The sequence below is a fragment of the Hyperolius riggenbachi genome, chromosome 2 (genome assembly GCF_040937935.1).
Source record: "Hyperolius riggenbachi isolate aHypRig1 chromosome 2, aHypRig1.pri, whole genome shotgun sequence".
In the NCBI taxonomy this organism is placed as follows: Eukaryota; Metazoa; Chordata; class Amphibia; order Anura; family Hyperoliidae; genus Hyperolius; species Hyperolius riggenbachi.
In genome coordinates this window covers 447,341,508-447,402,455 of record NC_090647.1, presented here as the reverse complement: position 1 = coordinate 447,402,455, position 60,948 = coordinate 447,341,508, and the positions used below count along the sequence as shown (strand labels likewise).

At 43.8% G+C, this 60,948-nt stretch overlaps 1 protein-coding gene across 1 annotated transcript; it reads left to right on the top strand.

Moving 5' to 3' along the window:
* The first annotated feature begins 1,204 nt into the window (after positions 1-1,204).
* LOC137545226 (fibrinogen-like protein 1-like protein) lies at positions 1,205-30,005 on the top strand. Its single transcript, XM_068266349.1, has 3 exons — positions 1,205-1,277; positions 23,553-23,651; positions 29,356-30,005. Exons 1-3 carry the CDS (start codon positions 1,205-1,207, stop codon positions 29,979-29,981), a joined length of 798 nt encoding a protein of 265 aa, XP_068122450.1. The 3' UTR covers positions 29,982-30,005.
* Positions 30,006-60,948: the final 30,943 nt, after the last annotated feature.

Below are 60,948 nucleotides of genomic sequence, written 5' to 3'. Positions count from 1 at the left end.
TGTTAAACCGTCTTGTCTTTGCTTCTGATTTTGTACTGTATCTGTCTGTCTGTTGCCAACCCGATTAGTCTGACCACTCTACTCTCACCAGAGGGCCCTGACTCTGGTGAGGGGCTCTGTACTGTTAGGACCCACCAGCTCCTCCGGTGAGGTATTGCTAAACTTATCAGTACTATTGTTGCACCAAGCACTATACTTTGCTAGTAGCTATCACATCAGCTTTCTGGTATACTTGTATTATTGGTGATTCTGCAGATCACCATATAATCAGGTATATATCTGTATTATAGGTGATACTGCAGATCACCTAATAATCAGAACTCTGTTTCTTGCTGACACAAATCGTTACACTATCTTAGTGTAATATGAAAGGAAGAAGTCAGTCATTTGTCAAATACAAATAAAGGCATCCAACACAAAGTTTGCCTTGACTCTCAGCTTGTTGCGTCTCCAGTCACATCTGCTATACCCAGTTGCAGGCAGGCCTGTAGGGTTGGGCTCCGACAGTAATCCTTATTATAAAACTGCTCTTACTATAATCTTAGCCCTTGCTTTGAAATAACCCTTCACCTTCACTAAAATAAATTACACAATGAGCCAGATAGATTAAGCTTAAAGAAGGAGCGCCCACTTTGCCTGCCTTACATAGCAGGTCTCACTGCCATATAAGCAGTGTGCCTTCCCTTAGTTACGTGAGCTGCTTCCATAGCAACACGTGTAACTTTAACTGCGGGCGGTCCTGTGAAGTATTGATACTGCACTCGCAGATGCTGCTATGTTAATTTACAGGTGTAACTATGCAAATTAACATAGTAGCGGCCGCCAGTGAAGTATCACGGTAATGATACTTCACAAGACCGCCCGCAGTTAAAGTTACATGCTTTGCTACGGAAACAGCTTGCATAACTAAGGGAAGGCACACTGCTTAGTGCTTACATGGCAGCGAGCCCTGCTATGTAAGGCAGGCAAAGCGGGCGCTCCTTCACATTAAGCTGTGCTGATTTAGCAACACAGCTTGATGAATCAGGCCCATTATGTTTCTAAATTGACCCTGATGCTCAGTGTCAGGGATCTTTTAGAGCTGGGTCACACTTGTGATTGCAAAACGCAATCCCAATCAGCCAGTTACTGCGATTTTGCCGTACAATTGTTTTCAGCGAGTATATGGCAATTGAAAGTATGTGAATATTGCCCACTATGCAAGATGAGAACTGTGAGAGAATTAAGTGAGCCTGTGGCAAATACAAGCAGTAGAAAAGCAAAGAATAAGAAAGGAGGTAAAGAAGAAACTTGTCGGGAGGAAGATGAGCAACAAGATGTACGGCGTTCATTTTTGGGGCGACGGTACACAGCAGCCAAGCTATCCTCACCTGGCCGCTGGGGCTTCTTCCTGCGTCTTCTTTCCATCGATAGGGCTTTCTCCTGTCCCTTCACTCCCGGCAGCTGTGTATCGCGTCTCAGACACTAGAGGCCAAATATTAGAGGCCACTAGTGGTCATGTAAGGTATGTACCAGCCTTCTAGTGTCTAACCTCTAGCGTTTTGTCATGGGGCACACAGCTCCCCAGGGGTAAAGAGATCAGGGAGAAACCTCAGCTGTGGGGAGAAGACAACTGAGAAAGTGCCACCAGACAGGTAAGAGAAGCACCACTGCCCCTACACCAGCTCCCCCAACACTGGGGACCAAGCAGGTAGTGCACAAAAGTTTTCAACACATTTCATGCTGTTATCTATTGAGAAAGAGTGGAGGGATTCAATCAGATCTTATTCTGATTAGATATCGATCTGAGAAGGATTTATGTGATGGTCACATCGACCAGTGTATGGCCAACTTTAGGCACTAGCCATTTCAAACTGAAGCCCCAAAGCTCCATGGGGTCCTGGGAACAGGATGTGAGGGTAGACCTCACCAGTGAAGACTCAGAGTGCAATAAAGCCCCCCAAAAGTTGCCCCAAGGGGTTGTGCTTTACAGAGATTATTGAGAAGAATCCCAGTTAGAAGAAAAGCTATGATCATGGAGAATTGATAAACACCTCTCTAAATACACTTTTGTTCATTTCCTAATCCAAGTACATAATACTATTGAATTCATTTGAACAGGGAGACATTGTGGAATTACGCTATTTAGGGAATAAACAGAGAGTCCTACTATTCTTGTGAAAGCAGAAAGACTGGCCCTTGTTGGATTACAGAAGAATGTAGATCTTCACATAGCTGATAAGCTGATAAGAAGAGGAGATTGTATTGCTTAATAGAGAAGATTATGCGGTAGATATGAACATGTTGCCAGGAAATGCTAATACCTATTGGACATGGTGATAAAGAGGATCTCACGAAAGTGTATATGTAATGCCTAATACACACAATGAGATTTTCTGGCAGATTTCTTGCCAGATCGATTATTTCCAGCATGTCCAATCTTCTGATTTGCGAATGATTTTCCATTGAGGTGAATGAAAAATCGAATGGAAAATAGATCGGAAATCAGATTGGGATATGCTGGAAATAATCGATCTGGCAAGAAATCTGCCACAAAATCTCATCATGTGTATTAAGCATTATAATTGACTTGAAGGAATGCATTTTAAACAGAAAACAAGCATTTGCAATGAAAAGAAGAACATCATTTATATAAAAAACAAAGGTGCATAAAATTCGGGTAGAGTCTCAGGGCTGCAGTAATTTGGACACCAGAAATAGCTGCCAGTAGAATATCCGTAAAATTACTGATAGTCTACTATTGGGCTCTATGTAATTCCGATAGTAAAATATCAGTCATTTTTGCAGATATTTTATTAACGACTAACCTCACCCCATTCTAACTTTAACCCTCCCTCTACTGATGCTTAACCCTAACTGCCCCCCACCGATGCCTAACCAAACTGCGGCTACAAATAGCCAAAACTGCAGCAGTTTGTATAGCGGGCCGCCCTGACTCCTGACATTTTATCAGGCACCTCTGTTACCTGAATGTCCCATTATAGCCACTTATTGCGACTATCAATATGGGCATCTATGGCAGTGCCCAAACTTTCCTGGCACTTCTCCGCCCAAATGACCTTTTTTCCTCATTAACATTTCTCTCATTAGGAGCAACTAGGGCTATTTCTGTTCAGTATTAAAGCTCATGTCCAATCTTTTTCATTTACGGCATCATTCAATATGCAAGTGTCAAAATCCGCTCTGCTGGCCTTGATTCCCTGGACAGTGTTGTTTCCTATGCAGCTTGCATAGTTCAGTCCAGGGAAAAGAGGCCTTTCTGTCAGTTTACAAGGCTAACTGATTTGCATCAACTTATCTTGCAATCTGCTTGTCTGCTTCCTCTAGTATTAAGCTGGCCATACACTGGCCCGATTTGCCGCCGTTTCGACAGCAGATTCGATCACTGGGATCGAATCTGCTGCAAATCGTTCACGCTACACGGCAAATTTCGATCCATTCCGTCCGATACCGTCGATCGTGCCGTGCGGAAAATAACCGTCGATCGCCCACGGGTAAAGAGCGCATCGCTAGCAGCGTTCGAGTGCCCGACGACCGACGCAATAGAGCCGCATACATTACCTGCTCCGCCGGCACGACTCCCGGGTCTCCACTCTTCTTCTCCGTCTCCGCTCTGGTCTGGTCTCCGGCATGCTTCCCTTCTTCCTGTCCCGGCAGGAAGTTTAAACAGTAGAGGGCGCTCTATTGTTTAAACTTCCCCCAGACAGGAAGAAGGGAAGCATGCCGGAGACCAGACCAGACCAGAGCGGAGAAGAAGAGCGGAGACCCGGGAGTCGCGCCGGCGGAGCAGGTAATGTATGCGGGATGGGGGGAAGCGGCGGCAGCACCACCACCACCACAGATTGTGAACGGTTTCAGGCTGAAATCGGTTCACAATCTGTTTGCAGTAAAGGTAGCCATACGATCCCTCTCTGATCAGATTCGATCAGATAGGGATCTGTCTGTTGGTCGAATCTTATGGCAAATCGACCAGTGTATGGCTACCTTAAATGTCACTTCCTTCCAGAATTCCTCGCTCGACATGGTTTCTGTTTGGTGAGATTAACCTTGGAGCCTCAGCCTCTTTTGTATTTTGTTGCGAATATTCTAGTGCAGTTAATTCTTGGGGAGTGCTCCTTGCACTCCTTTTAGTGCAGTTAGGTTCTGTATTATTTGTACTGTTTATTCCTGTTTTTGTCTTGTCCTGTCATTGCGATTGTACTGTCACCTGCGGTGGCTGACAGTGAATCATTCAGTCCTGTTCTTAGATCGCATTCGCCATAGCGCTAGAGGCGGTGGGTCTCCCTTGTCTGTGTCTTGGAGTATAACCTTAGCTGCGGTTGCAACTGGTTACTCCTTCTGTCTGTTGTGTCTGGAGCGAATGCTTGCTGTTGTCTGGTGTGATGCAACCGAATAGCAAGCGTTCCCCTCTTGTTTGTATCTTGGAGTATAACCTTAGCTGCGGTTGCTACTGGTTACTCCTTCTGTCTGTATTGTCTGGAACGAACGCTTGCTGTTGTCTGGTGTGAGGTAACCGATTAGCAAGTGTTCGCGTTATCTGTTTGTTTTCATCTTCCGTGTTCACCTGTTAGTCAGGGTTGGTACGTTTTGTCACTGTTGCGCTTATCGTGCGGTGGCCGCACCATTAACACGCTTGTCTCTGTTTCGCATAACGTGCAGGGACCGCGTTTAGCTAGTTCATTTGTTATTTTCCTTGGCGTTCAGATTGTGGTTATTTGCTGTGTCTTCCTTACTCAGTTCACGCTCTGTCTTTGCTCAGTCTTGTGTTGCTGATAGCAATCGCCCCTCTTGCAAATAGCTTTCTTACTCTGGTCTGTTCTGATGTGGTATGTCTACCGTCGCTGGATGGCGACTAGATTGGTAGACATTCACATAGTCTGTCTCTGTTCTTGCTTTCTTCTGAGTTGCTACTCTGTTGCCCAGTCTTGCTTAATCGTACAGTTTCAATCTGGCATCTGTGGCTGTGCAGAGGACTTGTTCCTCTGTACTCCACAGCTCCATCTGCTGGTTGGAATTCTCCTCTACAGATCTATACTGGGTTCTTTGCTTCTGTGACTGTGGCGATTTCCTTCTGCTTCAGCGCACGTGGTGTGTGCTGGCTGGAAATCGCCTGCAGATAATTACAGCAAGCTGCGTTGTGTGATAAAGCAACAATTTGCTGAGGGGTATACACTGCCCAACCAACTCAATGGGCTGGTTCACCTCTCTGGGTTACAATGGATTGTGTTATCCTAACAGGCTGCCTGGGTGTGATTACACATGGCACCAACAAAAATGCACAAGTACCAAAGAAAGTGTCCGTGCCATAAAATAATCTCTGCACTTTAATGTAAACAATATGCAGTGAGTCATACCACTAGCATCTTGCGTAGCGCTGTGCAGTGTTATGCACACAGGGACAGTTCTATACTTTCTGCTGCCTGAAGCAAACTTTGGAGGATGTGCCCTATATCTATCTATCTATCTATCTATCTATCTATCTATCTATCTATCTATATCGATAGATAGATATAGAGATATATATATATTGATGTATATCCCACCATATTTGCCTCATATCATATATATACCACCCATAAACGCCATTACCGGCACGAGATACCCATGGCTAATCAGAGGGGAAGCTTTGACACTAGACCAATCAGACGGGGTGCTGGCACCAGAACGACCAATCACAGCGACCCGCTGCTTATTTTCTTAACTGATGTCAATGGTCTCGCAGGTGGGACCACAGCGTCGTCATTGGGCCAGTCACTGCACTCAGTCAGTAGCAGTGACCTAGCATATGTCACTGCTACTAATCGAGTAATTGGTAGCAGTGACATCTGATTGGTTGCAGCATGTGCCACCAGTAGAATGAGGATGGGGATGTGTGGATGAGGAGGGTAGTGTGTGCACCATGAAGGCGGACGGACTGGAGAGCGGAGAGGAGGCAGGCATCAGGTGGCCCAAACTGTTTGTCCGAACACAGCCTGATTTTGCTGCTTGAATCCATAGCTGCTTATAGTCTGGCCAGTGAACTACATTGATATGGTTTATGCACTTATAATGACTTTAATCTTCAAATGAAGTTTGTTGCTGGAAGTTTATGAGTACTGAACTCTGGTACTTATATAAAACGCTTATCAGGAACTTTGAATCTATTAGGCCTGCAGGCAGTAAGGATTGAGATTCACAGGGTTAGTGCAATGTACATGGGGCGGGGTGTAAATTATAGATGTATTAATATGCAATATCGCAATACACTTTAAATTAAAGCATCATGTCTCATGATATTTATTATTGTTGTAAGAGTACTGTGCTAGGCATAGAATGTGCTGCTATTTATGTAAGTTTACATAACTTCAACACCTCCAATGAGCATGTGCCACTCTCCATCCCAGAAGGCAGTAGAGCAGGACAAGCTGCCATGATGATGCAAAGTCCTGCCTCCAAAGGACATCTTGGGACCAGGCTACAGCTGCCTGCATGATGTCAAGCATGGACATGTGTATGAGCTGTTCATCTTGATCTTACATACTTTTCTCATTGTCATCTCTTGGTTTTCGGAGACCGTGGGATGTTGAAGCTGTACACACCAAAGCAAATATGAATAGATAATGGAGACCTCCTAAAAAGATGTAAATGCAAAATGTAAATTAAACAAAAAAGTTGCACTTAGAATAAATAAATGGTAAAGAAATTATGGCCCATATTCAAAAAGCTTTTTTCCTGATTTTTTTTAAACTCCTATACAGTGGGATGTGAACGTTTGGGCAACATTGTTAATCGTCATGATTTTCCTGTATAAATCGTTGGTTGTTACAAAATAAAACGTCAGTTAAATATATCATATAGGAGACACACACAGTGATATTTGAGAAGTGAAATGAAGTTCATTGAATTTACAGAAAGTGTGCAATAATTGTTTAAACAAAGTTAGGCAGGTGCATAAATTTGGGCACCACAAAAAAGAAATGAAATATTTAGTAGATCCTCCTTTTGCAGAAATTACAGCCTCTAAACACTTCCTGTAGGTTCCAATGAGAGTCTGGATTCGGGTTGAAGGTATTTTGGACTATTCCTCTTTACAAAAACACCTCTAGTTCATTCAGGTTTAATGGCTTCCGAGCATGGACAGCTTTCTTTAACTCCGATTTTCCACCACAGATTTTCAGTTATATTCAGGTCTGAGGACTAAGGTGGCCATTCCAGAATATTGTACTTGTCCTTCTGCATGAATGCCTTATTGAATATTGAGCAGTGTTTACGGTCGTTGTCTTGTTGAAAGATACAGCCCCGACACAGCTTCAGCTTTGTTGCGGATTCCTGGACATTGGTCTCCAGAATCTGCTGCTACTTAGTGAAATTCATGCGTCCCTCAACTTTGACAAGATTCCCAGTTCCTGCACTGGCCACACAGCATGATGGAACACCACCCTATTTTACTGTAGGTAGCAGGTGTTTTTCTTGAAGTGCTGTGTTGTTTTTCCTCCATGCATAACGCCCATTGCTATACCCAAATAACTCAATTTTAGTTTCAGCAGTCCACAGCACCTTATTCCAAAATGAAGCTGGCTTGTCCAAATGTGCTTTAGCATACCTCAAGCGGCTCTGTTTGTGCTGTGGGTGGAGAAAAGGCTTCCTCTGCATACAGCATCTCCTTGTGTAAAGTGCGCCGGATGGTTGAACGATGCACAGTGACTCAATCTGCAGCAAAATGATTTTGTAGGTCTTTGGTGCTGATCTGTGGGTTGACTCTGACTGTTCTCAACATTCGTCGCTTGTGTTTATCCAAGATTTTTTTTTGTCTGCCACTTCGAGCCTTAACTTGAACTGAGCCTGTGTTCTTCCATGTCCTCAATATGTTCCTAACTGTGGAAACAGACAGCTGAAATCTCTGAGAAAACTTTCTGTATCCTTCCCCTAAACCATGATGGTGAACAATCTTTGTCTTTAGGTCCTTTGAGAGTTGCTTTGAGACCCCCATGTTGCTACTCTTCAGGGAAATTTAAAAGAGGAGATAAACTATATACCTATACAATTCACCCCCTTAACCATTTAGGCCTTTTGGACGTATAGTATATGTCCAAAAGGCCGCATGTCCGCTCCCGCGCTCTCGCGGCTAATCGCGTGCGTGCACATGCGTTCCCGGGCCGCGGTTCGTTAGCCCAGGGATCAATGAATTGGGACATGGTGTCCGATCATTGATTCCTTTCCCCGATCAGAAAAAGTGACGGCTTCTCTCGGAAGCCTCGCTCTTTCAGCCTCTTACATCCCCCCTTTGTCCCTCTATGCGTACATGTTACGCTTAGAGTGACGTAATGTAAACAAATTCATGGTTGCCATCTTGTGGCCAAATAGTAAAACTACATCTACATGTTAAAAAAATAAATAAACACATATTTATATTAAAAAAAATACTATTTACATCCCACCCCCCCAAAAATACCCAAATAAAATGTTTAATTAAAAAAAAAATTACAATAAAAAAAGTAAATATTTACCTAAGGGTCTACACTTTTTAAATATCCATGTAAAGATGATTTTTTTTTTTTATTGTTATAAGCTTGTAAATAGTGATGGATGCAAAACGGCAAAAATGCACTTTTATTTCCAAATAAAATATTGTCGCCATACATTGTGATAGGGACATAATTTAAATGGTGTAATACCCGGGACTATTAGGCAAATACAATACGTGGGTTTTAATTATGGAGGCATGTATTATTTTAAAACTATAATGGCCGAAAACTGAGAAATAATGATTTTTTTTCTTATTCTTCCTGTTAAAATGCATTTACAGTAAAGTAGCTCTTAGCAAAATGTACCATCCAAAGAAAGCCTAACTGGTGGTGGAAAAAAACAAAATATAGATCAGTTCATTGTGATAAGTATTGATAAAGTTATAGGCGAATGAATGGGAGGTGAAAATTGCTCGGATGCATAGAGTAAAACACGACTGAGGGCTGACATGGTTAAATACTCTTTCTTATAATTTGATTCACCTGTGTATGTAGGTCAGCTTACCAATCAATACAATACAATATACAATACAATACAATAACATTTCTATAGCGCTTTTCTCCCATAGGACTCAAAGCGCTTAGGCTCTCTCAGATTCAGTAATTAGTAGGATGAAGTATTCACACAACAAAAGTTATATTTCTGCAAATGCCAAACTGAACAGGTGGGTTTTCAGTCTGGATTTAAACACGTCCAGGGATGGAGCTGTCCTGAACTGTTGAGGTAAGGAGTTCCAAAACGTAGGGGCAGCATGACAGAAGGCTCTGGGACCAAAAGTTTCCAAGTGGACTCTGGGTATGACTAGATTATTAGAACCTGTTGATCTGAGAATGCGGGGATTGCTACGCAGCTGCAACATATCTTTCATGTATCCAGGGCCTAAATTATTCAGGGATTTAAATGTCAGTAGGCCGATCTTGAATAGGACCCTCCATTCTATAGGTAGCCAGTGAAGGGAGTGCAGAACTGGCGTTATGTGGCAGTGACGGGGTTGGTTGGTTAGCAGTCTGGCAGCAGTATTCTGTATCAGCTGTAGTCGGTACAAGACCTTTTTTGGAAGGCCAGTGTAGAGAGCATTGCAGTAGTCCAGTCGGGATGTGATGAAGGCGTGGACTAAGGTTGGCAGATCTTCTGGGGGTATGAGGTGCTTGATTTTTGCAATGTTCTTCAGGTGAAAATAGGATGATTTCACCACAGCAGAGATTTGAGTTCTGAACTTTAAATCCCAATCAATTAGAACTCCCAGGCTACGCACATGATCAGAGCTGCGCAGATCCGTGCCTCCTATTCCCAGTGGTGAAGACTGCAGGTTAAGTTGTTTTGTTATCATGCTCTGCCCTCCTATCAGAAGGACTTCAGTTTTGTCTGCATTTAGTTTCAGCCAGTTGTCATTCATCCATTGCTGTAGTTCACGTAAGCAGGCGTTTATAGTTAGAGTTGGGTCTGTCACACCAGGCTTGAAGGAAAGATATAGTTGAGTGTCTGCATAGCAGTGGTATGTCAGGCCATGTTTTTGGATTAGTTTTCCCAACGGTAACATGTAAATCGTGAAAAGCAGGGGAGAGAGGATTGAGCCCTGGGGCACCCCATACCTAAGTGATACAGGGGTGGACAGGAAGGGCCCCATAGACACTTTGTGGGTTCTGCCACTCAAGAAGGATTGGAACCACTGAAGAACTATGCCATCAATGCCGCAGTATTCCTGTAGCCTGTTTATCAAGATGTCATGGTCAACTGTATCAAAGGCTGCAGAAAGGTCTAGCAGTATGAGGATGGAGCACTCTCCTCTGTCTCTTGCCATGAGCAGGTGGTTGCATATTTGGATGTGGGCCGTTTCAGTGCTGTGGTGTTTCCTGAAGCCAGACTGGAATGGGTCATAACTGTTGTTTTGTAGGATTTTGGCTTCTAGCTGGAGATAAACAGCTTTTTCAATTAGCTTGCCCAGAAAGGGAAGGTTAGAGACAGGTCTGTAGCTGGTCATTGCATCTGGGTCCAGGGAGGGTTTTTTGAGGAGAGGCCTGATAATTGCTTCCTTCAGTAAAGCAGGAAATATCCCTGATTTTAAGGAACAGTTAACAATTTTTAGGAATTCCGGTACGAACAGGTCGGGGCAGTTCAACATGAACTGTGTTGGGCCAGGATCTAGGTCACAGGTAGTTAGGCGGACATGAAGGAGGATGCTTGATGTGACTTCTTCATCAATTTCTTTGAAGTTTGACCAAGGTGTTACATTGTCTCTGCTAATGGTCTTCGGCGCTATATTAGGCTCAGATGCTGTAAGTTGGATGTCGGACCTTATAGCGGAGACTTTGTCTGTGAAGAAATGGGCAAATTGGTCACAGAGGTCCTTTGAAGACTCGATGTTAAGTTTTTGACATGCCGGGTTGCAGAGTTTTTCCACTGTGCGGAACAGTTGGGCTGGTTTGTTAACTGCATTTGCAATCTCTTGTGATAGAAAGGATGATTTTTTTCCCGTGATTACCTTTTGGTAGCTCTTCAAGTGGAGGATTAAGGCATGTTTGTCTTCTGGGGACTGAGATTTGCACCACAGTCTCTCAAGTTTTCGGCCTTGTCTTTTCAGCTCTTTTATAGCGTTATAGCGTTATCCAATTTGAGTTCCAATAATTAGTTCTAAAGGTTTTGGAATCAATAAAATGACAACAGTGTCCAAATTTATGCACCTGTCTAATTTAATTTAAACAATTATTGCGCACTTTCTGTAATTGAAATAAACTTCATTTCACTTCAAATATCACTGTGTGTGTCTCCTATATGATATATTTAACTGACATTTTTTATCGTAACAACCAACGATTTATGCAGGAAAATCATGATGATTAACAACATTGCCCAAACTTTTGCAGCCCACTGTAAGTAATATTGTATAACAGTTCAGTTTTTTTTTCCTTCTATAATAAAAGCTCCATAAGCCCCTTCTGTAATGGTGGTTTTCACACAATTTGAAGAACAGGAAAGTCTATATTGTTATTTTTTTGTGATTACATTAGGCAATAGGAACTAAATCTGTCACCAATCAAAATCTTAGGTTTTCCGCAGTGATTAGTTAAATGATTTTGACATCAGAATCCCAAATTTCTGTCCACACAGCTCTAGGTTCATGCAGAGAAACACCCAGTTACCTATTCCCCTCAGTACCAATCACCTATGTCAACAGCTGAGACACAGGTAGACAGCAACAGCAAACAGGTGTAACCACAGAGGGCCATCTTTGTCCCCTGTACCTCCTTTGCGCCCCCTGTGCCTCCAGTGTCCCCCTCTGTGTCACCTCTGCCCTCTGTACCTGCTTATACAAGTTTAAAAGCCATTTTTTCTTAGAATTTTTTACATTCAATTTTCTCAAAAACTACAAGTCCAATTTGAAAAAAAAAATGTTTTACTTGTTCCCATGGAAACAGAGAATCTATGCCTTTCGTATCAGCGGTCTTTCATAAGTCGGGCGTTCGTAAGTCGGGGACTACCTGTATATTGTTGGAAATACCAGAACTTCTGCAGGGTTTTGTCACCAATAATGCCACTTCTTCAGGTGAAGAAATCCATATGATTCAATTAAGGTAACTAGAAGACATTCTACAATAGGCAGTACTTCTTTCATGCAAGGTCTGCAACTGCATCTATCCACCGGTTATTCTAGGCTAATCGCATGTAACCGCCACTATAAAACAGAGCTTGCAAGTAAACGTAGCTGAAATGATCAGCTAATGCAAACAAGGCCTGCATTAAAGGACCATTAACCACTTCACAACTGAGGGGTTTTACCCCTTGAGCACCAGAGCAATTTTCACCTTTCAGCGCTCCTTCCATTCATTCATCTATAACTTTATTATTACTTATCGCAATTAAATGAACTATATCTTGTTTTTTTTCGCCAACAATTAGGCATTCTTTAGGTGGGACATTATGCCAAGAATTATTTTATTCTAAATGTGTTTTAATGGGAAAATAGGAAACAATGTGGGGAAAAAATCATTATATTTCAGTTTTCTGCCATTATAGTTTTTAAATAATGCATGCTACTGTAATTAAAATCCATGAAATGTATTTGTCCATTTGTCCCAGTTATTACACCCCTTAAATTATGTCCCTATCACAATGTTTGGTGCCAATATTTTATTTGAAAATAAAGGTGCATTTTTTTCAGTTTTGCGTCCATCCCTAATTACAAGCCCATAGTTTATAAAGTAACACTGTTGCACCCTCTTGACATAAATATTTAAAGACTTCAGTCCCTAAGGTAACTATTTATGTTTTGTTTTTTATTGTAATTTTTTTTTGCTTTTTATTTCAAAAAATAAATAAATTGGGGAGTGTGAGAGGTAATTAGTTAATTTATTGTGTAAAAGTATGTATTTGTATATGAAAAATGTTTTGGATGTAGTTTTACTATTTGGCCACAAGATGGCCACAGTCATTTTTTGTTCATGCAACCTGTAAGCGTTGGAAGTACGCTTACAGGACGTTCAATGAGGCTGGGAAACTGTTTTTCTTTTTCACAATGATCGCACTGCTTCTCAAAGAAGCAGCCGATCATTGTTGGGGGGCTTAGATCAACGAACGGGAAAGTTTTTTCCCGTTCAGTGATCTCCGGGCGAGCGGCTGGCAGTGTGCAGGAGCGTGGGAGTGCGCGCACAAGCGAGCGGGAGCACGGACAGCGGCGGTAGCGGCGGGAGGTGCGTATATCTACGCTCCTGGTAGGGAAAGGGTGTTAAAAGAAGCGTAGATATACGCACGCGTGGTGGTAAAGTGGTTAAAGTTAAAAAAAAGTAAGCAGTTAAAATCTGACAGAACCAACAATTTTTTGACCAGTCCAACTCCTCATGGGGGATTCTCAGGGTTTCCTTTGTTTTCAAAAGCATTCCCTGAATGGCAGCTGCCAAGCCAGAGGCGAAATTAGAGGGGAGAAGCCCCTGCAATCACAGGGGGGGCCAAGAGATGCAAGGGGCTCCAACCTCTAACCTTCCCTTCCTGCAATACAAGGGACCATTCTTCAGATCAGGTGATTTTGTGGCTACACTTGTTATGGGTGAGAAGATCATGAAGACCCCACTTGTTTTATGACCCTTGTGAGATGGGCCCCAACGCCATGAAGGGCATAAAGGAGAGACAAGGGAAGAGGTGTGTACATTGGGGGGCCCCATCAAAGTTTTGCCGAGGGGCCCCATGAATTGTAGTTACACCACTGTGCTAAGCCTAACTGCCAAAATAGTAAGATACCAGCCAGCATCCCAACTTGCTTGCACACTATTTTGGCAGTTAGACTTGTCAAATGCCATTTAGGAAATGCCTTTGAAAACAAAGAAAACCCTGAGAATCCTCCATGAGGAGATGGATTAGTCCAAAACCAGTTCTGTTGAATTTTAACTGCTTTATGTTTTCGCTATAGTGGACCTTCAAAGGGAATCTGTAGTGAAAATAAACTTATGAAATAATGAATTGTATGTGTAATACAGCTAAGAAATAGAACATTAATAGATAAGAAACAAGTCATATATTGTTTCCAGTACAGGAAGAGTTAAGAAACTTCCGTTGTTATCTATGCAAAAGAGCTTCTCTGAGCTCCATGACCAAATTGGTCACTAATTTCTGGAGCACAATACATCAAAAAAACTGTGACAGACAGCCTCAGATAAGATTCAGTGAGAAGAGAAGTTCAAAGGGTCATTAGCTCTGCCAGCCACACTCTGTATTTTAAACTATAAGGCAGAGCAAACTGCAAGTATGACAATATGAAGCAATGCTATAAAAACACTTTATATCTGAAAATAAAAATATGAGACAAATTTTTTTTGCTACTAATGTTCTATTCCTTATCTGTACTACACATACTATTCATTATATCAAAAGGTTTTTTTTTTTCGCTTCAGTGTCACTTTAAGTCCCTCCTATAAGCAAAAGGTCTGCAAGGAACAAATAGAATGTGAAAATGTTGCAAAACTATTAACATTAATCTAAATATAAAAAATAATCCATACCAGTGCCACTCCTCCCTTGCACAAACAGACATAAAAGCCAAGAATGACATTTAAAGGGGAACTGAAGAGAAAGGTATATGGAGGCTGCCATGTTCTTTTCCTTTTAAGCAATATCAGATGCCTGGCAGCCCTGCTGATCCTCTGCCTCTAATACTATTAGCCATAGCCCCTGAACAAGCATGCAGCAGATTAGGTGTTTCAGACCTTAAAGTCAGATCGGACAAGACTAGCTGCATGCTTGTTTCTGGTGTTATTCAGATACTAATGCAGAGAAATAGACCAGCAGGGCTGCCAGGCAACTGGTATTGATTAAAATGAAATAAATATGGCAGCCTCCGTATACCTCTTACTTCAGTTCCCCTTTAAGAAGATGGTGGTTTTCACTAGTCAAGTTTTGTACTAGTGATACTGTGTATTTGGATACAATGAAAATGAAAAGGTAAAAATACAATTATAGAATCACCTTACAAAAAATGAACCATGCAGCAAATGTAAAAAGTGCAATAATACATAGCAAACACCGCAAATAATAATCAACCAATACTAATCAATGAAAGGTGAATTCCAATTGGCTGCTCAGATTTCTTCAGTCTGCACACTGACCGTCACCTTATTGATTAGCTATGTTGTGTGCAGTACACTTGCAGTGACAGCTTAAACTGCATGAAAAGTACATTTTATATGAGCAACAATTTGTAATCTCAGTAAAAGTGACACACTTACCCATCTCTCTCAACCGCCTTGGTACGCTACACTAAGTCTAATGTGATCAGTGCATTAATGTAGTCCTAATAGTCTCCACACCGCTAATCAGCCACAAGGAAGTAAACAGCACAAAGTCCCTTTATGCTTCAAGTGTTTTGTAGGGTTTATCCTCACCTTCTGATTTATTAGCAGATAAGCATAACACATATTAACAACATTTGATACTAAGCAGACTGGAGAGTCTAATGGCCCATTCACACTTGAAAAAGGCGAAGCGCTAGTGCTTAACACAGGTGATTTTACCGCGATTATTGTGGTAAAGTTACTGTACAAATTTGCGTTTGATGAGCGACCGCGATTAGCACTACTAAGGCAATGCTAATCGCGATCGTTCCTGAATCGCCGAAAAATGCTGCATGTAACGCGTTTGCGATTGTCGCTAATCACTGAACGCCCGCGATCGGCGGCAATCGCAGCAGTGAGATCACTGCCATATACTTAATATTGCACTAGCGCTTTAAAAAGCGCTAGCGGTTCGGCGATCACCTGCTAATCGCCTAGATCTGAATGAGCCCTAAAAGGACCTTTATGGAAATGTTCTCTGTTGTTGAGCTAAACATGGTACTTTCAGTAAAGCTCTGTTAGTGCAAGGATTCATGGAAAATATTATTTCAGCTTGATGTGCATACAATTAATAACTTGCACATATGTAGTGCCTTTTGCAACTTTTGCTACACACCCTCAGTTATTTTAAAGTGGACATAAACTCTTGCACAGGACAGAAGAAAAGCATAGAGAAATGCACCCTGTATGTATTTAGAGAGTTTAGCCTGTCTAATACCCCCTCATCTGTGTCTAATCACAAGTGGTAATTTGATCTCTCCCTGTATCACCTGACTGCCATGGCAAATAAGCTCATTTGAAAGCACAGGATGTTAACCCTATGTCTGCTTCCATAAATCAGGAAGTGGAAACAATGCAGATTTATTGTAGGACTTGTATCAGCTGTAACAAATAAATGTTTTTCTTTAAGGGCATATTCACAGTGGGACGTGGCGGTTTAATGCGACGTTAAAGGCGCAACGTGTCTACGTTAAGAGGTAACGCACTGCAAGCAGCGAGTTACCACAATGCAACATTTTCAATGGGACGATAATGTCGCACTGTGAACAGCCCATAGGATTAGCATTGCAGTGCGGTAAGCTGCGTTATAAGACTTTATAATGCAGCTTCACAACATGACACTGTGCATGCACCTGGAGTGAGAGAAATACGAAAGCCGACATGTTTATTTCCTTTTAAACCATGCAAATTGCATAGCTGCTCTATTGATCTTCTGCCTCTGATACTTTTAGTCATAGGCCCTGAACAAATAGATCAGCAGAAGTGCCAGGCAACCAGTATTGCTTAAAGGGAAATACATATGGCAGACTCCAAATGCCTCTCACATCAGATTGCCTTTAAAGGGCCACTACTATTGTGTCCTTGTGTACTGTGTACAATGTAACATGCCTGCAAACACATACAGATCAGAAGTACATTTCTCCCAGAGCCATACATTACTTTTCTTCTATGTTGCTGTAGATAGTAGAAATCAAACAGAACCAACAGTTTTTGGACTAATCCATCTCTTCATTGGGGATTCTCAGCATGATCTTTATTATTTATAAAGACACTTCCTGAAAAGGATTCATACAAAGATGCTGGCAAGCCTCTCTGCACACTTTTTCAGCAGTTAGACGGAGAAATTGCCATTCACTAAGTGCTTTCGAAAATAAAGAAAACCATAAGAGCTCCCGATGAGGAGGTGGGCTAGTCCAAACCTTGTCATTTCTGTCAGATTTGTACCACTTACTGTAAGTGACAATAATATAGGAGAAAAGTAATTGTAGTGTTGGGCGAACAGTGTTCGCCACTGTTCGGGTTCTGCAGAACATCACCCTGTTCGGGTGATGTTCGGGTTCGGCCGAACACCTGACGGTGTTCGGCCAAACTGTTCGGCCATATGGCCGAACTAAGAGCGCATGGCCGAACGTTACCCGAACGTTCGGCTAGCGCTGTGATTGGCCGAACGGGTCACGTGTAGTGTTGGGCGAACATCTAGATGTTCGGGTTCGGGCCGAACATGGCCGAACTCCGAACATAATGGAAGTCAATGGGGACCCGAACTTTCGTGCTTTGTAAAGCCTCCTTATATGCTACATACCCCAAATTTACAGGGTATGTGCACCTTGGGAGTGGGTACAAGAGGAAAAAAAATTTAGCAAAAAGAGCTTATAGTTTTTGAGAAAATCGATTTTAAAGTTTCAAAGGGAAAACTGTCTTTTAAATGCGGGAAATGTCTGTTTTCTTTGCACAGGTAACATGCTTTTTGTCGGCATGCAGTCATAAATGTAATACATATAAGAGGTTCCAGGAAAAAGGAACGGTAACGCTAACCCAGCAGCAGCACACGTGATGGCACAGGAGGAGGGTGGCGCAGGAGGAGAAGGCCACGCTTTGAGACACAACAACCCAGGCCTTGCATGAGGACAAGAAGCGTGCGGATAGCAATTTGCATTTTGTCGCCATGCAGTCATAAATGTAATACAGATGAGAGGTTCAATAAACAGGGACCGGAAACGCTAACCCATCACAGATGTTCATTGTTCATGTTACTTGGTTGGGGTCCGGGAGTGTTGCATAGTCGTTTCCAATCCAGGATCGATTCATTTTAATTTGAGTCAGACGGTCTGCATTTTCTGTGGAGAGGCGGATACGCCGCCGATCTGTGACGATGCCTCCGGCAGCACTGAAACAGCGTTCCGACATAACGCTGGCTGCCGGGCAAGCCAGCACCTCTATTGCGTACATTGCCAGTTTGTGCCAGGTGTCTAGCTTCGATACCCAATAGTTGAAGGGTGCAGATGGATTGTTCAACACAGCTACGCCATCTGACATGTAGTCCTTGACCATCTTCTCCAGGCAATCGGTGTTGGAGGTGGATCTGCACGCTTGCTGTTCTGTGTGCTGCTGCATGGGTGTCAGAAAATTTTCCCACTCCAAGGACACTGCCGATACCATTCCCTTTTGGGCACTAGCTGCGGCTTGTGTTGTTTGCTGCCCTCCTGGTCATCCTGGGTTTGCGGAAGTCAGTCTGTCGGCGTACAACTGGCTAGAGGAGGGGGAGGATGTCAATCTCCTCTCTAAAGTCTCCACAAGGGCCTGCTGGTATTCTTCCATTTTGACCTGTCTGGCTCTTTCTTCAAGCAGTTTTGGAACATTGTGTTTGTACCGTGGATCCAGAAGGGTATAAACCCAGTAATTGGTGTTGTCCAGAATGCGCACAATGCGTGGGTCGCGTTCAATGCAGTCCTAGGCCGAAGAGGTCATAGCCTAGGGTCACAAAACCTGTTTATTTGGGCAATTTCAATGGTGGCGAGTCTGACGTACATAAATCGCAGCAATGGCCGTTAGCAACGTCTGAATCTCACGAAATGTCTCATGCAGGTAGAAGACATATTGTTAGACTTGGGCTCCAAAGATGGGGTCCCTACATCTCTGCAAACCAGAGTTACAGGGCTCCAAATTTTGTAAATTCCCCCATAGGCTTTCATTGGGCCTCCTATTTACAGTTCCAAAATCTCACATCTTTTCAAAGGGCAATTACTCAGCAGTGGCAAATTTTCTAGCATTGTAGGGACCCTTAGGGGGAACATTACTGGTGAGTTTCGGGCCCCTAGGCCAAAGAGGTCATAGCCTAGGGTCACAAAAACCTGTTTATTTGGGCTATTTCAATGGTAGTGATGGTGACGTACATAAATCGCAGCAATGGCCGTTAGCAAAGTCTGAATCTCACGAAATGTCTCATGCAGGTAGAAGACATATTGTTAGACTTGGATTCCAAAGATGGGGTCCCTACATCTCTGCAAACCAGAGTTACAGGGCTCCAAATTTGGTAAAATCCCCCACAGGCTTTCATTGGGCCTCCTATTTACAGTTCCAAAATCTCACATCTTTTCAAAGGGCAATTACTCAGCAGTGGCAAATTTTCTAGCATTGTAGGGACCCTTAGGGGGAACATTACTGGTGAGTTTCGGGCCCCTAGGCCAAAGAGGTCATAGCCTAGGGTCACAAAAACCTGTTTATTTGGGCTATTTCAATGGTAGTGATGGTGACGTACATAAATCGCAGCAATGGCCGTTAGCAAAGTCTGAATCTCACGAAATGTCTCATGCAGGTAGAAGACATATTGTTAGACTTGGATTCCAAAGATGGGGTCCCTACATCTCTGATAAACCAGAGTTACAGGGGTCCAAAATTGGTAAAATCCCCCATAGGATTGCATTGCCTCCCTATTTCACTTTCCAAAATCTCACATCTTTTCAAAGGGCAATGGCTCAGCAGTACCAAATTTTCTAGCATTGTAGGGACCCTTAGGGGGAACATGACTGGTGAGTTTCGGGCCCCTAGGCCGAAGAAGTCATAGCCTAGGGTCACAAAAACCTGTTTATTTGGGCTATTTCAATGGTAGTGATGGTGGCGTACATAAATCGCAGCAATGGCCGTTAGCAAAGTCTGAATCTCACGAAATGTCTCATGCAGGTAGAAGACATATTGTTAGACTTGGATTCCAAAGATGGGGTCCCTACATCTCTGCAAACCAGAGTTACAGGGGTCCAAAATTGGTAAAATCCCCCATAGGATTGCATTGCCTCCCTATTTCACTTTCCAAAATCTCACATCTTTTCAAAGGGCAATGGCTCAGCAGTACCAAATTTTCTAGCATTGTAGGGACCCTTAGGGGGAACATGACTGGTGAGTTTCGGGCCCCTAGGCCGAAGAGGTCATAGCCTAGGGTCACAAAAACCTGTTTATTTGGGCTATTTCAATGGTAGTGATGGTGACGTACATAAATCGCAGCAATGGCCGTTAGCAAAGTCTGAATCTCACGAAATGTCTCATGCAGGTAGAAGACATATTGTTAGACTTGGATTCCAAAGATGGGGTCCCTACATCTCTGCAAACCAGAGTTACAGGGGTCCAAACTTGGTAAAATCCCCCATAGGATTGCATTGCCTCCCTATTTCACTTTCCAAAATCTCACATCTTTTCAAAGGGCAATGGCTCAGCAGTACCAAATTTTCTAACACCACCATCACTACCATTGAAATAGCCCAAATAAACAGGTTTTTGTGACCCTAGGCTATGACCTCTTCGGCCTAGGGGCCCGAAACTCACCAGTCATGTTCCCCCTAAGGGTCCCTACAATGCTAGAAAATTTGGTACTGCTGAGCCATTGCCCTTTGAAAAGATGTGAGATTTTGGAAAGTGAAATAGGGAGGCAATGCAATCCTATGGGGGATTTTACCAATTTTGGACCCCTGTAACTCTGGTTTGCAGAGATGTAGGGACCCCATCTTTGGAATCCAAGTCTAACAATATGTCTTCTACCTGCATGAGACATTTCGTGAGATTCAGACTTTGCTAACGGCCATTGCTGAGATTTATGTACGCCACCATCACTACCATTGAAATAGCCCAAATAAACAGGTTTTTGTGACCCTAGACTATGACCTCTTCGGCCTAGGGGCCCGAAACTCACCAGTCATGTTCCCCCTAAGGGTCCCTACAATGCTAGAAAATTTGGTACTGCTGAGCCATTGCCCTTTGAAAAGATGTGAGATTTTGGAAAGTGAAATAGGGAGGCAATGCAATCCTATGGGGGATTTTACCAATTTTGGACCCCTGTAACTCTGGTTTGCAGAGATGTAGGGACCCCATCTTTGGAATCCAAGTCTAACAATATGTCTTCTACCTGCATGAGACATTTCGTGAGATTCAGACTTTGCTAACGGCCATTGCTGAGATTTATGTACGCCACCATCACTACCATTGAAATAGCCCAAATAAACAGGTTTTTGTGACCCTAGGCTATGACCTCTTCGGCCTAGGGGCCCGAAACTCACCAGTCATGTTCCCCTTAAGGGTCCCTACAATGCTAGAAAATTTGGTACTGCTGAGCCATTGCCCTTTTAAAAGATGTGAGATTTTGGAACTGTAAATAGGAGGCCCAATGAAAGCCTATGGGGGATTTTACCAAATTTGGAGCCCTGTAACTCTGGTTTGCAGAGATGTAGGGAACCCATCTTTGGAGCCCAAGTCTAACAATATGTCTTCTACCTGCATGAGACATTTCGTGAGATTCAGACGTTGCTAACGGCCATTGCTGCGATTTATGTACGTCAGACTCGCCACCATTGAAATTGCCCAAATAAACAGGTTTTGTGACCCTAGGCTATGACCTCTTCGGCCTAGGACTGCATTGAACGCGACCCACGCATTGTGCGCATTCTGGACAACACCAATTACTGGGTTTATACCCTTCTGGATCCACGGTACAAACACAATGTTCCAAAACTGCTTGAAGAAAGAGCCAGACAGGTCAAAATGGAAGAATACCAGCAGGCCCTTGTGGAGACTTTAGAGAGGAGATTGACATCCTCCCCCTCCTCTAGCCAGTTGTACGCCGACAGACTGACTTCCGCAAACCCAGGACGACCAGGAGGGCAGCAAACAACACAAGCCGCAGCTAGTGCCCAAAAGGGAATGGTATCGGCAGTGTCCTTGGAGTGGGAAAATTTTCTGACACCCATGCAGCAGCACACAGAACAGAAAGCGTGCAGATCTACCTCCAACACCGATCGCCTGGAGAAGATGGTCAAGGACTACATGTCAGATGGCGTAGCTGTGTTGAACAATCCATCTGCACCCTTCAACTATTGGGTATCGAAGCTAGACACCTGGCACAAACTGGCTATGTACGCAATAGAGGTGCTGGCTATCCCGGCAGCCAGCGTTATGTCGGAACGCTGTTTCAGTGCTGCCGGAGGCATCGTCACAGATCGGCGGCGTATCCGCCTCTCCACAGAAAATGCAGACCGTCTGACTCAAATTAAAATGAATAAATCCTGGATTGGAAACGACTACGCAACACTCCTGGACCCCAACCAAGTAACATGAACAATGAACATCTGTGATGGGTTAGCGTTTCCGGTCCCTGTTTATTGAACCTCTCATCTGTATTACATTTATGACTGCATGGCGACAAAATGCAAATTGCTATCCGCACGCTTCTTGTCCTCATGCAAGGCCTGGGTTGTTGTGTCTCAAAGCGTGGCCTTCTCCTCCTGCGCCACCCTCCTCCTGTTCCATCACGTGTGCTGCTGCTGGGTTAGCGTTACCGGTCCCTTTTCCTGGAACCTCTTATATGTATTACATTTATGACTGCATGCCGACAAAAAGCATGTTACCTGTGCAAAGAAAACAGACATGTCCCGCATTTAAAAGACAGTTTTCCCTTTGAAACTTTAAAATCGATTTTCTCAAAAACTATAAGCTCTTTTTGCTAAATTTTTTTTCCTCTTGTACCCACTCCCAAGGTGCACATACCCTATAAATCTGGGGTATGTAGCATGTAAGGAGGCTTTACAAAGCACAAAAGTTCGGGTCCCCATTGACTTCCATTATGTTCGGAGTTCGGGTCGAACACCCGAACATCGCGGCCATGTTCGGCCTGTTCGGCCCGAACCCGAACATCTAGATGTTCGCCCAACACTAAGTAATTGATGGCTCATTTTACTCTGAAAGAAATGTTCTTCTTATTTGTATGTAGTTACATGTATTTAAAATGTTACAATTTTTGCAGTAGTGGTCCTTTAAAAGGAACCCGAGGTGAGAAGAATATGGAGGTGGCCATATTTATTTCCTTTTAAACAATACCAGTTGTCTGGCAGTCCTCCTGATCCTGTGTCTCTAATACTTTTAGCCATTGACCCTGAACAAGCATGCAGCAGATCAGGGACTCAGCTGACTCAGGTTTTATGGGATAAGCCATATGCTTGTTCCAGGGTTTGACCTAGACACTTCTTATGCCAGAAGATCAGCAGGGCTGCCTGGCAACTGCTATCGTTTACAAAGAAATAAATATGGCAGCCTCCATATCCCTCTCACTTCAAGTTCCCTTTAAGTAACATGAACCTTGAGTGAAATAATAAACACTGCAGACTCCAGGGGACCTGAGTGGACTTTGCAATACTGATTACTGGAAAAGACTTGGGAGGAGACTGATCCCTTTGTCTTATATACTGACTTTCATTTCCTGAGTATGTTTAATACCTCCAGAGATGGCAATGGGTGAGATATGCTGGCTGTGTGTAAAATGCACCAGAGATGCCATATAATGTGCTGCAATAACGATGTACAGATGAATGTCTGGGTTTATTGTATTCTAGCATGATTCTAACAGTTTTCTTGGCAGTCTCTTTACATTTGATTGTTTATTGAAATTTGTTTCCTTGTTTGCGGTGTTAGGTTGTCGATTTGAAGCAGTATGTTGGTGTCTGGCAGCTGCTATCCTGAGTCTCACTGCTGTGATAGCAAATAATGAACCGAAAGACCAACTGCAAAAAGGTGAGAAATATCTTATCCTACAGAGTGGTACTTCTACCAGTGCAGATACCCAACCACACTGCTTCCTCTTCTGTCAGTGGGGTTGATTCACTATAACAAATAGCATGCCTTATCAGAGTTAATATGCCTCATCAGAGTTATGTGCCTTATTAGTTGACATGCCTTATCAGAGTTGGCATGCCTTATCAGAGTTAGCGTGCCTTATAATAATAATAATAATTCCTTTTTTTGTATAGCGCCTTTCTCCTGTCGGACTTAAAGCGCTTGCGAGGCAGCCACTAGAGCGCACTCAGTAGGCAGTAGCAGTGTTAGGGAGTCTTGCCCAATGAACTCCTTACTGAATAGGTGCTGGCTTACTGAGTAGGAAGAGCCATCAGAGTAGCATAGTGAGAGCTCCACTCGTCCTGCCTTGAGCCCCTGTGGGTCAAATCACTTAAAAAGACATTTTCGCTGCACTTTGATTGGCCCAATAGGCTGCCCGTCAAGTTTCCTGTCCAGTGACAGGCAGCCTAATGGGCCAATCAAAGAGCGGGGATAATATCCTTTAAAGTGATTAGACCCGCAGGGGCTCAGGGCAGGACGAGTGGAGCTCTCGTCATTGTCAATTAGCAGGCATACGTTCGTAGCGCTCACTACGCTACTCTGAAAAGGAATGCTAACTCTTATAAGGCATGTTAACTCTGATAAGGCACACTATTTGTTATAGTGAATCAACCCCATTGGATTTTTCTTTCTCCCCTAACCTAAATACAGTATAACCTTACTTGCATTTATTTATCCCAGCTGTGAGTGCTGCTCACTTTAGATTACAAATCAAAGACACTGTATGGCATTGGCCTGAGGGGTGGGAACACACTAGGGCTATCATTCATAAAAGTATGTTCGGTAAAAAAATCTGGGTGGGAAAATACCGCATTCTGTATTTTAGACTTCTGTGTGCTAATTCATAAAAAGGCTTACAGTTGCCTGGGAGATCTGTCTCCATTAACTTTGCTGTTATCCGCATCCTTATCGCCTCTTCAAAGCAAGCGGTATTCTCAATACCGCCTGCTCTAATCTTTATGAATTGACATTTAGTGACATGTTGAGATAATTACTGCACAAGGCGGTATTTTACCTCACTGCTCGGGAATTTCAGCTTTTCATGCGGTAACAGCTTTTATGAATTGACATTTTGCTAAGTGGTCGGTAAAGTCAGCTGTTTTCAGCATTACCGCATGCGGTAATGCTTTATGAATGATAGCCAATGTGTTGTGTGAAAGATTGCATTTGGCTACTTATGTGTTTGCGTTTTAAGTGCGTTTTGAGTACGTTTGTGTTTCGCACATAAAAATCATATATGCATTTTTGTGCCTTTTGTATGCTTTTTTTAATATGTGTTTTATGCAAATCACTAGGAAGTCAACAGGAAGCGGAAATACATGCTCAAACTTGGTTTAAAAAAAAACACATACAAAACGCAACAAACCGATACACCGCTGAGTCACCATTGACATACATTAGGTGTGTTTTAGTATTTCTTTGCAAAATTATGCACATTGTTTTTAAAAACGCACATTGCAGAGCGCCAACATATGCATTTTTCTATGCGGCCCATTGACTTGCATTATGTGTGCTAACAATAGCATTTTCCGCAATGCTAGCGTTTCTGCCTAATGTGTTCCTACCCTGATGCAGGTAACTGCACGAAATCTACCATGCGCACACAGCGCGGGTTGATATTAGCGCACGCACACAGCGCTTGACCCTGCAGCATAGCTTGTGCTCCTAACTGCCATGTGATGCACTCATAGCATGATCGCGGTACTTCATTAGCATGGCTGATACTAAGGTAATTAGTGGAAGCACTAGTAGTGACGTACCGGTCGGAACCCCCTCCCTCACCTGGGGCTCCCCCATCTGCGTTCCCCTAAAGCTATTAAGAAGTGATGCGAGCAGTGGCACGCAAGCAGGTGAGTCATTGCTTTTCCCGCTCGCTGTCTGACACAAATAGAAATGCTGCGCAATTAGCTGGAGCGTGGACAGGGGAGCCCCAGGTGAGGGGGGTCTGAGCCCCCCTCCCCACCACTATGCCCACTGCTCCTCCTTCCTGGCTGCTACCACTTCCAGCTCGGCGCCCCCCCACCCATGGCCAGGAGGGCATAGCCCCCACACTTCCGTTGCCTGAGGAAGCTTCCTCACGCTGCCTCATGGGCAGGACATTGGTGGCTGTGTGTGTGCAGTGGATTTAACGCAGTTACCTGCACCAAGCTATAAATGATGTTAAATAAAACATTTCAACCATGAATTACAGTGCCTTGCAAATGTATTTACCCCCTTGGGTTTTTACCTATTTTGTTACATTCCAGTCTGTAATTTTAATGTTTCTTAATCCAATTTTATGTGACAGATCTGCACAAAAATAGTTTAAGCTAGTGAAGTGAAATGATAAAATATATCTAAAAACGAATTTAAAAAATCAAACAAACTTAAAATTGGCATGTGCATATGTATTCCCCCCCAGTTGCCATGAAGCCCCTAAAATATCCTAGTGCTATCAATAACCTTTAAAAGTCACATTATTAGTGAAATAATGTCCACCTGTTTACAATCTAAAGGCTTGATTCACAAAGCGGTGCTAACAGTTTGCACCCTGGTGAAAAGCCCCTTATCACGCCTAAACTCAGTTTAGGCGTGATACGTTTAGGCATGATAAGTTTAGGCGTGATAAGTTTAGGCGTGATAAGTTTAAGCACCAACTGGGTTAGCACCGCAGTGCACAGCTGATTAAAAGTTTTGCGCTATCAAAGTCTGGTGCACTTCGCATAGAGTTTAATGGCGCTGCTTTGTGTGCGGGACTTTGCGCGCAATCTAAACTTAGCTAAACTTATCACGCCTAAATTTATCACGCCTAAACTTATCATGCCTAAACTTATCACGCCTAAACTGGCTTTTCACCAGCGTGGTGCAATGGTTATCACGCCTAAAGTCTGGGTTAGCAATGCTTTGTGAATCAAGCCCTAAGTGTCACCTTATCTGTCAGTATAAACACACCTTTTCAGAAAGGCCCCAAAAGGCTTCAACACCGCTAAGCAAGAGGCATCACAGCATAAAGACCAAAATGCTCTCTAAACAAGTCAGGGTCAAAGTTGTTGAGAATCAATATAGCAGAGAGGGTAGGCTGTGGCGAGTGCACTACATATATAAGCCATGAACAACACTCATGAGTGATGGTGCAACATCCGGAACCAATACAGAAGTACGTTCAGCAATGCAAGGAGAAAAAAGCGTATCCAGGAGCAGCTCATCCACTATAAAACTTCAACTTTTAATTATCTTCGTTAAAAGACAGTGATATATGGTATAAAAATGTTGCAAGCAAGAATACTTATCAAGCCATTGCAGGAGGATATAGGTGCGGAGGTGTAGTCGACAGCCGTTTCGCCCCAAGATGAGGGCTTTCTGGAGACCGAACCAAAAGTTGTTGAGAAGTAGGTTGGGTTATAAAAAATGATCCAAAGTTTTCAATATCTACCGAGCACCATCAAATCCATCATCTTCAAGTGGAAAGAACACGGTACTGTAACAAACCTATCTAGAGAGGACCACCCACCAAAAAACTTTAATGGGGCCCTCAGATGTAGGCACTCTTAAGCAATGCCACCTACACCTACTCGATGGATATGACTTAATTGGGCAATTTACAATCTCATGCAATTAACACTGCACACATTTCATGGACAGTGAGACAAAGTCAGAGGGTGGAGAAACACAAGAAAGTTGATGATGAATACATTAAGTACCCACTGGGCCCCCTATGCTCCAGGGCTCCATAGCAGCTGCTATGGTTGCTATGGCTATTGCTACGCCCCTGAGTTGTTTTGGGACACTGGCAGAGAGATTACCACTTGAGCATTGGCACATTTTCTCCCTGCTTTCCCCTTAAACATGTGCACAGTCATTCTCCAGGCAGGCAGGCAGGCAGCTGAGTGGCCACTTACCTCCACCCATTCTTTCTGTCTGACAGGCCCTACAACCACAGAGCCTGCAGGAACGCTGTGGTGTGTAGTGCATTACCCGAATGCAGTGATAGAAGCATTAGTACTATAAGCCCATTACTATATAGGGCCATGACTTTCTGCCATGGAGATACAGGATGTCCATTCAATTAGTGCAAGTTTGCAAACTTTGATTCCCAGATTCAGTACAATGTACACCTCTCACTCCCCTTCCCTGGGCTCCTCCTTTGTACTTACATACAAGAGTTTAGTGATCATAGAGTGGGAAACAATAAAAGCCAGTATTATCGCTATGGCTGTAGTCACCCCCACTGTATGGTAAGTCAACATCTATAAGCTGTGAGGATTCCTCAGCTTTCAGCCAGAGAATAGTTGCTACAATGGAGAGTTTATACGTAGCTGTTAATAATCTACAAAAGGTAATTGTTCATTTAAAAAGATTCATCAACTATCGTAAATGGCCAGGTACGCATGTGCATAAAATGGTTTTGAATTCCGTGGGTCTGAGTTGGTACAACCATATAATCAAAGCACAAAGAACTTGGGAAAGAGAAAGGTATAGCGCACCTTATTCAGTACTTGTCCACAGCAGTAACGTTATTTTGCACACTTATACATTTAGAACACAACGATCATCAAAGCCAAATGTCATATCAAGAAATGTGCCAAAAGCAATAAAACCATGAGGAGATGCCATCAAATTCTTTGTGAATTGCTTCTTTTAAGCAAGTCTGAAGCCAGATTTAAGAAGAAAAGAAAAAAAAAAGTCAAATACTCACTTAGGCTATGCTCACATTATAAATCTCCAGCATTATTTCAAGCGCTGAGCAATATTTTGAGATGTTCAAAATCTCCTTTCCTACTCTTTATAAGCGCTTTTCTAAGCGCTTTTGCAGAGGGTTTTTTTTCCCCTTCCTGATGTCAGTCAGGAAGTGAGCGCTTTCACCCAGAAATGAATAAATACAATGTATTTATTCAGAAAGCGCTCTGGAAATCGCTATACAAAGCGCTGCTTCAAGCACTTTGTGATTTCCCTATACCTTCCATTATAGGCAAATCGCCCAGGAAATGGTACAGGTAGTGCTTCAGGGAGCGGATCACAATTGAACCGCTCATATGTGAACACTCTCATAGGGAATCATTGCACAAGTGCTTTTAGGGCGATTTCTGAAATTGCCAGTGCTTAAAAAAACCCACAAACGCTCATAGTGTGAACAAGCTCTAACGGAGGAAGAAGGCCCTCGATCTCATGGAGCCTTCCCGGGCTTCTCTCAGTGTCTTCATTCCCCCACTGTTCCCCATTCAAATTAGCCACCTCTAAGAGTCCTGGGAAGGCTTTTGAAGCACTTGTGTCCCTCAATGTTTCCGAAGAAGGATGGCTCCATACTGCACATGCACGAGTAAGCGCTTGCGCATGCGCAGTCCGGAGCCTCTTGTCTTCAGAACCACTCGGAGACATGAGTGCTTCCGAAGCCTTCTGAGGATTCCCGACAGCTCATTCAACCGATCAAATAACTGCAACAGCGGTGATAATGCTTAATCGAGGACACCGGGAGAGGACCGGGAAAGTTCTATGAGATCCAGAACCTTCCCTCTACATAGGTGAGTATCTGACATTTTAAGTTGCTTCAGTATCACTTTAATGCAACATTAGAAGTGTCATAATTTCTGGTATTCTGATGCACTTTTTTAAAATATATTTTTAGGGTTTCCAATAGATTGTGATAAACTGCCAAAGGACAGCCCGAGTGGTGTTTATGCAATCAAACCTCAAGAATCACCTCCACTTATAGTTTACTGTCATGTGGATGAGGATGGCAAAATCTGGACTGTAGTGCAGAAGAATTCATATACAACAGAACTCACTTGGCATGAGTCGTGGACCACCTTCAAGTATGGCTTTGGAAATGTGATGAAGGATCACTGGTTGGGCAATGAGTACATTCACCTGCTCACCTCTCAGAGGGTCTACATGGCACGGTTCCTACTAAAGGATAAAAGTGAGAAAGAGTGGTATGCGGACTATGATATCTTCAGTCTTGACAAAGAGGTGAATGGGTATGCATTGCGTTTGGGGAGACACTCTGGCACTGCTCCCGACAGCCTTACAGTATTTGACTCAAACACTATCCATGACAACATGAGGTTCTCTACAAAGGATAAAGATCAAGACCGCAGCGCCTCTCACTGCGCAGGAAGCTATAGCGGCTGGTGGTATGATAACTGCTATATCGCCCTACTGAATGGCAAAAGCTTCATCTACTGGAAAAATGTCTGTACTGGAGATTGTGCAGAGTCAATGATTATGGTCCGACCTACAGGTATCTGCTGAAGACTATGCAAAGCACACATGGACTAGGCAGGTACACTGTAACATGGACTAGGTACACTGTATGAAAACTGTCATTGATAGAGATTTATATGTTTCTTCTTTCGCTTTCCTGGTTTTGCAAGTATTAGTAGAAGGCTTAACGTAATATAGATTGTATTAGTTATACTTATTCTTCATTGTATTGTTCATATTTTTTGTATCATATGGTGCTGCGCATAGTGGCAAACTGACAAACAGGTTCCGGCAACTTGTTTTAGCTGAACTTACATAAAACATTACAGTATAATCTATGTGAGTGAGTCAATCGACCATATGCAATTCACTTTTTCTCCTAGAAGATCATTTTTCATCTTCTGTTTAAAATAACTATTCGGCACTCTTCAATTGAAAAAGTACCAAAAAGTATTTTATTGCTGGCTGGTAGCTTAAAAGGATTTTTTTTTATAAGAGCCCATATGCAATTCATTTTTTCTCATGAGTTTTCTCCTAGGTGATATTTTCACACCTTGTCAATAAAATCCATTTTAAACCACCAGCAAGCAAGAAAATACTCAAAATAATTTTTATAGTACTTTTACACATGTTTGGGGGTACTTTTTCAATTGTAAAATGCTTAAAAGTTATTTTAAAGATAATATGAAAATATCTCCTAGGAGAAAACGTAGAAGAAATAGAAGAAAAAAGTGAATTGAATAAGGGCCAGTGGGGTTGATTCAGCAGCGCAGCTTAATGAGAGGAGCATGCGTTATGCACACACTATGCACGGTAGTGCAGCATAGCAAGTGCTGCTAACGTCTGCTAACCTGCGCTTGTTGCAAATGAGGACCGCTCCGTTGAACCCTCCCTGAGCAGGTCCAGTGGCATTAATGGACATGATCTCTGCACTTTGATTGGCCCAATAGGCAGCAATTAGTGTCCAAACTGATTAGCCAGGACAGACCAGTCTATTTGGACAATAATCACTGTCTTTTACCAACATTGGGGAACTTTTTCCAAACGATTTTCAGCGGACTCATCATTCCTCGTTCATGTTGAACCTGTGTACTGAGCTTTACATTTAGACATCTACAACCTCATTTGAATGACAAGACATGACAGATTATGCCATGGTCTTTATTCAGTTCACTTTTTCTCCTAAGTTTTCTCCTAGGTGAAATTTTCACACTTTATTATCAATAAATATGCATTTTAAAGGAAAGGTTCAGGGATGGTGGGTAAAAAATCAAAATCAATTTCCACTTACCTGGGGCTTCCTCCAGCCCGTGGCAGGCAGGAGGTGCCCTCGCCGCCGCTCCGCAGGCTCCCGGTGGTCTCCGGTGGCGCGCCCGACCTGGCCAGGTCGGCTGCCAGGTCGGGCTCTTCTGCGCTCCAAGGCCCGGAACTTCTGCGTCCCACGCCGGCGCTCTGACGTCATCGGACGTCCTCCGGGCTCTACTGCGCATGCGCAGTAGTTCTGCGCCTGCGCAGTAGAGCCCTTGGAGCGCAGAAGAGCCCGACCTGGCAGCCGGCCTGGCCAGGTCGGGCGCGCCACCGGAGACCACCGGGAGCCTGCGGAGCGGCGGCGAGGGCACCTCCTGCCTGCCACGGGCTGGAGGAAGCCCCAGGTAAGTGGAAATTGATTTTGATTTTTTACCCACCCTCCCTGAACCTTCCCTTTAAGCCACCAACAAATAAGAAATTACTAATTATAATAATAATGATATAAAGAATAATTTTGACAGTACCTGTTCACTTACTTTTTGTACTTTTTTTAATTGCAGAGTACTAAAATGTTATTTTGAAGAGAAGATGAAATATTATCTCCTAGGAGAGAACTTAGGAGAAAAAGTGGATTGCGTATGGCCCCTTAGTCTTTAATCAATTCACTTTTTCTATTAATTTTTCTAGGTGATAATTTTTCATTTTCTCTTTAACGTGTATTGGTTTCTGGACGTAGAAACTACGTCCAGAAACCATGTGCGCTACCGCGCGCCCCCGCGGCCGATCGCGCGCGTGCACGCGCACTCCCGGCCGCGGATTCGGTAGTCAGGGAATCAATGTATCGGACTATGAAGTCCGATCACTGATTCCTCTCCCCCGCTGAAAAAGCGACAGCTTCTCTCGGAAGCTGCGCCTTTTCTGACCATTCACTTCCTGATGCGCCACTCTAAGCGTGTTACGCTTAGAGTGACGTCATGTAAACAAACTCATGGCCGCCATCTTGTGGCCAAAAAGTAATACTACACCTGAAAATAAAAATGAATTAAAATCAACACACATTTACATTAGAAATCTATTGTTTACCCCCCACCCTCCCAAAACTACACAAATAAAATGTTTACTATAAATAAAAAAAAACATTACAATTAAAAAAAAAACCATGTAAATATTTACCTAAGGGTCTAAACTTTTTAAATATCAATGTAAAGATGAAATATTTCTATTTTTTTTTATTTTAAACTTGTTAATAGTGATGGATGCAAAATGGAAAAAATGCACCTTTATTTCCAAATAAAATATTGTCGCCATACATTGTGATAGGGACATAATTTTAATGGTGTAATAACCGGGACATATGGGCATATACAATACGTGAGTTTTAATTATGGAGGCATGTATTATTTTAAAACTATAATGGCTGAAAACTGAGAAATAATGAATTTTTCCATTTTTTTCTTATTTTTCCTGTTAAAATGCGTTTACAGTAAAGTGGCTCTTAGCAAAATGTACCCCCCAAAGAAAGCCTAATTGGTGGCGGAAAAAACAAGATATAGATCAGTTCATTGTGATAAGTAGTGATAAAGTTATAGGCTAATGAATGGGAGGTGAACATTTCTCTCGTGAAAACCACGGAACCTGAATGGGTTAAAATAACTTTTCAGCAATAGTCTCAAAATTAGGTGAAGACGTAATATCAAAATTATTTCGAGTATTTTCCTGCTTGCTGGAGGTTAAAAAAAACACATCTTTTTTTGACTAGGTGTGAAAATATCAACTTGGAGAAAACTACCGTATTTTTCGGCATATAAGACGCTCCGGCATATAAGACGCACCTTGGTTTAGAGGGCAAAAATAAGGGGAAAAAAAATAAACTAAACCTAGGTGCGTCTACATTGCCGGGGCGTCTTATGGACCTTTTACCCCCTAAAACTGCCTCTAAGCTACTCTATCTACACTACACTAATCCCTGCTGCCCTAACAACTAAACTACACAGCAATACAATACACTACACTACCACAACACATTAATACACTTCACTACACTATGCTACACTACACTACCACAACACTAACACAACACACCACTGCAATACCCTTCACTACACTATACTACACTACAATGCACTGACACAACACACAGCTTCACTACACTACACTGTACTATACTAACACTAAGCTGCACTACAATGACATTAATACTACACCTGTTCCTGCCGCCATGCTCCTCTTCCCCTCGCTTCAGCCGCGATCCTCTTCACCTCCTCAGGCGCAGTTCTCGGATGCCACCTCCGCCGCCAGGTCCTACGCTCCTGTGAAGGGGAAAAGAAAACATTAGTGGCATTGTCCCCCTCTCCTGCCGCGATCCGCTCGACGCTGCCACTCACGGAAAGCCGCCGCCGCCCCCTCCGCCGCTACACGCCGAGCGTCCATCCTCTTGCCCTCCTACTTCCTGTTTACATCACGTGCAGCCGCGTCATGCGTAGCCCGAGCGCAACGCGGCTGGGGCTACGCATGACGCGGCTGCACGTGATGTAAACAGGAAGTAGGAGGGCAAGAGGATGGACGCTCGGCGTGTAGCGGCGGAGGGGGCGGCGGCGGCTTTCCGTGAGTGGCAGCGTCGAGCGGATCGCGGCAGGAGAGGGGGACAATGCCACTAATGTTTTCTTTTCCCCTTCACAGGAGCGGAGGACCTGGCGGCGGAGGTGGCATCCGAGAACTGCGCCTGAGGAGGTGAAGAGGATCGCGGCTGAAGCGAGGGGAAGAGGAGCATGGCGGCAAGATGGGTAAGCGCTTCCCTGCGCACTCTGCAACATTTTTTGGGTGCATTTGGCATATAAGACGCACCCAATTTTTCCCCCCTGTTTTGGGGAAGAAAAAGTGCGTCTTATATGCCGAAAAATACGGTAAGTAGACAAAAGTGACTTGCATATGGGCCGATGTCTTTATTTATTCAACAAGTCTAGGTAGAAAATGCAGAAGCAGCATGTGAAAAATTAAATACACCCTTATTACTTCCATATAAATTAAGAAACTAAGTAATAGCTGGGTCATGTTAAAAGAAAATGCAATTGATTCGTTGTTTATCGGCAGTTGTGACCTCCTGTATAAAGGCAGAAGTTTTAGCAGTTTGCTAGTTTAACCACTTTGTCCTCCTTGACGTATAAAAACGTCAAGGAGGACATGCGCGCTCCTACGGCCGATCGCGCACTCCCGGCCGCGTATTCGGTAGCCCAGGAATCAATGAATCGGGCTATGGTGCCCGATCACCGATTCCTCTCCCCCACAGAAAAAGCGTCAGCTTCTCTCGGAAGCTTCGCTTTTTCTGAGTCTATGTCCCTCTAAGCGTACATTGTACGCTTAGAGTGACGTCATGTAAACAAACTCAAGGTTGCCATCTTGTGGCCAAAGAGTAAAACTACATCTAAAAGTTAAAAAAAATTACACTACACAAATATTTCCCTAAATAAAACACTATTTACTTCCCACCCTCCCAAAAATACCCACATAAAATGTTTAATAAAAAAAACCCAAAAACATTACAATAAAAAAAACAACACATAAATATTTACCTAAGGGTCTAAACTATTTAAATATCTATGTAAAGATGAAATATTTCTCTATTTTTTTTTTATAAGCTTGTAAATAGTGATGGATGCAAAACGGGAAAAATGCTCTTTTATTTCCAAATAAAATATTGTCGCCATACATTGTGATAGGGACATAATTTAAATGGTGAAATAACCGTGACAAATGGGCAATTACAATACTTGGGTTTTAATTATGGAGGCATGTATTATTTTAAAACTATAATGGCCGAAAACTGAGAAATAATGAATTTTTTTCAGTTTTTTCTTATTTTTACTGTTAAAATGCATTTACAGTAAGGTAGCTCTTAGCAAAATGTACCCCCCAAAGAAAGCCTTATTGGTGGCGGAAAAAACAAGATATAGATCAGTTCATTGTGATAAGTAGTGATAAAGTTATAGGCGAATGAATGGGAGGTGAACATTGCTCGGATGCATAAAGTGAAAACGACTGAGAGCTTAAGTGGTTAAAGAGGAACTGTCGCGAAAATCTTAAAATTGAAAACACATACAAATAAGAAGTACATTTCTTCCTGAGTAAAATGAGCCATAAATTACTTCTCTCCTATCTTGCTGGCATTTACAGTAAGTAGTAGAAATCTGTCATTACTGACAGGTTTTGGGCTAGTCCATTTCTCTATAGGGGATTCTCAGCATGGCCTTTATTCATTATAAAGACACTCACTGAAAAAGATTTTTACAAAGATGTTGACCAGCCTCCCTGCTCACCGTACACTTTTTTGGCAGTTGGACAGAGCAACTGCCATTTACTAAGTGCATTTTGAAAATAAAGAAATCCCTGTGAACCCCCATGAGGAGATGGGCTAGTCCAAAACCTGTCGGTTCTGTCAGATTTCTACTGCCTACTGTAAGTGACAGCAACATAGGAGAAAAGTAATTTATGGCTCATTTTACTCTGGAAGAAATGTACTGCTTAATTGTATATGTTTACATATATTTTACATTTTAAGATTTTCGCGACAAAGGTCCTTCAGGTCAGGTGTGTGTTGACACAATAATGCAGAGGAGAAAAGACATCAGCAATTATTGCTGCCCATAAATCTGAGAAGGATTATAAGCCAAGAAATATGAAGTCCATTCTACAGTCCGCTATACAGTGAGATAGTTTATTCAAAGTGCAAAACAGTTTCAAGACAGTTTTTCATCTCCCCAGAAGTGGACAGCCCAGCAAATTAAACCCAAGGTCACGCTGTTACGCTGTATAATGCTCAAAGAAATTGCAAAAAACTCCAACTTACGGCTAATATGCAAACTAAATGGCTCTCAGCCAAGGCAGGCCGGTCTCATTGACTTTGCAATCATTTGTTTCAAGTTATTTTACTCTTATAACAAAAATGTGTATATTCCAACATCTAACTACAATATTTTTTTTCCTTTGATTTCAACAGAAATCAAGTAGGGAGTGATTTCTTAAATCTCTGGCTTTTGATACCATCCATGGACAAAGGCATTACATTTTTCAAGACTATAGAATTGAACTTTTACTGCTTCTTTTGGAAACTTGCTATTTCTCTTCAATTCTTGGTATTTGGAAAAAAATAACATGAAAGCTTTGATGTGCATGTTCTATTAGCTCGTCTGTAAACAGTTACTGGATAAAGATGACTGGGTGGGTTAAGGCCCATATACACGGCATACAAATGTCTCTCAAGACAGGCGACGGAGGACGGTTTGTGCAACAGTTGTGTACGCAGCAAGTGACATAGTATCACGCTGGTGCGTGACAAGATAACGTACAAATAAATTCACAGTAATTATACAATGCGTATACCAGTCTGGTCAGAACTTGTGCACAAGTTTACAGAATCGTTAAGCTAAGTCGTAGTCAAATTCGAGCAGGGTCATACACGTGAGTCAGATGTCTATCGTATTGCAAGGATTAGGCAGAAGCAGAGTCAGGGACAGGCAGAGGTCGGTAATGAGAATCAGATGGCTATCGTACAGAAGGACTACACTAAGCGAGGTCAGGAAACAAGCGAAATGTCGGTACACAGAAAAATCCACAATCAAGAATATATAAAAGAAAAATAACAGCTGACTAATTGGAGTACATATATATTGTGCAACACAACATTGGGGTGAGTTAAGATGGGGGCATAGCAGAAGGCAGATTTCAGATCAGAGAAGGCTTTACAGGCTTCCACAGGCCAATGATCAGGATCAGCAGTTTTCTTAGTGAGATCGGTGATAGGCGCAACTAGTGATGAAAATGTTTTAATCAATTTTCGGTAATAGTTAGCGAACCCTAGGAATCGCTGTATGGCCTTAAGCCCCTTGGGCTGTGGCCAATCCATTAATGCTGAAATTTTTTTCTGATCCATGGCCAGCCCGTGATCTGAAATTATGTACCCCAAAAATGGCACCTGTGATATCTCAAACTGACATTTTTCAAGTTTAGCAAATAAAGAGTTTTCTCTTAATCTCTGCAATACAAATTTTACATGTACTCGATGCTCCAACAATGTTCTGGAAAATATATGGATGTCATCTAGGTAGTTTACCACAAATCTACCTAGCACATCCCTAGAAACGTCATTAACGTCATTAAAGTCTTGGAAGACAGCCGGGGCCTTACAGAGTCCAAAGGGCATAACGAGATGCTGTCTTCCATTCATCTCCCTGACGTACACGTATCAAGTTGTATGCACCCCGTAAATCGAGCTTGGAAAAAATCTTAGCCCCGGATACTTGTACAAAGAGGTCCTCAATCAAGGGGAGTGGATAGCGATTTTTAATCGTTATTTTGTTAAGCCCCCTATAATCAATGCAAGGATGTAAACTCCGTCCTTCTTTTCCACAAAGAAAAAACCCGCCCCTGCTGGTGAGGTAGAAGGTCATATGAAGCCCTTATCTAAATTTTCCTGAATGTACTGCTTCATAGCCAGTTTTTCAGGCCCCGTCAGATTGTATAAGTGACCTCTAGGTGGCATGGTACCAGGCAGTAATTCAATAGGGCAATCGTAGGACCTATGAGGGGGAAGTTTATCTGCAGATTGTGGAGAGAAGACGTCAGAATATTCAAGGTATGGAGGTGGAATCTCAGACTTCACCTCCAGACTTGAAAATGACACGGACTTCAGACATTTTCCCTGACAAAAAGCAACTGGTAAGTTGACCAGAAGACCAATCAATACTCGGGTTGGGGAGTTGAAGCCACGGTAACCCCAATACCAGAGGAGTAGAGGCAGGGCCGGATTTGTACTCTTTACCGCCCTAGGCCACTGTCACCAGCCACCCCCCTTCAGTATAGTTAGCGAAATTACCCCTCCCCTCCAGTATAGGAAGCCTGATGACCCCTCCCCCCCTTCCCTCCAGTATACATAGCCTGATGACCCCCCAGTATAGGTAGCCAGATGACCCCTCCCCCTTCCCACTAGTATAGGTAGCCTGATGACCCCCCCAGTAAAGGCAGCCAGATGACTCCTCCCCCCCTTTCCCTCCAGTATAGGTAGCAAAATGACTCCTTTAATCCCTCCTCCCCCCCTTTCAGTATAGGTAGCCAGCTTGCCTTCACACCGCAGCAGCCATCAGTGTCACTCATTTCTCCACTGATCTCCAGTGCAGAAGATACCTCTTCCTTTCCGTCTCCAATGCTGCCCAAATACATAGCCACCGGCCATAATGCAAATGTGCACAGAGAGCAAGATGGCTGCTGCACAGGCATCTAGCAGCAGAGTACCGCGGTCAGGCGCTCACATGATCTCCCTGCATTGCAGCCTTTGCAAGCTTGCAAATGCTGCACCAGTTTAGCCTGCTGCTTTAGTGCCCTTCCTCCTGTGGTGCCCTAGGCCATGGCCTAGGTGGCCTTGGCCTAAATCCTGCCCTGAGTAGAGGGCATTCTGAGAACATAGAATCGCATCACTTCACTATGCATGACCCCCACCTGCACTGAGACTTCAGTAGTGATAGAAATAGGCATCCCAGGTTGCAGGGGAGTGTCATCAATGGCCACAACACACATTTTGGTCCGTAAGGGTTCAAACAGAATACCCAGCTGGATAGCAGATACGAAATCCATTAAATTTCCGGCAGCTCCGGAGTCAAGAAATGCTTGACAGTGTTCTGAATTTTTTTTCCAGGACACAGTCACGGGCAATAATAACTTTTTACATTTAAGGGGAGAAGCCTGCTCACCCAAGTGAAGTCCCCTTACTTCACTTAGGTGCTGAGGTTTTCCGGAACCCTTTTCAGTGGACAGGACTGGGCGTAATGACCTTTCTCATAGTGTTGGGCGAACAGTGTTCGCCACTGTTCGGGTTCTGCAGAACATCACCCTGTTCGGGTGATGTTCGAGTTCGGCCGAACATCTGATGGTGTTCGGCCAAACTGTTCGGCCATATGGCCGAACTAAGAGCGCATGGCCGAACGTTCCCCGAACGTTCGGCTAGCGCTGTGATTGGCCGAACGGGTCACGTGTAGTGTTGGGCGAACATCTAGATGTTCGGGTTCGGGCCGAACATGGTCGCGATGTTCGGGTGTTCGAGCCGAACTCCGAACATAATGGAAGTCAATGGGGACCCGAACTTTCGTGCTTTGTAAAGCCTCCTTACATGCTACATACCCCAAATGTACAGGGTATGTGCACCTTGGGAGTGGGTACAAGAGGAAAAAAAATGTAGCAAAAAGAGCTTATAGTTTTTGAGAAAATCGATTTTAAAGTTTCAAAGGGAAAACTGTCTTTTAAATGCGGGAAATGTCTGTTTTCTTTGCACAGGTAACATGCTTTTTGTCGGCATGCAGTCATAAATGTAATACAGATAAGAGGTTCCAGGAAAAGAGACCGGTAACGCTAACCCAGCAGCAGCACACGTGATGGAACAGGAGGAGGGCGGCGCAGGAGGAGAAGGCCACGCTTTGAGACACAACAACCCAGGCCTTGCATGAGGACAAGAAGTGTGCGGATAGCAATTTGCATTTTGTCGCCATGCAGTCATAAATGTAATACAGATGAGAGGTTCAATAAACAATAAACAGTAATTGGTGTTGTCCAGAATGCGCACAATGCGTGGGTCGCGTTCAATGCAGTCCTAGGCCGAAGAGGTCATAGCCTAGGGTCACAAAAACCTGTTTATTTGGGCAATTTCAATGGTGGCGAGTCTGACGTACATAAATCGCAGCAATGGCCGTTAGCAACGTCTGAATCTCACGAAATGTCTCATGCAGGTAGAAGACATATTGTTAGACTTGGGCTCCAACGATGGGTTCCCTACATCTCTGCAAACCAGAGTTACAGGGCTCCAAATTTGGTAAAATCCCCCATAGGCTTTCATTGGGCCTCCTATTTACAGTTCCAAAATCTCACATCTTTTCAAAGGGCAATTGCTCAGCAGTGGCAAATTTTCTAGCATTGTAGGGACCCTTAGGGGGAACATGACTGGTGAGTTTCGGGCCCCTAGGCCAAAGAGGTCATAGCCTAGGGTCACAAAAACCTGTTTATTTGGGCAATTTCAATGGTAGTTATGCTGACGTACATAAATCTCAGCCATGGCCGTTAGCAATGTCTGAATTTCACGAAATGTCTCATGCAGGTAGAAGACATATTGTTAGACTTGGATTCCAAAGATGGGGTTCCTACATCTCTGCAAACCAGAGTTACAGGGGTGCAAAATTGGTAAAATCCCCCATAGGCTTTCATTGCCTCCCTATTTCACTTTCCAAAATCTCACATCTTTTCAAAGGGCAATTGCTCAGCAGTGGCAAATTTTCTAGCATTGTAGGGACCCTTAGGGGGAACATGACTGGTGAGTTTCGGGCCCCTAGGCCAAAGAGGTCATAGCCTAGGGTCACAAAAACCTGTTTATTTGGGCAATTTCAATGGTAGTGATGCTGACGTACATAAATCTCAGCCATGGCCGTTAGCAACGTCTGAATTTCACGAAATGTCTCATGCAGGTAGAAGACATATTGTTAGACTTGGATTCCAAAGATAGGTTCCCTACATCTCTGCAAACCAGAGTTACAGGGCTCCAAATTTGGTAAAATCCCCCATAGGCTTTCATTGGGCCTCCTATTTACAGTTCCAAAATCTCACATCTTTTCAAAGGGCAATTGCTCAGCAGTGGCAAATTTTCTAGCATTGTAGGGACCCTTAGGGGGAACATGACTGGTGAGTTTCGGGCCCCTAGGCCAAAGAAGTCATAGCCTAGGGTCACAAAAACCTGTTTATTTGGGCAATTTCAATGGTAGTTATGCTGACGTACATAAATCTCAGCCATGGCCGTTAGCAACGTCTGAATTTCACGAAATGTCTCATGCAGGTAGAAGACATATTGTTAGACTTGGATTCCAAAGATGGGGTCCCTACATCTCTACAAACCAGAGTTACAGGGGTGCAAAATTGGTAAAATCCCCCATAGGCTTTCATTGCCTCCCTATTTCACTTTCCAAAATCTCACATCTTTTCAAAGGGCAATTGCTCAGCAGTGGCAAATTTTCTAGCATTGTAGGGACCCTTAGGGGGAACATGACTGGTGAGTTTCGGGCCCCTAGGCCAAAGAGGTCATAGCCTAGGGTCACAAAAACCTGTTTATTTGGGCAATTTCAATGGTAGTTATGCTGACGTACATAAATCTCAGCCATGGCCGTTAGCAATGTCTGAATTTCACGAAATGTCTCATGCAGGTAGAAGACATATTGTTAGACTTGGATTCCAAAGATGGGGTCCCTACATCTCTGCAAACCAGAGTTACAGGGGTGCAAAATTGGTAAAATCCCCCATAGGCTTTCATTGCCTCCCTATTTCACTTTCCAAAATCTCACATCTTTTCAAAGGGCAATTGCTCAGCAGTGGCAAATTTTCTAGCATTGTAGGGACCCTTAGGGGGAACATGACTGGTGAGTTTCGGGCCCCTAGGCCAAAGAGGTCATAGCCTAGGGTCACAAAAACCTGTTTATTTGGGCAATTTCAATGGTAGTGATGCTGACGTACATAAATCTCAGCCATGGCCGTTAGCAACGTCTGAATTTCACGAAATGTCTCATGCAGGTAGAAGACATATTGTTAGACTTGGATTCCAAAGATGGGTTCCCTACATCTCTGCAAACCAGAGTTACAGGGCTCCAAATTTGGTAAAATCCCCCATAGGCTTTCATTGGGCCTCCTATTTACAGTTCCAAAATCTCACATCTTTTCAAAGGGCAATTGCTCAGCAGTGGCAAATTTTCTAGCATTGTAGGGACCCTTAGGGGGAACATGACTGGTGAGTTTCGGGCCCCTAGGCTAAAGAAGTCATAGCCTAGGGTCACAAAAACCTGTTTATTTGGGCAATTTCAATGGTAGTTATGCTGACGTACATAAATCTCAGCCATGGCCGTTAGCAACGTCTGAATTTCACGAAATGTCTCATGCAGGTAGAAGACATATTGTTAGACTTGGATTCCAAAGATGGGTTCCCTACATCTCTGCAAACCAGAGTTACAGGGGTGCAAAATTGGTAAAATCCCCCATAGGCTTTCATTGCCTCCCTATTTCACTTTCCAAAATCTCACATCTTTTCAAAGGGCAATTGCTCAGCAGTGGCAAATTTTCTAGCATTGTAGGGACCCTTAGGGGGAACATGACTGGTGAGTTTCGGGCCCCTAGGCCAAAGAGGTCATAGCCTAGGGTCACAAAAACCTGTTTATTTGGGCAATTTCAATGGTAGTTATGCTGACGTACATAAATCTCAGCCATGGCCGTTAGCAATGTCTGAATTTCACGAAATGTCTCATGCAGGTAGAAGACATATTGTTAGACTTGGATTCCAAAGATGGGGTTCCTACATCTCTGCAAACCAGAGTTACAGGGGTGCAAAATTGGTAAAATCCCCCATAGGCTTTCATTGCCTCCCTATTTCACTTTCCAAAATCTCACATCTTTTCAAAGGGCAATTGCTCAGCAGTGGCAAATTTTCTAGCATTGTAGGGACCCTTAGGGGGAACATGACTGGTGAGTTTCGGGCCCCTAGGCCAAAGAGGTCATAGCCTAGGGTCACAAAAACCTGTTTATTTGGGCAATTTCAATGGTAGTGATGCTGACGTACATAAATCTCAGCCATGGCCGTTAGCAACGTCTGAATTTCACGAAATGTCTCATGCAGGTAGAAGACATATTGTTAGACTTGGATTCCAAAGATGGGTTCCCTACATCTCTGCAAACCAGAGTTACAGGGCTCCAAATTTGGTAAAATCCCCCATAGGCTTTCATTGGGCCTCCTATTTACAGTTCCAAAATCTCACATCTTTTCAAAGGGCAATTGCTCAGCAGTGGCAAATTTTCTAGCATTGTAGGGACCCTTAGGGGGAACATGACTGGTGAGTTTCGGGCCCCTAGGCCAAAGAAGTCATAGCCTAGGGTCACAAAAACCTGTTTATTTGGGCAATTTCAATGGTAGTTATGCTGACGTACATAAATCTCAGCCATGGCCGTTAGCAACGTCTGAATTTCACGAAATGTCTCATGCAGGTAGAAGACATATTGTTAGACTTGGATTCCAAAGATGGGGTCCCTACATCTCTGCAAACCAGAGTTACAGGGGTGCAAAATTGGTAAAATCCCCCATAGGCTTTCATTGCCTCCCTATTTCACTTTCCAAAATCTCACATCTTTTCAAAGGGCAATTGCTCAGCAGTGGCAAATTTTCTAGCATTGTAGGGACCCTTAGGGGGAACATGACTGGTGAGTTTCGGGCCCCTAGGCCAAAGAGGTCATAGCCTAGGGTCACAAAAACCTGTTTATTTGGGCAATTTCAATGGTAGTTATGCTGACGTACATAAATCTCAGCCATGGCCGTTAGCAATGTCTGAATTTCACGAAATGTCTCATGCAGGTAGAAGACATATTGTTAGACTTGGATTCCAAAGATGGGTTCCCTACATCTCTGCAAACCAGAGTTACAGGGGTGCAAAATTGGTAAAATCCCCCATAGGCTTTCATTGCCTCCCTATTTCACTTTCCAAAATCTCACATCTTTTCAAAGGGCAATTGCTCAGCAGTGGCAAATTTTCTAGCATTGTAGGGACCCTTAGGGGGAACATGACTGGTGAGTTTCGGGCCCCTAGGCCAAAGAGGTCATAGCCTAGGGTCACAAAAACCTGTTTATTTGGGCAATTTCAATGGTAGTCATGCTGACGTACATAAATCTCAGCCATGGCCGTTAGCAACGTCTGAATTTCACGAAATGTCTCATGCAGGTAGAAGACATATTGTTAGACTTGGATTCCAAAGATGGATTCCCTACATCTCTGCAAACCAGAGTTACAGGGCTCCAAATTTGGTAAAATCCCCCATAGGCTTTCATTGGGCCTCCTATTTACAGTTCCAAAATCTCACATCTTTTCAAAGGGCAATTGCTCAGCAGTGGCAAATTTTCTAGCATTGTAGGGACCCTTAGGGGGAACATGACTGGTGAGTTTCGGGCCCCTAGGCCAAAGAAGTCATAGCCTAGGGTCACAAAAACCTGTTTATTTGGGCAATTTCAATGGTAGTTATGCTGACGTACATAAATCTCAGCCATGGCCGTTAGCAACGTCTGAATTTCACGAAATGTCTCATGCAGGTAGAAGACATATTGTTAGACTTGGATTCCAAAGATGGGTTCCCTACATCTCTGCAAACCAGAGTTACAGGGGTGCAAAATTGGTAAAATCCCCCATAGGCTTTCATTGCCTCCCTATTTCACTTTCCAAAATCTCACATCTTTTCAAAGGGCAATTGCTCAGCAGTGGCAAATTTTCTAGCATTGTAGGGACCCTTAGGGGGAACATGACTGGTGAGTTTCGGGCCCCTAGGCCAAAGAGGTCATAGCCTAGGGTCACAAAAACCTGTTTATTTGGGCAATTTCAATGGTAGTTATGCTGACGTACATAAATCTCAGCCATGGCCGTTAGCAATGTCTGAATTTCACGAAATGTCTCATGCAGGTAGAAGACATATTGTTAGACTTGGATTCCAAAGATGGGGTCCCTACATCTCTGCAAACCAGAGTTACAGGGGTGCAAAATTGGTAAAATCCCCCATAGGCTTTCATTGCCTCCCTATTTTACTTTGCAAAATCTCACATCTTTTCAAAGGGCAATTGCTCAGCAGTGGCAAATTTTCTAGCATTGTAGGGACCCTTAGGGGGAACATGACTGGTGAGTTTCGGGCCCCTAGGCCAAAGAGGTCATAGCCTAGGGTCACAAAAACCTGTTTATTTGGGCAATTTCAATGGTAGTGATGCTGACGTACATAAATCTCAGCCATGGCCGTTAGCAACGTCTGAATTTCACGAAATGTCTCATGCAGGTAGAAGACATATTGTTAGACTTGGATTCCAAAGATGGGGTCCCTACATCTCTGCAAACCAGAGTTACAGGGGTCCAAAATTGGTAAAATCCCCCATAGGCTTTCATTGCCTCCCTATTTCACTTTCCAAAATCTCACATCTTTTCAAAGGGCAATTGCTCAGCAGTGGCAAATTTTCTAGCATTGTAGGGACCCTTAGGGGGAACATGACTGGTGAGTTTCGGGCCCCTAGGCCGAAGAGGTCATAGCCTAGGGTCACAAAAACCTGTTTATTTGGGCAATTTCAATGGTGGCGAGTCTGACGTACATAAATCGCAGCAATGGCCGTTAGCAACGTCTGAATCTCACGAAATGTCTCATGCAGGTAGAAGACATATTGTTAGACTTGGATTCCAAAGATGGGGTCTCTACATCTCTGCAAACCAGAGTTACAGGGCTCCAAAATTGGTAAAATCCCCCATAGGCTTTCATTGGGCCTACTATTTACCGTTCCAAAATCTCACACCATTTCAAAGGGCAATGGCTCAGCAGTGGAAAAACTCATCAGTTATGATCCCCCTAAGAGTCCCTACAATGCTAGAAAATTTGGTACTGCTGAGCCATTGCCCTTTGAACAGATGTGAGATTTTGGAAAGTGAAATAGGGAGGCAATGAAAGCCTATGGGGGATTTTACCAATTTTGCACCCCTGTAACTCTGGTTTGCAGAGATGTAGGGACCCCATCTTTGGAATCCAAGTCTAACAATATGTCTTCTACCTGCATGAGACATTTCGTGAAATTCAGATGTTGCTAACGGCCATGGCTGAGATTTATGTACGTCAGCATCACTACCATTGAAATAGCCCAAATAAACAGGTTTTTGTGACCCTAGGCTATGACCTCTTTGGCCTAGGGGCCCGAAACTCACCAGTCATGTTCCCCCTAAGGGTCCCTACAATGCTAGAAAATTTGCCACTGCTGAGCAATTGCCCTTTGAAAAGATGTGAGATTTTGGAACTGTAAATAGAAGGCTTAATGAAAGCCTATGGGGGATTTTACCAAATTTGGAGCCCTGTAACTCTGGTTTGCAGAGATGTAGGGAACCCATCTTTGGAGCCCAAGTCTAACAATATGTCTTCTACCTGCATGAGACATTTCGTGAGATTCAGACGTTGCTAACGGCCATTGCTGCGATTTATGTACGTCAGACTCGCCACCATTGAAATTGCCCAAATAAACAGGTTTTTGTGACCCTAGGCTATGACCTCTTCGGCCTAGGACTGCATTGAACGCGACCCACGCATTGTGCGCATTCTGGACAACACCAATTACTGTTTATTGTTTATTGAACCTCTCATCTGTATTACATTTATGACTGCATGGCGACAAAATGCAAATTGCTATCCGCACGCTTCTTGTCCTCATGCAAGGCCTGGGTTGTTGTGTCTCAAAGCGTGGCCTTCTCCTCCTGCGCCGCCCTCCTCCTGTTCCATCACGCGTGCTGCTGCTGGGTTAGCGTTACCGGTCCCTTTTCCTGGAACCTCTTATCTGTATTACATTTATGACTGCATGCCGACAAAAAGCATGTTACCTGTGCAAAGAAAACAGACATTTCCCGCATTTAAAAGACAGTTTTCCCTTTGAAACTTTAAAATCGATTTTCTCAAAAGCTATAAGCTCTTTTTGCTACATTTTTTTCCTCTTGTACCCACTCCCAAGGTGCACATACCCTGTAAATTTGGGGTATGTAGCATGTAAGGAGGCTTTACAAAGCATGAAAGTTCGGGTCCCCATTGACTTCCATTATGTTCGGAGTTCGGCTCGAACACCCGAACATCGCGGCCATGTTCGGCCTGTTCGGCCCGAACCCGAACATCTAGATGTTCGCCCAACACTACTTTCTCACCACGGTACATGCACAAATCATCTTTTTTTCTCCTCAGTTTCTCTGAAACAGATAATTTGGAACGACCCAGCTGCATGGGTTCTTCCTCAGAGACAGACGGGGTATTTTTAGGCTTCCCTGAACTGGGATAAATTTTCCCCTGTCTGCGGTATCTAATCCACCGATCTGCACGTATAGCCAAGGAAATTGCTTCCTCCAAAGTTTTAGGTTCCGGATGGCTAATCAGAACATCATTGACAGCATCCGATAACCCTAACAAAAATTGGTCTAAAAATGCTGCTTCACCCCATTTCACTGACACCGACCATTTCCTAAACTCTGCGGCGTATTCCTCAGCCGTGTTATGACCCTGTCGGAGATCCCCGAGTTTACGGACTGCTGTGGCGGAAATGTCAGGATCCACATAGATTACGGCCATAGCATCGAAAAATTTCTCTACAGACGTATGAGCCACATCTTCTGGGCTCAACCCATATGCCCAGGTCTGTGAGTCTCCCTGCAACAATGTTTTTACTAGAGTGATTTTTTGCGACTCTGTACCAGAGGACCTGGATCTGACTTCAAAGTAAGACATGCATCTATTGCGAAAATTACTGAAATCAGACCGAGCCCCAGAAAACTTTTCAGGCAAAGGCATTTTTGGCTCTGTGATAGATGGCGTGAGAGCCGGTGAAGGAACTTGCTGAACATTAGCGGGTATGTTAAGCTGAGCCACTGCATTAGATAACTGTGTGATCTGTGTTTGCTGGTTGTTAAATTGCTCAGTAAGAAGGTTAACCGCGCCCAACAGTGTCTGAATTTGTTCACGCAAAGCCTCCATGATATCGTTATGGGCCTTAATAATATTATGCTGGTGCGTGACGAGATAACGTACAGATAAATTCACAGTAATTATACAATGCGTATACTAGTCTGGTCAGAACTTGTGCACAAGTTTACAAAGTCGAGGTACAGAATCGTTAAGCTAAGGCGTAGTCAAATTCGAGCAGGGTCATACACGCGAGTCAGATGTCTATCGTATTGCAAGGATTAGGCAGAAGCAGAGTCAGGCACAGGCAGAGGTCGGTAATGAGAATCAGATGGCTATCGTACAGAAGGACAAGACTAAGCGAGGTCAGGAAACAAGCGAAATGTCGGTACACAGAAAAATCCACAATCAAGAATATATAATAGAAAAATAACATACAGCTGACTAACTGGAGTACATATATACAGTGGTGTGAAAAACTATTTGCCCCTTTCCTAATTTCTTATTCTTTTGCATGTTTTTCACACTTAAATGTTTCTGCTCATCAAAAACCGTTAACTATTAGTCAAAGATAACATAATTGAACACAAAATGCAGTTTTAAATGATGGTTTTTATTATTTAGTGAGGAAAAAAACTCCAAATCTACATGGCCCTATGTGAAAAAGTGATTTCCCCCCTTGTTAAAAAATAACTTAACTGTGGTTTATCACACCTGAGTTCAATTTCTGTAGTCACCCCCAGGCCTGATTACTGCCACACCTATTTCAATCAAGAAATCACTTAAATAGGAGCTATCTGACACAGAGAAGTAGACTATGTGCCTATGCACAACTCCCCCCACACACACATGATTGTTCCTTTAGGGCTGGTTCAGACGGGCGTTTTTGTGGCGTTTAACGCAGCGTTTCAGACGCAGCGTTTTTTGGGATCTACTGCCATCCCATGCAAGTGAATGGGAGCGTTTAGAGCTGGCTTTTGCAGGCTTTCATGAAAGCCTGGCAGTAGATCCCAGCGTTGCGTCTAGTCTCAAAAGCAACATGCTGCTTTCAGAGGCAGTAAACGCGAGGAAACAATAGCAGAGACCAGAACTGCTAGCCTTGAACGCTTTTCAAAAGCTTTCAAAAGCTAGCTTTTAAACGCTGGCATTTAAACGCTGGCGTTTGAACGCAATGCCAAGCAAAAGCTCAGCAGACGCCCGTGTGAACCAGCCCTTAAAGAGGGCAGCAGATACATCTCTTCCTTTAGAGGCTAAGCATGTAGCTATCAGTCAAAAAGAAGAGGGTGAGTCAGAGGAAATCAGAAAGCAATACTAAATTGCAGAAGACGTCTTCCAGTATGTCGTAAAAATACATCCCAAAAGTGCACATAGAAAATACTGTACATTATTTCTCTCTATGTCGGTGCATTCTCTTTGAACAGTGTCACAAGAGCCCTCAGTGGCTGACCGCACTTAGCCTTCTAAACGGTGCCAGCGCACAGATTGTGCGAACTCTGGTCGCAGTCAATGCGCAGGAACCGTTAAGAATTAGCCGCAGACAACTCAGAAGGGAGCCTGTGAGACACGGGTAATTACAACGTCACCTACTGGTTCAGAGTAAACTGCCACCACCGCGGTTACTATGGGACCGTGGGGCCCACTAACTGACTGACTAATCCTGCGAATAAAACGGTTAAACACACGATATTCTGTCTAGCCAACAACAAACAAACAGTAGCGTATCTTCAGAGACCCGGGATCATTTCTGTGTGTGCTGATAAGCAGGGTAGCGAAACAGTGAATGACTTGGAGAAAGTCGTTTATTCACGCAATATAAATAATTAATATATACAGACAATTATTAAAAATCACAATTATTAAGACAGTAATAGCCAGTATGAAAAATAAAAGAAGGGAGAAAAATACTTATGGTTTGTGGAAATATGTCCTTTTGTGGGAAAATCGTCAAGTTCAAGCAAAACGGTTTCAAGTTCTTAGAGTTCTTTGTTGCAGAGTAAAGTTCAGCAAGATTTAGAATCCAAACAAAATGGAGGATGTCCTTTGTTTTAGCTCTGGCAATATGGCCACCACTTGTTCCTCATAGTGGCCGTGTGTCCTGAAGATGGTAAAGGGAGGAATTTCTTCCCAGGCAGCTCATTCACTTTTAATGGAGCTGAGCTCAGAGGCGGGCTTCCAGAGTCGGCCCCCCAGGCCGGACTATGGTAATCACATCTGGGCAGGGGCTTTAGCAAACTCATAATCCTGACAGGTTCCCTAGGCAGACCTGCGCGGCCGGCACACAGATAATAATTACATATTCTCGATCCCCAGAACCTACCGATTAATATGATATCAAACTTGGGCATGTTTGCATGCCCGGTTAAAAAACGGTGGAATTCCCAGCGTTCTGGTTAGGCTAGGGGCCCAAATTTAATATCAAAACACTCACAAGATCCGGACCAGCAGAATGATATAACTTCCACATTTCTCCGATGTATGGTACTTCTAAAACATGCATAAAGATCATAACTCTATGTTTCCCTATCCTGGCTGAATGGTTCCGCTAAGTCTGCCCCCTGCTGGGATTAGCTTCCTTGGCTCTGAAAAGACTCCTGGTTTGTTAATTAACATCTGAGTGTTACACCTCTGGCTTCATTAGCAAGTCACAGGGCACAGGCTTCATGAAAAGAACTAGGCTAACTATTTCTCTGAAGACAGCAGAGACCCCCCAGGCTGGACTGCCTGGTGTCCACAGACATGAGATTCTGATTGGGGCAGCGCAACGACAACCGAGGCAGGAAGTCGGTTGCGGCTGCGTTTTCTGCGCACTGACGGCTCGCCCTTCACAAACACCTTTAAAAACAAAAATGTTTTCCTTGTCTTTGCAGAAAACCATGAATTTTCTGGCTTTTTTGTTTCTACGCATTCACATTTTTTTAATTTGTGTTTTTGTATGCCTTTGTGTTTTTATTGCATTTTCAATTTATTTGCGTTTGCATTTTTAATCACATGCCTTTTCAACAAGAGAGAAAAATTACATTAACAGATATGTTTTTATAAAAAAACGCATCCGAAAATGCATGCCTCTGTGTTTCCAAGAGAAAGCTGTGAATGGGTCTGTGCTGTGTTTTGGTCAAAAATGCATGTAGCACTGCCTTATCACAATGCATAAGTGAGAACGTCAGACGCTGCAGTCTATGTACTTCTGATGCTCTTGTGTATCGCACACTATACTGTACACATTGCCAAAATGGGCACAGCAACTATAACTATAACTCTATGTTTCCCTATCCTGGCTGAATGGTTCCGCTAAGTCTGCCCCCTGCTGGGATTAGCTTCCTTGGCTCTGAAAAGACTCCTGGTTTGTTAATTAACATCTGAGTGTTACCCCTCTGGCTTCATTAGCAAGTCACAGGGCACAGGCTTCATGAAAAGAACTAGGCTAACTATTTCTCTGAAGACAGCAGAGACCCCCCAGGCTGGACTGCCTGGTGTCCACAGACATGAGATTCTGATTGGGGCAGCGCAATGACAACCGAGGCAGGAAGTCGGTTGCGGCTGCGTTTTCTGCGCACTGACGGCTCGCCCGTCACACCTCCCCTTTCTGATGCTGTGTAGGGGGTTGTCACCAAGACATCCTCCGTAGCAGCCATTGGCGCTGTTGGGTCTAGTTCCCCCTGACACCGGGACAGCCCATCAGCGTGTTGGTGTCGGCTGCCGGGACGGCGGGGAAACCCATTGGCGCCTGCGGCTCGGTTCACCTGGACAGGTCGCTGTCCGCTACCCTCAGGGTTAACCCGACATGGACCGTTCTGGACAGGGCGTTTGCGCCACTGCAGTCGGACGTGGTGTCTGCCGGGACTGCTGACAACGGGCAGTGGGTTGGGTAGGTCAACAGCCAGCCCACGCAGGGTTCCCCTGCTAAGTGGCTGTGGACCTAAGGGAACCCCGCGGGAATCCCTGGACCTTCCCAGCTCCTGACAGACGGCACATGCTCGGCAGTAGTTTGCTACATCCCTGTTCATCCGGGGCCAATAAAACTGTTTCCGAATACCGGCAAGTGTCTTGCGGACACCTGAGTGCCCTGTCAGAGGATTACCATGTGCAGATTTCAGCACATGTCCCCTGAACGCACTCGGGACCACAAGCCATTTGGTATTCGCATGGGATCCACCTGTAGGGGGCTGCACAGACTCACTGTACAGTCTCCCACCTTCCCAGTACACCTTGAAAGCAGCCCCGTCTGCGAGGGGCTCAGCGGCTCGCTGCCTGAGCACCTCCAGGCTTGGGTCACTTTGTAGTGCGGCTGAGAATACGGCGCTGTCAGTTTCAGCCAACTGGCTCATGTCACAGGAGGCCAGCGGCTGAAAGGTCTCATCCCTGTGGTCAGAGGAGGGGGAGGAGGCCGGAACCCCCTCCACCTGTTCTGAGCTCGGGTTCTGAGCAGTGCAGCTGCGCGGTACTGCTAGCACAGGTACACTGTCAGAATGGCACAGACGGGCATTACTCAAATCATCATTGCATGCAGTAATGACATTGACAGGTATAGACATTTTTTCATTACAGACAGGTTGTACAAGAAACTCAGGTACAGTTACAGCATCATCACAACAGACAGCCTGTACATCAAACTCAGGTGCCTTTGAAGCAGGCACTATTGAACCTGGTACCCTTGAACTGGGCACATTCAACCCACCTCCCCCTGGTGCTCCCCCAAGTGTATAAAGTACCTGGTGGTGGGTGGAGAGTCCGTCTCCTTCCGTGAGCGACAAGGCGGTCGTGGCAGGTTCATAGTAGGACACAAGCTTGCCCAAATCAGTCCCCAGCAACACAGGGACTGGGAGATCCTTCATAACCCCAACAACCCTTTCGTGGACCCCTCCCACTCCCCAATCCAGCTTCACTCTTGCGTGGGCTATGTGGAAAAGGGTGCCCTCTACTCCAGTAAGGGCAAGGGATCGGCTGGAGCTGATGCTCTCCTTTGGCACAAGATGTGAGTGAACTAACGTGATGTCAGCTCCGGTGTCTCGAAATCCGGTGACAACTTTGCCGTTCACTCTAACAAGTTGCTGCTGGTCGGTTCGGTCGCGGATTTCCTGTCCGCGTGCAAACAGGACAAAATCTGATGATCCAGGCTGTGGTTCGCTGGCGGGTTGCCTCTGCTGTGGGTGAGGTGCAGGTGATGCAGATGATCCAGGTGCTGGTGGTGTCTGTCTCCGCTCCGGACAGTCGAATTTCATGTGTCCGGGCTGGCGGCAGTAGTGACAGGTGACCTCTCCAGGCGCTGCAGGCCTGGGTGCAGCAGCTGCGCTGGGTGGCCTCTGTGGCGGACGGCTCACAGGGGCAGGAGGGTCTGCCGAGGTATTGGGCTGACCTCCTCTCCAGCTGGATGGGACAGTTCTGCGGGTATCAGCCACCCGGGTAGTTGCAAAAGTCTCAGCAAGGTCTGCAGCGACAGTGGCTGAAGCCGGCCTGCGTTCTAACACAAACTGTCGTACATCAGCAGGGCAAATGTTCAGAAATTGTTCGAGGACTATCAAGTCCTCCAGGACGCCATAAGACCCTTTGGTGAGGCCTAGCGTCCACTGGCGGAGTGTGGTGAGCAAGCTGCTGGCCACATCTCGGTACGAATCAGAAGACTTTTTCTGCCAGGCCCTAAACTTTTTCCGATAGGCTTCTGGCGTCAGCTGGTACTTAGTAATGATAGCGTCTTTTATAGCAGCATAATCATTATCCTTTTCCGCAGGCAATTCTGCGAAAGCATCAAGCGCTTTGTAGCGCAGCAAAGGTGTCAGATGTCTGGCCCACTGGTCTTGGGACAGACGATACTGACGGCATGCTTTTTCGAAAGATCGCAAAAACAAGTCAATGTCTGTGTCTTTCTCGATATTAGCAAATTTAAATTTTTCACTTACGGGTGCTGCAGCTCCTTCAGCAGGGAGGCTGGGCGGTGAACTCCGGCTGGCCTGTTGCACTTTTGCCATGTTTAGCTCATGCTGTCGTTGGCGCTCCCGTTCTCGCTCAGCGGCATCCCTCTCCGCGTGGCGTTCTGCAGCAGCAACAGCAGCAGCAGCCTTGCGTTCTGCAGATTGGCGTTCCTGCTCCTCGCGGGCTTCCATGTACTGCATGTACTTGTCCAGGTCAGTCTCCATCAGCTTTTGTAATGCCTGCTGCATTACTGGGTCAGCACCCCTGGACAGTCCAGTACTGGCCAGTTCCGGGCGAGTATTTTCAGAAACTTTGGGGTTGGGGTCCACACTGACATTCTCCTGCGTAACTGTTGATGCAGGGCCCTCAGGATGCACAACCTCTGTACGGTCAGGAGTCTCAGTCTCTGGTTCCCCTTGCCTTGAGTCAGATGGGTCAGCGTCTACCTCAGCAGACACATCCAGCTCCTGCAGTTGCTGGGTATCCCATTGAAACAATTCCGTTACCAGGTCCCCTTGTTTCTTGCGGCCGACATCAATGCCTCTCTCTTGGCAAAGATTTTGCAGGTCCGCCAGGCACATTTTCTTGTAGTTCCCGGACATTTCCACGCCAAATAAAATAAAACTTTTGGGGAGGGGTACTGGCTACACAGTCTCTCTGTATATATAAAAAATATATTGCCTTCCAGCTACACCAACGAATCGCAGATACTTTCAGCACAACACAGGTCCCAACCGCTGCCTAACACTGTCACAAGAGCCCTCAGTGGCTGACCGCACTTAGCCTTCTAAACGGTGCCAGCGCACAGATCGTGCGAACTCTGGTCGCAGTCAATGCGCAGGAACCGTTAAGAATTAGCCACAGACAACTCAGAAGGGAGCCTGTGAGACACGGGTAATTACAACGTCACCTACTGGTTCAGAGTAAACTGCCACCACCGCGGTTACTATGGGACCGTGGGGCCCACTAACTGACTGACTAATCCTGCGAATAAAACGGTTAAACACACGATATTCTGTCTAGCCAACAACAAACAAACAGTAGCGTATCTTCAGAGACCTGGGATCATTTCTGTGTGTGCTGATAAGCAGGGTAGCGAAACAGTGAATGACTTGGAGAAAGTCGTTTATTCACGCAATATAAATAATTAATATATACAGACAATTATTAAAAATCACAATTATTAAGACAGTAATAGCCAGTATGAAAAATAAAAGAAGGGAGAAAAATACTTATGGTTTGTGGAAATATGTCCTTTTGTGGGAAAATCGTCAAGTTCAAGCAAAACGGTTTCAAGTTCTTAGAGTTCTTTGTTGCAGAGTAAAGTTCAGCAAGATTTAGAATCCAAACAAAATGGAGGATGTCCTTTGTTTTAGCTCTGGCAATATGGCCACCACTTGTTCCTCATAGTGGCCGTGTGTCCTGAAGATGGTAAAGGGAGGAATTTCTTCCCAGGCAGCTCATTCACTTTTAATGGAGCTGAGCTCAGAGGCGGGCTTCCAGAGTCGGCCCCCCAGGCCGGACTATGGTAATCACATCTGGGCAGGGGCTTTAGCAAACTCATAATCCTGACAGGTTCCCTAGGCAGACCTGCGCGGCCGGCACACAGATAATAATTACATATTCTCGATCCCCAGAACCTACCGATTAATATGATATCAAACTTGGGCATGTTTGCATGCCCGGTTAAAAAACGGTGGAATTCCCAGCGTTCTGGTTAGGCTAGGGGCCCAAATTTAATATCAAAACACTCACAAGATCCGGACCAGCAGAATGATATAACTTCCACATTTCTCCGATGTATGGTACTTCTAAAACATGCATAAAGATCATAACTCTATGTTTCCCTATCCTGGCTGAATGGTTCCGCTAAGTCTGCCCCCTGCTGGGATTAGCTTCCTTGGCTCTGAAAAGACTCCTGGTTTGTTAATTAACATCTGAGTGTTACACCTCTGGCTTCATTAGCAAGTCACAGGGCACAGGCTTCATGAAAAGAACTAGGCTAACTATTTCTCTGAAGACAGCAGAGACCCCCCAGGCTGGACTGCCTGGTGTCCACAGACATGAGATTCTGATTGGGGCAGCGCAACGACAACCGAGGCAGGAAGTCGGTTGCGGCTGCGTTTTCTGCGCACTGACGGCTCGCCCTTCACAAACACCTTTAAAAACAAAAATGTTTTCCTTGTCTTTGCAGAAAACCATGAATTTTCTGGCTTTTTTGTTTCTACGCATTCACATTTTTTTAATTTGTGTTTTTGTATGCCTTTGTGTTTTTATTGCATTTTCAATTTATTTGCGTTTGCATTTTTAATCACATGCCTTTTCAACAAGAGAGAAAAATTACATTAACAGATATGTTTTTATAAAAAAACGCATCCGAAAATGCATGCCTCTGTGTTTCCAAGAGAAAGCTGTGAATGGGTCTGTGCTGTGTTTTGGTCAAAAATGCATGTAGCACTGCCTTATCACAATGCATAAGTGAGAACGTCAGACGCTGCAGTCTATGTACTTCTGATGCTCTTGTGTATCGCACACTATACTGTACACATTGCCAAAATGGGCACAGCAATGCAAATAGTATGAATGAGGACTAAGCTGCAGGCATGGGTGGTCAATGGTGTTGTTCAACATTCAGTTAGCAATGCAAACAGAGTAACCAAGCAGCTCGGGGTGACCCAAACCACAACGCAAACAACAGACACTACTTGCAGAATATTTTCACTGTCTCATGGAAAATTACCTTGTAAAACGGACACTGCACAAACGCCACACAAATCTTCCGGTTCAAATTAATGCATGGCAATCGCAACTAGGCATCCATTTCCAAGGTTGCTTGATGCAAGTGTGAATCTAGCCGAAGAGATGAGTGATGTCATTTTTTTCTAGGTGTGCAATTTGCAGAGTTAACACTAGATGGCCCTTTTGCTCTTTTATAGTAGTGGTCAAAAGTACTGTTCAATTCAGACACTGTTGAAATGGCCAGTGCACTAGCATACAGAAAGTCTCTCAAGTCCTTGTTTAAAAGACATTTGAAATTTAGACTTTGTTAACTTTTGTAATGTATGCTCTTGCTTAAACAGGATTTACTTTATAAATATATTTGAGTGTAAGAAATACAGTAAAATGAAATTAAAATGTTATTCACTTATTCTATTGTTATTTTAGTACTGCCACAGATTTCAGTTTAATTCAATGATCACAGATCACCAGGGCCGGATTTAGGCCAAGGCCACCTAGGGCACCATAGGAGCAAGGGCACCAAAGCAGCAGGCTAAACTGGTGCAGCATTTGCAAGCTTGCAAATGCTGCAATGCAGGGAGATCAGGTGAGCGTCTGACCGCAGTACTCTGCTGCTAGCGGCCTGTGCAGCGGCCACCTTGCTCTCTGTGCACCTTTGCATTATGGCTGACAGCTATTGACTTGGGCAGCATTGGAGACAGAAAGGGAGAGGAAGCTACTGCACTGGAGACGAGCAGAGAAATACTGTAAGAAATGCGGATGGCTGCTGCGGTGGGAAGGCAAGCTGGCTACCTATACTGAAAGGTGGGAAGGTGGCAAAAGGAGGGATTAAGGGAGTCTGTCAGCTGCAGGGAGCTGATAGAAGCACCCGGTAAGTGTCAGTTTTTGTTTTTTCAAACCACCAAAGAACCCAATTAATAAACAGAATGGCCCACAGCTGAGTCTACATTTTAGATTTTGGCCTCTTATGTGATTGAGTTTGACACCCCTGGTCTACAACCTAAGGGGCCAAAATGTAAAATGCAGACTCAGTTGCAGGCAATTCTGTTTATTAAAGGGGTTCATTGGTAGTTTGTAATGTCCCGCGCCGTCCTCCTCTGATTCTCAGTTCCCCGCCGTCAGTCCCGGTCTAATATTCGTCTAACTAGACAATTAGTGCTCACTCTAGTTTCAAGACAGTTTTTAATCTTCCCAGGAGTGGACAGCCCAGCAAATAAACCCAAGGTCACGCTGTTATGCTGTATATTGCTCAGAGAAATTGCAAAAAACTGCAACTCTACCAACCTTAAGGCTAATATACAAACTAAATGGCTCTCAGCCAAGGCAGGCCGGTCTCATTGACTTTGCAATCATTTGTTTCAAGTTATTTTACTCTTATAACAAAAATATGTATATTCCAACATCTAACTACAATATTTTTTTCCTTTGATTTCAACAGAAATCAAGTAGGGAGTGATTTCTTAAACCTTTGGCATTTGATACCATCCATGGACAAAGGCATTCGATTTTTCGAGACTATAAAATTGAACTTTTACTGCTTCTTTTGGAAACTTGCTATTTCTCTTCAATTCTTGGTATTTGGAAAAAAATAACATGAAAGCTTTGATGTGTATGTTCTATTAGCTCGTCTGTAAACAGTTACTGGATAAAGATGACTGGGTGGGTTAAGGCCCATACACACAGCATACAAATGTCTCTCAAGACAGGCAACGGAGGACGGTTTGTGCACCAGTTTCTCCGTGTGTACGCAGCAAATGACACAGACTGGCTGTAGACAAGCCCTAGCACGAGAGATGAAACCGTTCAATCTCTCACAACTTTTGTAGTGCAAACTGTCTTGCAATTTAGAGTTGTTGTGTTGTGTGTACAAATGTCTTAAAGACGGACAGCTTGTGGACAGCTTGGAAGCAGACTATGATGGTCACTTTACAAGTCCGTGGCAGACTTTTTCTGTTGTGAGATCTCTCAGTATGTTGTTGCGCTTGTACAATTGTTGCTGGTGCGAATTTTCTCTCAAAATTGCACGCTGCAATCTTCTGTCTTTAGTTCCTGCCTCGCAGCTAAAGACATTTGTATGCCGTGTGTATGTACCCTAGAGGCGTGTCCATGCTCGTATGTCAATGTAAGCATAAAACAGTTTTATCTTCTGTGCAGCTAATTGAAAAAGAATTCACAAGAAAATATAAATGCTTTATAAAATTAAATAAATGTGTGCAAATTATGTAAAATATGTAAATGTATGTGAACATGTAAGCAGATCTTTTTAAATAAAAAATAAACACAGTGAAAAATCATAATGGGATTGGCTTACAGTGATGACAGTGCCAGGAGCCAATGAAAATGGAGTGTCCTTACTGTAGCTATACATTTGAGTCCAGTGGTGTCACACTACCTACATTACTTTGAGTCCAGTGGTGTCACACTACGTACATAAGCCTTTCTAGGTTGGTAATGGAAGATAGAGGTATTTTAGGCTCAGTCATCTTCTCAATGGGACTATACTGAAGCACTGAGAAAAGACCTGGAGGCTAGGTTTAAAGTAGGACTTTGCGTTGTGATGCAACGTTAAGGTCACAACGCAACATTACAACACAACGCAACAAAAAAGTGGTAACGCACATTAACGCTGCGTTACCGTTGCATTAAGTAGGTACATTAGGCATACAGGCAATGAAAAGTATGCTTTCCTGTACCTGGTAACTTGTGTGTTTAGCGGTAGCGCACTGCAGTAGTGCATTACCATATCGCAACATGTTACAATGCAACGCTAACGTCACACTGTGAATGTCGCATAGACTTCTTATTGCAGTGCGGAAAGCTGCGTTATAAGTCTTTATAACGCAGCTCTGCAATTTCCTACTCTGAACTTAGCCTAAAGGATACCTTTGTTAGTTCTAAAAATATCTGCAAATTAACGCCATGTGTGGATGTGGGGAGTTGAGGATATTTTAAGAACTAGGGTTTCCTTTAAAGAGGGCAGCAGATACATCTCTCCCTTTAGAGGCTAAGCATGTAGCAATCAGTCAAAAAGAAGAAGGTGAGTCAGAGGATATCAGAAAGCAATACTAAATTGCAGAAGACGTCTTCCAGTATGTCATAAAAATACATCCCAAAAGTGCACAAAGAAAATACTGCACATTATTTCTCTCTATATCAGTGCATTCTCTTTGAACAGCTTTGAAAACAAAAATGTTGGGCGCACACTTGTCTTTGCAGAAAACCGTGCATGTTCTGGCATTTGTGTTTCTGCGTTTTACTCCGCATTCTCATTTTTTAATTTGTGTTTTTGTGTGCCTTTGTGTTTTTATTGCATTTTCAATGTGTTTGCGTTTGTGTTTTTAATCACATTCCTTTTCAACAAGAAAAATGACATTAACAGATATGATTTTATTAAAACAAATGCATCCGAAAATGCATGCCTCTGTGGTTCCAAGGGAAAGCTGTGAATGGGTCTGTGCTGTGTTTTGGTCAAAAATGCATGTAGCACTGCCTTATCACAACGCATAAGTGAGAATGTCAGACGCTGCAGTCTATGTACTTCTGATGCTCTTGCGTATCGCACACTATACTGTACACATTGCCGAAATGGGCACAGCAATGCATGTAGTATGAATGAGGACTAAGCTGCAGACATGAGTGGTCAATGGTGTTGTTCGACATTCAGTTAGCAACACAAACAGAGTAACCAAGCAGCTTGGGGTGACCCAAACCACAACGCAAACAGCAGACACTACTTGCAGCATATTTTCACTGTCTCATGGAAAATTACCTTGTAAAACGGACACTGCACAAACGCCACAGAAATGTTGCGGTTCAAATTAATGCATTGCAATGGCAACTAGGCATCCATTTCCAAGGTTGCTTGATGCAAGTGTGAATCTAGCCGAAGAGAGGAGTGATGTCATTTTATTCTAGGTGTGCAATTTGCAGAGTTAACACTAGATGGCCCTTTTGCTCTTTTATAGTGGTGGTCAAAAGTACTGTTCAATTCTGAGACTGTTAAAATGGCCAGTGCACTAGCATACAGAAAGTCTCTCAAGTCCTTGTATATAATATAAGACATTTGTGATTTAGACTTTGTTACATTTAACGTATGCTCTTGTTTAAACAAGATTTTCTTTATAAATATATTTGAGAGTAAGAAAAATCAGTAAAATGAAATTAAAATGTTCTTCCCTTATTCTATTGTTATTTTAGTACTGCCACAGATTGCAGTTTAATTCAATGATCACATATTGTTATTAATGTTATTTTGGATTTCTATAGCGTCAGCCTCGTTCATTGCGCTGCTTACAAGGACTTGTATTACAATTGCATACAAACTGTATTAACTCCAGTGTGAAAGCTTGGGGGCTGCCTCGCAAGTCCGACAGGTGAAAAGCGCTATACAAATCCTGGAATTATTATTATTAGAATAAACTCTGATATAGTTATTTGACAATTGTTCCTGGAGTAAGACGTTGTGTGATGTGCATGCATGTGTTCCCTTTGTTTTAGGCCAATTTACACCTATTTTTGTGGCGTGATGCTCCTGCCACTTTGTATCGCAATGCAAAAAATGTCAATCATATAACCCTGCAGCAGAGTGCGTCAACATGGTCATACGCATTGCGCCTCC

Excerpts from the sequence above, each read along its gene's own strand:
- LOC137545226 (XM_068266349.1), top strand. The coding sequence starts at position 1,205 with ATGAGAACTGTGAGAGAATTAAGTGAGCCTGTGGCAAATACAAGCAGT. Across the intron at positions 1,278-23,552 it reads AGCAAAGAATAAGAAAGGAG|GTTGTCGATTTGAAGCAGTA; the intron begins GTAAAGAAGAAA and ends TTGCGGTGTTAG. Across the intron at positions 23,652-29,355 it reads GAAAGACCAACTGCAAAAAG|GGTTTCCAATAGATTGTGAT; the intron begins GTGAGAAATATC and ends ATATATTTTTAG.